The sequence below is a fragment of the Camellia sinensis genome, chromosome 5 (genome assembly GCF_055761805.1).
Source record: "Camellia sinensis isolate YWXY chromosome 5, ASM5576180v1, whole genome shotgun sequence".
Taxonomy (NCBI): Eukaryota; Viridiplantae; Streptophyta; class Magnoliopsida; order Ericales; family Theaceae; genus Camellia; species Camellia sinensis.
The window spans coordinates 187,412,560-187,484,648 of NC_138965.1; the positions used below are offsets into that span (position 1 = coordinate 187,412,560).

Below are 72,089 nucleotides of genomic sequence, written 5' to 3' on the forward strand. Positions count from 1 at the left end.
TGTAGTAAAATTGCATTTCAATATTATACAGTTTCAATAAGAAATTTTCAACAACCTTCTCAGCATTCCATAAAAATAAAAAACAAAACAAGACTGTTACAAAACAACTTCAATAACTAAAGAACACATCAAAAAACAAAAAATAATTCAACCAACTTTATTCATTACTTCCATAATACCAAGTATCACAGTTTTTATTATCATAATTCCTCAAATTCAAATACAAATCCAAAAGAATAGACTGTAGCCTCAAATAGCATCCTTGCACGTCTTTTTATTGTGATTCTCATATTTCAAGCACCTCCCACACTTGATTTGCTTCACATTCTCACCCCTAGAAAGTATCCTCTTCTTCTTGTTCCGCCCGGGCTGCTTCTTCGTTATATGAGGTTTGATAATCGAACTACCGGCACCATCAAAGTCAAATCTCTCACTTAAAGGCACTGGATAAACAGATTCCTTGTATGACTCTCTAAAACAATCTACACAAAAAAAAGGGATCAATGAAATCATATACATCTTTACCACCACTACGCAAAGCATGCACAACATGACAACAAGGAAAACCATTCAATTGCCATTCATGGCAAGAACAAGTCTGTCTACCAATATCAACATAAAAAGAAATAGAAGAATGAACCTCAAGCGCAGTATCACTAGCAACAATCACATCCCAAGACTTAGCTAGCTCCAAAGAGTCCGAAAACTTCTTTTCCATAATTGGACACAATTTCGTAGGCCATCTTTTAGATTCAGCTCTTCTATTCAACAATTGATTCATGATTTGAACCCTAATCATATCAACCATACAAGTAATAGGCAACTCACGGGCCCCACCAATCCAATTATTGTAAGACTCGGCAACATTAGATGACATCTCACCATATCGTTTCCCTCTAAAAAATGTATTCGCCCACTTATCATTTTGCAAACCATCCAACATACTATCAACTCTACCATTCCCAGTAATACGCCTCAATTTCTCCATATAATTTTGGAAAGAAGCAACCGTTGGCGCATAAGCACATTTAACTAATATTTTCATCAAACTCAACTTATAGTTAGTACGAAATCCCACCAATTTGTCAATCAGGTTTCTCTTCAAATGATTCAAGCAATATGCATGATGTGCATTGGAAAAAACCACTAAAAGAGCATCTAACAACCCATATTGACGGTCCGACACAAAGGTCAATCTCCGGCTTGAACCAACAACCTTTAACAACTGACTTAAGAACCACATCCAGTTATCTTGATTTTCAGCGTCAACAATCGCAAAAACCAAAGGAAACAGACCTGCAAACAAAATAACATGAAACTGCAAAAATTAACAGACTCGCAATACAATAACACACTGACAAACCAAACCTATTGTAGACGTCCCCGAACGTCCCAGGAGGGAAATCCCCCCCGTTTTGTTCATTTGGGCTCACTACAGTTCAAGACTCAAATGTCACGGTCCTGTATCTAATCTCGCGAAGTGCAATGCAAGACCAATGAATCATCAAAGAGTCTAAATCTGGCAAATCATTTTTGAAAATAGAGTTTTTGAAAGAAGTGCCAAACATGGACTGCTTTTCCAGATATAGAGTCGCCACCTAAATATTTTATTTTGGAGAATTTAGGAAACCCTGACTCGTTTGCCTAAGGCCACGTGTCCGTCATCACCAAAGTTGCCTTGGCTCGGGAACTTGGGTACGATTGGGGAAGGTCACTTCGTGAGCACCCCCGCTCGCCCGATCAAAGATCGGCCTCTACTAACCATGACATCGAGTTTTGAAAACATTATGCATTCTTATTCCGATTATTAGCCTAGATTTACTACGTGATGCGCACAGCATACAAGTATAAACCGGATCACCTGAATTGGAACAAAACATTTCATGTTTGTTTTTTAAAGCGGTTTGCTACTCGCAAGTAGGCTTAAAATGCAGATTTTGCCACCCTCGGGTGGGCTTAAAAAACATGGTTTTGCCACTATCTAGTGGGCTTAAAACTCACAGTCAATGCATTATTCCAATTTAGATAATCCGACCTTCACCCACAGGTATTCAGGTAGATATATCACACAAGCAAATAGCCTCATGGTAAGCATGCTATCACGGCAGTCACTCACACACATGCAAAGATGCTAAAGAATAAAACTTATCGAGTACTCCAAGCCAAAAAAAATCATGCATGAATCCTCAAATAGAAAAGTGTCCTTAATCAAACTTTAAGAGGATCTCAAAATAAGACACTTTTCAGTTTAAAACAAAACCCAGAAATTCTTGCAAATAGGGCTAAGTTATGAAGTAAAATAATGCAAAAAATGAGAAAATGAGGACTTACCCTTGTAGCACTACAATGCAGCAAGTTCTGGACCAAGAAGGTGAGTCTTTAACCTCTGAAAAACAGCTCCAAGATGATTGAATGGATGGTGGAGGTTGTAGTCTATGAGGTGTGGTGTAATGGCCAAGAACAATGGGGTATTTGAGCTTGGATGAGAGAGATATGGAGGGTAGAGTGTATATGCCTTGGCTGGTTTTTCTAACCCTTGCAAATGGAGGGGGAGTATTGGTTTCATAGAGGAGAAGAGTCAAGGCTTCTTGGAGAAGCCTCAAGAGAGGGTCAAGGCTTCTCAAAGAAGCTTAACCAAAAGGGTCAAACTTCTTGAGGAAGCTAGAGCAAAGGGGTCAAGCTTCCTCAAGAAGCTTGACAAAAGGGGCAAGCTTCTCCTTGAAGCTAAGCAAAAGCGTCAAAACCCCCTTAAGAAGACAAAAAAGAGGGTCAAAATCTCGGACAGTGGGTTAAATGCTACACAGCTGGCACAGTTGTATGCAACTCAAGAAGGCCAAAAAACAGAAGGTAGGCCGACCAGGGCTTAAAAGGGTCAAGCTGAAATGCTGGTCGGCCATACCAGAAAGGTGGCCTCCTAGATGAGTAGAATACAGCTGTATGGTGGGAGACCAGAAAATGTGACCCGGGAGAGAGAAAAACCAGCTTTCTAGCAAGGTTCAAAAGGGTTAGGAAGAAAAATTGGTCAGCCTACCCATATTGGTGGCCTCCCAAATGAGTACAACACAATGGTGGTATGGGAGACCAGAAATTAAGGTCCAAAAGTGAGAAAAACCATATTTCTGTCAAAAAAACCGACTGGAGGAGAGAGAAAATGGTTTTCAAAAGAATTGATGGTCTCCCACCATCCTACCACCTTTCAAACAATGAAAATAGGGTCTATACCAAAAATGAACCCTAACCGATGCAAAACGAGGGTTCGGGGGTCAAAACGCGCAGCCTGGGGCCCCAAAAATAGGCTGTTAGGTACCGAAAGTGGCGTGCGACCACGAAGGTGGTCTCTCTGTCCACAGTGTCCCTCAAAAGAGAGGAAACAAGGTGTGTGCCAAAAATCGAAGCAAACGGAGATAGTTAAGCGGTCCCGAACCAAGGCACACGGCCGACGGCTTCGAAAATCGGAAACTGGTCTCCAAACTGGAAAAATGGCCTACGGCCACGAAACGTAGCCTACAGCCACTGAGAGATGGTCTATGAGACCTCTTCCTTCCATCGGGAAGAGAAAACAAAGAAAATAAGACCTGGTTCGCAAACCGAGGCAAAGCACAAAAGAGCTCCGAAGTTCGGAGGCAAGGCTCGCAGCCGAGACTCTGAAACCTCAGAACGAGCACAATATGCATCATCACCGAGTGCTCAATTGGTGACGTCTGAGTCTTAAGGTCGGTCAAAAATGGGGTGTCTACAGTTGCCCCTCTTTGACAAAACTCGGAAGTCATAAGTGACGGGAGTGAATGTCAAAGCCCAGGGACGACCCATTTTTGACAAGGCCGAAGACTTAGACAAACAGGCGAGATAAACAAAGATGTGCCCGCAGACATGCCAGCAGGTAGGGGGCAAAATGCAAAATAATATGCACAAAGCCGAACGTAACTCATGACAATGCAAAGCAGTGAGCTGTAATGAAGCAAATATTCACAATAAATGCAACAGTTTTAAGCAAGAATGCAAAGCAAAACTACATTTCATGCAGTAAGAATGTAAGAGAATCACAATTCTCACTACGTCTCACACGGAGAAGATACAATACCTGCATAGTTCGTCTGGTCGCACCAGCCTCAAATGAACCGTACATACAATATCGTGCCTGCAAGAGAGAGAAACTTAACGAGCACAACATAGTTAGCAACATATGTTCAACGCTATATCGAACGCAAACAAACATGGTGCCGATGAGAAAGTGCATTGCAATGCAAGAAGAAACGTGCATGACAACGCAAGTTAAACATGGAGGCATGACAATACCAATGAAACATGCATAACAACGCAAGTGGTGTGCACGAGAATGCAAGTGACGTGCATAACAATGCAGGATAAGTGCAAACTCAAATGCATATTTGACACAAACAACGAGCAAAGAAATGCAAGTTTTGATGAGGGTGACTGAATCGCAGCCTCCGGTTTACCTCCCGGAAGGGTCACAACATATTCAAAAAGGATACACCTCGCTCTTGACAAGTAACGATGAAACACGCATCAAAAGTTGGAGTTGAAGTTCCCGCAGAGGAATTTCGCGACAAAAAGTGCAATTTCCTTGTACTTTCTCGAGTGTCGGGGATTCCGATCACTACCAAAATTTGCAGCGAGTCCAAAAGACCTTGGAGACCACCTTGGGAGCACCACCGACCAGGTTTGGTGAAGGGGGGTGGTCGGCCTACCAGAAAAGGTGGTCGGTCGACCACCTAGCCAAAATCTGGGCAGTTTGGTACTTTCACACTCGGATCTTTAAGTATACTCGGCCAAAGCTCTTTTCCTCACAACTTCAAGTCCGAAATCATCTTCTCCTCCTTCCTAGACCATTTTCCCTCTCAGATCTGCGCTCTATACGCGTTTTCCAACGCCCCTCGCAAAGTTGTTTCGCGAAAACTTTCAGTTCTCTTCACTTTGAACCGATTAAATTTTGATTTCGGTGCTTCTTTCTCCATTTTCACCACCTGAGGTAAGTTTGTCTCAATATTTGGAACATTTTCTCGGGAGTTGACTTTTGTTGACTTTTTCATTTCCTGAGAGTTGACTTTTGTTGACTTTTTCCAATTTTAGATCATTTTGCTCATTTTTGCTCTGTTTTGCAGATTTTTTGAAATGGCAGGTCACTTCCCTTATGGCGAAGGTCCTCCAGGTGCCGGAGGTGATCCAGATATTATGTCCTTACCCCCGAGGATTCGCCCCTTCGATCCCGAGAGGTATCACCCTCGGGAGCATATCCTTTCCCAGGCCGTTTTCTACCATTTTACCGATTTTGATGAACGAGCACCTGTGGATCTGCTATTGTGCGAGCCAGAGTCCCACCTCTCTCATCAGGCACGGGAGGTATGTACTTCACTTTTACGTTTTCCGCAATGTATTATGCATTTTCTATGCATTTCAGGCTTTCGCTCCGTTTATCTGCTCATTCTAGCACACAACTTGTTCTGAACACTTAGTCTATAACATAGTACTCCGTTTGCATCTTGAACACACAACTCAATCACTTGAATTTTTGAACACGCAGCCCACATATTGATTGTGAACACACAGCACGCACTTGTTGAGAGTTGAACACGCAGCCCAAACTGTCGAATTTCTGAACACGCAGCCCACTGTTGATTGTGAACATGCAACACACACTTGTTGAGAGTTTAACACACAGCCCAAACTGTCGAATTTCTGAACACGCAGCCCACTGTTGATTGTGAACACGCAACACACACTTGTTGAGAGTTGAACACGCAGCCCAAACTTTGAATTTCTGAACACGCAGCCCATTGTTGATTGTGAACACATAGCACACACTTGTTGCGAGTTGAACACGCAGCCCAAACTTTGAATTTCTGAACACGCAGCCCATTGTTGATTGTGAACACACGGCGCACACTTGTTGCGAGTTGAACACGTAGCCCACTATTTCTGAAATCTGAACACACAGCCCATTGTTGATCATGAACACACAGCACACAATTGTTGCGAGTTGAACACGCAGCCCAAGCTTTGAATTTCTGAACACGCAGCCCATTGTTGATTGTGAACACATAGCACACACTTGTTGTGAGTTGAACACGCAGCCCATTATTTTTGAAATCTGAACACACAGCCCATTGTTGATTGTGAACACATAGCACACACTTGTTGCGAGTTGAACACGCAGCACAAACTTTGAATTTCTAAACACGCAGCCCATTGTTGATTGTGAACACATAGCACACACTTGTTGCGAGTTGAACACGCAGCCCACTATTTCTGAAATCTGAACACATAGCCCATTGTTGATTGTGAACACACAGCACACACTTGTTGCGAGTTGAACACGCAGCCCACTATTTCTGAAATCTGAACACGCAGCTCAAATACTTGACATTGAACACACAGCTCGAACTTCGAGATGAACACACAGCCCACTCTTTTAGATGAACACACAGCCCACACTTGTTAAAAGTCAAACACGCAGCCCAAACTCTAAGTTTCTGAACACGCAGCCCAAATTTGAGGTGAACGCACAGCACACACTTGTATTTGTACACAGCTCACAGCATTGTATATGATTTGGTTTGCACACAACTCATACATTTCATTTGCATGCAGCTTATTCATTTCATTCTGAAACTGAATACATGTGTTCATTATGAATGCAGGTGTCTTCCCGTGTTACACGAAGATATGGCTCCATCGTTGCGAGTGAGTGGTACATAGAGCTCCCGGAGGCCGTCCGTGATTGGGTTGACTAGGCAGGGTTCGGACCCTTTTGCACAGGGATATCTCGCTATCCTGCTAGCAGGACATTGATGGGGGCTCTTGTAGAGAGATTGTGGGACACTGTAGACACCCCATTTTTGACCACCTTCAAGACTTGGACGCGACTGATGGTTTTGGAAGTTGGGCAGTGCAAAGGTTTAATTTCTTCGGCAAGGAGAGAGAGTCGAATCTCAACTTCATACCCTTTTTTTGGACCAAAACGATCTTGATCAAAAGATTTTAGTCTTAAAACCCTCTCTTTCAAAACATTTTTGAAATAAAGTTTTTACGATGTTCCGAGGCTCGCATTTTGTCAAATGTTACACTTTTCGATAAACCGAGCAAGAACAAAGTGGAAATGAACGAAAGAGAGATGAAATCTTTGAAAAATCTTTCAAAACACCTTACTTAGGGGTTTGGATTTGAAGAAAAGAGGAGAAGAGGGAAGAAATCCAGTTGGGGGAGAAAATGGGCATGAACCGTTAAAGGCAAGCAGCCCTCGCCGAATCGGGCCTATTCATTTGTATACTTGGAATCAAGCTATGAGGCCACCACCGTTGGAAATAAGACTTTCAGGGCTTCATTTTTCACTCAATAATCTCCTAAAGCCAATTCCGGACGGGGGAGATAAGGTTGATTGAAGTAAGGCATCACTCTGGTTGAACCGAATCTGCGCGGCTTCACCAAAACAGGCATAACTTTTTCCACAGAAGGACTTTTAATGCAAGGTTTGCGCCATTGGAAAGATAACTTCCGGGGCTTCAATTTGGACACTTGAGTTTCCACCATTGGACTTCCCTATCACTGACCGGCCACCTTTCTTTCCGGCAGACCCATTTTTTGTCCTGAAAAGTAGCAGGGCGACCAGAAAAGGTGGCAGGCCGGCCACCTACCTATTTGGATGACCTTTTTGGCCCTTTTGAGCTGGCTAGCCATGATCCCCTCCCCAAGTGTGTTCCAAGTGTGCAATTTGTTTTCCTCCAGACCCTATACCCGAGGGTCTTTCCTTTTGAGGGGAAATTTGAATTGGTTTTTCCCCCCTTTCCTCCACTCCTTTCCCTATAAAACCAGCACCCTCAGCTGCATTTTAGGGGGGTTAGAAAAATCCATTGGAGCTCTTGCATTCATCCTCCCTCTCCTTCTCTTCCAAGCCTTAAAACACCTTTGTTCTTGGAGCATTTCTACACCACCTCATAGCACCACACCTCCATCCTCCATTCCAGAAACTTGAGGCTGCTTTCCAGAGGTGAAGAACTCCCAAACTTGGCCCAAAAGTTGTTGAAGCATTGGTCTACAAGGGTGAGTCCTATTTTCCTTCTTTTGTGTCTTGTTTTGCTTTGTATCTAAGCCGTACTTTTTTGCATTTTTGGACTCTGACCCAAACTGTAAATAGTCATATTTTGAACCCCTTTTCATGTTTGATTAAGGGTCTTTCTCTGTTTGAGGCCAGAAGCTATCACTTGCCTCTTTAACTCTCTTTTAGGCCTTATTTTTGCATAGTATTTTAGACCTATTTGTGAGCTGTTTTGGACTTTTCCATAAACTTTAAAATAACTTTTTTTGAGCCCCTCTTCAAAATTGTTTAAGGGCTCTCCTCTGTTTGAGACCTCCTGCTATCACTTGCTTCTTTATCTCTCTTTTAGGCCAATTTTTGCATAGTATTTTAGGCCTATTTGTGAGCTGTCTTGGATCTTTCCATAAACTGTAAAATATCTTGTTTTGAGCCCTTCTTCAACATTGTTGAAGGGATATTTGCCATTTGGGGCCAGATTCTGTCCCTTTGTGTTTAATCCCTATTTTAGGCCTTTTCTTGCATGATAGTTTGGCCTTATTTGTGATTATTTTAGTGGCTTGATGTAAACTGTAAAGTGCTTTTTTTTGAGCCCCTATTCAACTTTGTTGAAGGGATCTTTGCCATTTGGGGCCAGCTGCTGTCCCTTTGTGTTTAATCTCTCTTTTGCGGCCATTTTTGCATGATAGATTAGCCCTATTTGCATTCATTTTTGGGACTTGTTATAAACTGGAAATATGCATGTTTTGGGACTTTCTTGCATCTATTTTCATGCTTCATGATCAAATAATGCATGTTTTGTATAGCTATAGGCCAATGCGTATGCCTAGTTTTGTGTTTCGGGGCCATTCCATGCATCGGGTGCCATGTTTCCATGTTTTGGGATCATTTTGCATCACATTTCAGTGCTGAAACTTGCATGTTTGTATGCCATATTTCGTGCCTTGCCATGCCTTGTTAGAGTGGCATTTGTGCCTTAGGATCGGTCCTCAGTTTGCGTGCATGTGTGCACGCATTTCGAGTGTCTCATTTTTCATCTTATGGCTACTGATGTGAGTGTGGCTGAGGTCCACTCATGTTGGTGTAAGTCCATTGTGCATTGTGTATGCCATTTCATTTCATAGCATTGCGTATGCTAGGTTGTATGTTAGAGCATTGTGTATGCCATGTTACCTCGTGCATCGTGTATGCCATTTCATAGCATTGTGCATGCTAGGTTGTATATTAGTTGCATTCATGCATGTCATGCATATTGCATTGTGTTTGGGATAGGATTTAGTCCGAGCACGAGAAACGAGGGACGTTTCGTACTTCGAGTGACGGAACGTGTCTCAATTCCCAGTCACTGACACTCCGGATTATCCATGATGGAGTTTAGGTCTTGTTGTGTTTATATGTGCATTCATTTCATATTGAGTCGTGCAATTGGACTCCTCGGCCATCATGCATTCATTTCATATTGAGACGTGAGTTTAGGGATTCTCCGTACAAGGCAACCCGAGCATGCATCATTCATCACCCGGAGCAGATTTGAGGCAGTCCCTGGCTTGCATGCCAATTTATTGCTTTCCTAATTTAATTTGTTAATTAATTAGGGTTTTGTATATATTTGGACTGTAATTATTTGGGACTGTATATTATTTATTCGGACCCTCTGCGCGAGGGCAATGTTGTAATAAGTGTGCGTGTGTGTGATGTATGTCTTCCAACCCCACGTCTTTCTCCCTTTTATTTACCCGCTTATGATGGTTAGATTAGGGCATGTTTTAATTAGCATACAGTATGATAGCATGTTTGCATTCATTCATCTGTTTTGCATGCACCGGGCTCGGCGCATCATACTAACTGCATTGTATTTTCAATTCCAAGTTGAATACATGTTAGCTGTAGCATTTCATATGCCATGTTTAGAATAGCCGAGCCTATTATAGTTGCATTTTTGCATGTGTTGCATTAGGCATTTCTATATAATTAGGATCATGCATGGGTTTCTAATTAGCTTCTGTTTTGGCTTGGAGTACTCGGTAAGTTTTATGCTTTAGCATCCTTGCATGCGTGTGAGTGACTGCCATGATAGCATGTTTACCATGAGGATAATTGCTTATGTGATATAACTGCCTGAATGCCTGTGGGTGAAGGTTGGGTTATTTGGATTGGAACAATTCATCAAATGTGTGTTTTAAGCCCACTAGATAGTGGCAAAATCATGTTTTCTAAGCCCACCCGAGGGTGGCAAATCTACGTCTTAGCCTACTTGCGGGTAGCACCATCAAACCATTTTCAAAACAAACATGAAATATTTTGTTCCAATTCAGGTGATCCAGTCTATACTTGTATGCTGTGCGCATCACATAGTAATCTAGGCTAATAACCGGAATAAGAACACATAATGTTTTTAAAAATAGATATCATGGTTAGTAGAGGCCGATCTTTGATCGGACGAGCGGGGGTGCTCACGAAGTGACCTTCCCCAACTGTACCCAAGTTTCCGAGCCGAGGCAACTTGGTGATGACGGACACGTGGCCTTAGGCAACGAGTCAGGATTTCCTAAATTTTCCCAAAATAAAATATTTAGGTGGCGACTCTGTATCTGGCAAAACAGTCCATGTTTGGCACTTCTTTTCTAAAAATCTGTTTTCTCAAAACGATTTGTCGGATTTGGACTCTTTGGTTCAGATTAAGAACCGTGACAATTTGAGAGTCCTGAGCTGTAGTGACCCCAATACGAACAGAACGGGACTCGTTTCTCTCGGGGTGTTCGGGGACGTCTACAGTTTCTGGCGACTCTGCTGGGGACTTAGAGAACTTGACTCGAACTCATGATATCTGTTTTTGACTACACGTATGTGTTTCTTTGCATTGCATGTGCATTGGTGCGCCTAGGACACCGTGTTTGCCATCTGCTATTCCTGAACGGTTTGCCGGAGGCTTGTCTTGTCAAGGCACGACCATAAGGCTGACCGGTTATGGGCTCTGCCAGTATGGGAAGACAAACCCCGGTTTTACCGGGGCACCCTTTTCGACCATTCGACCTAGTGCATATTCGGATCCATAGTGACCATTCCAAACTAGGACAGGTTGCTTACCCGATATAGGTTGTTTGAAACCGCTGCGTGCGTAGTAAAACCCTAGCTCCTGACAAAATAGGACAGGGAAACCCTACCCCAACATAGGGGTGTTTTGGCTCTCACTTGCTTGCTATGTGCTTTTAGGGTGTGTCCCTACAGGAATGCATGTAACAGTTTGCAAGTCTGGGTATCAGGCCTGCGGGCATCAGTATTTGGGAATCAGTTTTACCTGAGGGTATCAGTTCACCGGCAGAATTTTGGGCAGAATTCAGTAGAGAGCACACTCATTCAACTATGCTCATATCTGTTCAGGTGAAATTAGGCTGAGATGCTGCATGTTTTCTCTTTTGCTAGGTAGTCTTGGAACCATAGCTTCAGAAGGCTCCGATATCCCCCGAGGTTCATTGGACTTGTGCTGATAGACTTTGTCAGGTCAGAGATTTAGTTCAAGGGCAAATCAGTGCTCCTCCGCCAGAGGCAGGGTAAAAGGGGCCAGTTAGGCAAAAATCACCGGTTCAGCAGTTACCAGATTGGTGGCCCTTATCCACCCCACCAGTGAATAGTCAGGCTGAGGCCTCAATTTTTATCAGTCTTTAGTCACCCCACCAGTCAGTCAGCCGAAACAGCAGAACATGGCAGGGATGGAGGAAATGATGCGTCAACTTCAAGAAAGTATGAAACTCATGCAGCAAGACGCTGCCCGGCAGACGGAATTTGCCAAACAGCAGGCCGCGATCATGGCCCAGCAGGCTGAGCTAATCACCAGGCTGCAACAGCAAAATGGAGCATCTGCTTCGCACCAAACTCGTCCCCCACCAGGAGTTCCAGCACCCGAGGAGGCACCAAATGTCCAGGGAGATACAAACATTCCGACAGGACCGGCTCCGCCCCCAATCTTACCCCAGCTGTCTAAAGCACCGATCAACCTGCCGGATTCACCCTTTGAGTTCGAGTTAGACCCTACAGCGTTGAAGGTGAGCAAGCTAGAAAAAATGTTCAAGAAATCTTAGGGAGTAAAATCCATTCCGGACATTGAGGACGGGTATACCGACGCAGCTGTGACGCTACCGGACAGATTTAAGATGCCACACATCGACCGATTTGATGGATCTGGCGATCCCATAGTGCACCTCCGGTTGTTTTCGGACATACTAAGGCCGATGGGCCTCACCAGGCTGTAGAAACTTTCATTATTCGGCCGGACCCTGTCAGGTGTGGCCGCTATCTGGTATGCAAAATTAGAAGACGATGTCAAATGGAACTGGGATGAGATGGCCGAGGCCTTCGTTGCGCAGTACTCCTATAACACGCAAATCGAGGTCACAACCCGTGATCTTGAGACAACAAGGCAAGAGCCTAAGGAGAGTTTTTCTGATTTCGTAGCCCGCTGGAGGGCCAAGGCCTCAATGATGATCCTTAGGCCCACTGACAAAGATCAAATTCGGATGATTGTGCGCAATCTCCAGCCCAAGCTTATGCAAAAAATGATCGTTCTCCCCTTCCCCACCTTTTCAGACTTACATGAATTGGGAGTACAGATCGAGGACGCTATGAAGCAGGGCCTTCTTGACCAGGAGAAAGAGCAGCCCAGGAGGGCATTTTCCCGCAGTTCAAATGCGACCACCAGTGGTGATGCAGCTGCAAGATCTTCTGAAGTGGGCATGGTTACCACCTCCGCATCAAAAACAGCTACCCCATTCATCGGTGCGTCTAGAAGTAGCTCACAAGAAACCAAATATCCACCTCGAGTCAAGAGGGTTTTCACCCCACTTCATATGCCTTTGTCAAAGGCTCTAGAGGTCTTAATCTGGAAAAGACATCTGAAACCATTGGAACAACGACCCTTACCCGATCCTATCCCTGCAAAGCATGATCAGACTAAATACTGTGCCTACCATCAACAAACCGGTCCTGACACCGACAGTTGCTTTCGTCTGCGCCATGATGTACAAGATCTGTTTGACAACGGGGTCATTGCCGCACCAGGTCCTGCAAAGTCTATCGACACTTGATCAGTGAACTTGTGGGGGATAATGTGATGTGATCAGGGATGAACCACCTACGGGCGGCGCTCAGTTTACTCCTGATGTGGCGTATGGCACGCACTGTTTTGAGCATTTGTGAATGCTAGTTTTTGTACTTTCTGACTTGGGTATTGGGTCAATCTGTTGTTTTGTATATAGTCAGTCTTTTGTACTGAGTCAGTTGGGTCTGTCTTGTTGTATCAAGTCAGTCCTGTTTTGTTAGAGTCGGGTGATTTTGAGGGTGTTACCTCGAGCATCGCTTGCTTGTTTTGTGTTTGTCTTTTTGTTTTCTTTTGAGTCTGTTTCTGCCGGGGAGCCAGTAACACCAAAAAGACTTGAATGAAACAACAGTGATTTTCACACTCTTGTGTTTGCTTCTGCCTTACGCCAGTCGTGCCAGAAAGTTTGAATAGAGCGGCAGCACTTTTCACCTGCTCTTCTGTGCCTTGAAATTGTTGCATTGACCTAAGTTTTTCAAAACTTTTTCGTACACTGTGGTGAAAACGAAGGGGAAGGAATTCCTCGGGTTTTGTAAAAATTTGATCATTTGAGAGAAAGAGAGGCATGCTAAGCCTTTAATGATCGAGATCATGCTTGTTAGTGTGAGTACTGAGAAGGATCCTGGCTTGATTCAGATTGGTCCCACACTGTCTTCAGCGCGAGCGACTAGTCGTTTTCTTAAAAGATTTCAAAAAAATGTTTTGCGCGATCCTGCGAAGACCTGTGTTGAATCGCTCTTGAGATTGTGCAGCCTAGGATCGCTCTTAGCCTCAAGACTCGACCCCTCATTGTCAAACCTTGGACTTAAGTTCAGAAATGTTCAATGGTCAACTACAACGTGAGGCCTGTGTGGCCAGATTCAAAGCAGCCCTCGAACAAGAGGCAAGAAAGTCAGATCAAGAAGATCAGATGTCATCAAAAGAAGCTTGCAAAGCTAGATCAGAAACACCCTTCGAACTAGGGGCAAAGGATTTCAAATGTGCTCGAGGAGCCGAAGATGGATCATTTCACAAATCAAAGAAGGTCGGCAAGAATGCCAAATCCCAGAAGGGAGCAAAGAAGACAGTTTCTGCTGAAGAACAACTGAGTTCATATCCGTAACACTAAGGGCAAATTCAACCACCTATTGGATGGACTCCTGCATCGTCAGCGAACAACAGCCATTTTCCTGGACTCAGATGACTTCAGGATCTCAAAACCATTTGACATGGACTTGTTACACTTTTACCCTTTGAGAGGCTCGCTAGGCCGAAAGCCCGAAACGGCGACCCAAGCAAAAGTTAGAGCGAGAGAAAAATACAAAAAAAAAGAGAATGCAAAAAAAGAAGACAAAAAAAAATGAAGAAAAGATGAAAAAGAAAAAAAGAAAATACAAAAGAAATAAAAAAGAAAAGAAAAATAGAGCTCGTAAGGTTGAAAACCCAGAAGGGCGACCTTGGCAAAAGTTAAAGCGCAAAAGGAGAGGTTAATACCTGAGTGTACCTTAACCCCGAACTACGTAAGGCTTGATTCCCATGTTTGGGATACGTAGGCAACTTCATTCTGAAGTCCAGCCGTAAAACACTTCAAATTGACTGTGCCCATGTAATGGTTTTGATCATCTTCGCTTTCTCTGTATCCGAGAATTTGGTTGTGTTCGTCACTCTGAGGACTGACTACAAGGCACTGCGGGGCCATTCAGACAAGGGGCAACTTTCCGTTGCCATTCAATGCGCTGTGGTGCCGTTCAAACAAGGGGCAACTTTCCGTTGCCATTCAATGCGCTGTGGTGCCATTCAGACAAGGGGCAGCTTTCCGTTGCCATTCAATGCGCTGTGGTGCCGTTCAAACAAGGGGCAACTTTCCGTTGCCATTCAATGCGCTGTGGTGCCATTCAGACAAGGGGCAGCTTTCCGTTGCCATTCAATGCGCTGCAGTGCCGTTCAAACAAGGGGCGACTGTCCGTTGCCATGCAGCTCCCCTCAAACAAGGAGCAATTTTCCTTCGAATCTGAGGTTGTGCATCTCGAGAGTGGGTTCTATGCTTGTTGAGCAGTGGTCGTTTGAAAAAACAGTTTTTGAGAATTTTTACTAAGGTTGACTGATCTTCTCTCGAAAACTATTCCATTTTTCCAAAACTGGACCTTTTTCTTGGACCCAAAAAAGGAAAATTTTCAGTGCTCATAACCTAACTTGCATGATTTTGAATCAGAAAATCGAACAAGCATGTTAATCTAACTCTCATTTTGGTTAAAATTGTTTTAATAGAAAGCCAAAAACAAAAAATGGTCAAAATGATGAACTAGGGGCACAGTTGAGTCAGGTGTTCTGTTTTTTCCCCATTGTCAACATACATGCCAGAAAAGGCGCCATACTTGCCAAGAAGGGCACTCTACCTGCCAGAAAAGGCACAACTAAAGGCGACAGCAAAAGGGCTGAAAGCTCTCTCATCCTCTAAGCAGCGAGATATCAAGCCAAGTGTGAAGCACAAGATTGGAACGGATCAAGATACTCCATTCCCTCATCCGGCGCATCGACAGATATCACCAGAGGAAATAGCCGCGAACTGATTATGTTTGGCAAGAACCCGCAACTTTCTGTTTATCCATCAACCACCCAGGGGAGGGATAAAAAATGAGAGATTGAAGAATAGAGAGATGTGCGCTGAGAGAAAAAGTGAAGAAAGGGCTTTTTCAGAAAAACAGAGCCTGAGGGCCGAGTGATGTGAGAATCACAAATAAGAAAAGGGTGGGAAATAATACCCGGAGAAACTGGCTCCTCTTGCACCAAGAGGTCTCTCGTCTTTGTAACACGTCTGAGTGTTGTGTCTTTTGTTTTGTCTCGATTCTTGCTTTCAGTCAGTCCGAGTGTGTCTCGATGTGTTTAGGTTGTTTACCTTTTGTTTTCCATTATTGAGTCTTTTTCGCTGTGTTCAGTTGTAGGCTCAATACTCGGTCGAGAACTCATTTCTCAATTTCAAAAAAATCATCTTGTGCTCAGAGTGCTGTGCCATTCTCCACATTTGTGCAAAATAGGATTTGTTCTTTCATAAAACTGTAGGGTCCACCCCCGATAAGTGTGAACGGTAAAACAAGGACCTATCTGAAGCTATATAAGTTCCGGACTGCAAAGCAAAAGAAAAGAGGGAAAATTTTGAGCATTTGAGTATGTTTCACCTTCAGAAAATTCTGAGATTGCATTCCATATGTACTTCTTCAGGCCTTGTCAGTGCTCCGAAGAATGAGTGTGCCTCTACTCCAAGCTTAAGCATGCTTCAAGTCAGAATGGCAATTAAAGCAGCAGCAGATGTTATCTCTCGCCAATATGAACAGGGTGTGCCCTTTTTGAGCTGAGTGTGTTGCAAAGTCCTCTAAGAGGTAAATCAGAGGCACCAGAGTACATATTTGATGCTCCTCTACTGCATAGAATGTGAACTTTCATATACACTGTTGTTGCATGCGTGCCACGCATCGTTATGATTCATGCATAGAATATGCTTGCTTTCGATTCCGCATAGAATATGCTTTGCTTGTTTCATGCATAGAATATGCTTGCTTTCAATATTGCATAGAATGTGCTTCCATACTTGCATAGAAAATGCCTGTATCTTTTGCATGGAAAATGTCCCCATACTTGCATAGAAGATGCATTTTATCGCACTTTATTGTGCATTTTATCTCACTCGCACTGTCTTGTGCACTTACACTTTGTGTCTCACTTGCACTGTCTTGTGCATCTTGTGGTTGTATCTCAACCGCACTATTTTGTGTATTTCAAATCACTCGCGCTGTTTAGCGTATCGCACTGTCTTGTGCATTTCAAATCACTCGCGCTCTTTAGCGTATCGCATTGTCTTGTGCATTTCAAATCACTCGCGTTGTTTAGCGTATCGCACTGTCTTGTGCATTTCAAATCACTCGCGCTGTTTAGCGTATCGCACTGTTTTGTGCATTTCAAATCACTCGCGCTGTTTAGCGTATCGCACTGTTTTGTGCATTTCAAATCACTCGCGCTGTTTAGCGTATCGCACTGTCTTATGCATTTCAAATCACTCGCGTTGCTTAGCGTATTGCACTGTCTTGTGCATTTCTAATCACTCGCGTTGTTTAGCGTATTGCACTGTTTTGTGCATTTCTAATCACTCGCGTTGTTTAGCATATCACACTGTTTTGTGCAGTTTATCATTCGCGCTAGTTTGCGCACCTCCATCGCACTGCTTTGTGCAGTTTATCATCCGCGCTATTTTGCGCACCTCCATCGCACTGTTTTGTGCAGTTTATCATTCGCGTTATTTTGTGCACCTCCATCGCACTGTCTTGTGCATTTCAAATCAATCGCGCTGCTTAGCGTATCGCACTATTTTGTGCATTGTACCATTCGCGCTATCTTGCGCACCTACCTGCACTTGTTAGTGTATTGCATCGCGCTATCTTGCGCCGTGACCATTACTTGCATTGTGCATGCATTTTATCGCGCTATCTTGCGCACCTCACCTTTAGCATCGCACTGTTTTGTGCATTCACTCTACTCGCACTGTTTTGTGCACCTTTAGCTCGCACTGTCTTGTGCACTCACCTGGTCCAGGAGACCTTAAATCCTCCGGTCTAATGAGACCTTAAATCCTGCATCATCACTCGCACTGCTTTGCACATCGCACTTGCATTTATTCGCACTGTCTTGTACACTCACCTGGTCCAGGAGACCTTAAATCCTCCGGCCTAAGGAGACCTTAAATCCTGCATCTTTATTCGCACTGTCTTGTGCACTCCCGGGTCTAGGAGACCTTAAATCCTCTAAAGGTGCAATTCCTGTGGTGTTTGTCGTGCCCGAACGACTTCCAGTGGTTTGGTATAGCCACCTGCCTGTGTTAGCAGTGAGTTCCTAGGAGATCAAGTGAGACGGTGGAAACTAGAGTTCGAATAGCTCTTGCCTAGAACGCAAAGGTTCGGGATTTCCGAGACTAAAGTCTGGTTTAAATACCCAGGGGTATATCCTCGGCTTGAAATCTGTATAGCAGCCCCATAGATTGAGATAGAATATGTATGCGCCTCAATTCTGGATACCGAATCAACCTAGTCTGTCACCCTGTTGGAGAATAGGGAAAGCTGTGACCATAGTCAGGGAGAAAAGTAGTACCTGTGGCTCAATCAAAAAGAAGTGAGAGATCCCCAGCAGCATGAGGCACGATATTGTATGTACGGTTCATTTGAGACTGGTGCGACCAGACGAACCGCACAGGTATTGTATCTTCTCCGTGTGAGACGTGGCGAGAATTGAATAATTCTCCGCATTCTTAACTGCATGAAATGTAGTTGTTGCTTTGCATTCTTGCTTAAAACTGTTGCATCTATTGTGAATATGTGCTTCATTACAGCTTGCTGCATTTGCATGATCATTAAGTTACCTACGGCTTCTTTTGTCGGTTGCATTTTGCCCCTGCTTGCGGGCATGCCTGTGGGGGCATCTCTGTTTGTCTTGCCTGTTTGTCTAAGTCTTCGGCCTTGTCAAAAATGGGTCGTCTCTGGGCTTTGACATTCACTCCCGTCACTTCTTGACTTCCGAGTTCTGTCAAAGAGGGGCAACTGTAGACACCCCATTTTTGACCACCTTCAAGACTTGGATGCGACTGATGGTTTTGGAAGTTGGGCAGTGCAAAGGTTTAATTTCTTCGGCAAGGAGAGAGAGTCGAATCTCAACTTCATACCCTTTTTTTGGACCAAAACGATCTTGATCAAAAGATTTTAGTCTTAAAACCCTCTCTTTCAAAACGTTTTTGAAATAAAGTTTTTACGATGTTCCGAGGCTCGCATTTTGTCAAATGTTGCGCTTTTCGGTAAACCGAGCAAGGACAAAGTGGAAATGAATGAAAGAGAGATGAAATCTTTGAAAAATCTTTCAAAACACCTTACTTAGGGGTTTGGAGTTGAAGAAAAGAGGAGAAGAGGGAAGAAATCCAGTTGGGGGAGAAAATGGGCATGAACCGTTAAAGGCAAGCAGCCCTCGCCGAATCAGGCCTATTCATTTGCATACTTGGAATCAAGCTATGAGGCCACCACCGTTGGAAATAAGACTTCCTGGGCTTCATTTTTCACTCAAGAATCTCCTAAAGCCAATTCCGGACGGGGGAGATAAGGTTGATTGAAGTAAGGCATCACTCTGGTTGAACCGAATCTGCGCGACTTCACCAAAATAGGCATAACTTTTTCCACAGGAGGAATTTTAATGCAAGGTTTGCGCCATTGGAAATCTAACTTCCGGGGCTTCAATTTGGAAACTTGAACGGCCACCATTGGACTTCCCTATCATTGACCGGCCACCTTTCTTTCCGGTAGACCCATTTTTTGTCCTGAAAAGTAGCAGGCCGACCAGAAAAGGTGGCAGACTGGCCACCTACCTGGTTGGATGACCTTTTTGGCCCTTTTGAGCTGGCTGGCCATGATCCCCTCCCCAAGCGTGTTCTAGGTGTGCAATTTGTTTTCCTCCAGACCCTATACCCGAGGGTCTTTCCTTTTGAGGGGAAATTTGAATTGGTTTTCCCCCCCATTTTTCCCTCATTTCCTCCACTCCTTTCCCTATAAAACCAGCACCCTCAGCTGCATTTTAGGGGGGTTAGAAAAATCCATTGGAGCTCTTGCATTCATCCTCCCTCTTCTTCTCTTCCAAGCCTCAAAACACCTCTGTTCTTAGACCATTTCTACACCACCTCATAGCACCCAACCTCCATCCTCCATTCCAGCAACTTGAGGCTGCTTTCCAGAGGTGAATAACTCCCAAACTTGGCCCAAAATTTGTTGAAGCATTGGTCTACAAGGGTGAGTCCCATTTTCCCTCTTTTGTGCCTTATTTTGCTTTGTATCTAAGCCGTATTTGCTTGCATTTTTGGACTCCGACCCAAACTGTAAATAGTCATATTTTGAGCCCCTTTTCATGTTTGATTAAGGGTCTTTCTCTGTTTGAGGCCAGAAGCTATCATTTGCCTCTTTAACTCTCTTTTAGGCCTTATTTTTTGCATAGTATTTTATACCTATTTGTGAGCTGTTTTGGACTTTTCCATAAACTGTAAAATAACTTTTTTTGAGCCCCTCTTCAATATTATTGAAGGGCTCTCCTCTGTTTGAGACCTCCTTCTATCACTTGCTTCTTTATCTCTCTTTTAGGCCAATTTTTGCATAGTATTTTAGGCCTATTTGTGAGCTGTTTTGGATCTTTTCATAAACTGTAAAATATCTTTTTTTGAGCCCCTCTTCAACATTGTTGAAGGGATCTTTTCCATTTGGGGCCAGATGCTGTCCCTTTGTGTTTAATCCCTATTTTAGGCCTTTTCTTGCATGATAGTTTGGCCTTATTTGTGATTATTTTAGTGGCTTGATGTAAACTGTAAAGTGCCTTGTTTTGAACCCCTCTTCAACTTTGTTGAAGGGATCTTTGCCATTTGGGGCCAGCTGCTGTCCCTTTGTGTTTAATCTCTCTTTTGGGGCCATTTTTGCATGATAGATTAGCCCTATTTGCATTCATTTTTGGGACTTGTTATAAACTGGAAATATGCATGTTTTGGGACTTTCTTGCATCTGTCTTCATACTTCATGATCAAATAATGCATGTTTTGTATAGCTATAGGCCAATGCGTATGCCTAGTTTTATGTTTCGGGGCCATTCCATGCATCGGGTGCCATGTTTCCATGTTTTGGGATCATTTTGCATCACATTTCAGTGCTGAAACTTGCATGTTTGTATGCCATATTTCGTGCCTTGCCATGCCTTGTTAGAGTGGCATTTGTGCCTTAGGATCGGTCCTCGGTTTGTGTGCATGTGTGCACGCATTTCGAGTGTCTCATTTTTCATCTTATGGCTACTGATGTGAGTGTGGCTGAGGTCCACTCATGTTGGTGTAAGTCCATTGTGCATTGTGTATGCCATTTTATTTCATAGCATTGCGTATGCTAGGTTGTATGTTAGAGCATTGTGTATGCCATGTTACCTCGTGCATCGTGTATGCCATTTCATAGCATTGTGCATGCTAGGTTGTGTATTAGTTGCATTCATGCATGTCATGCATATTGCATTGTGTTTGGGATAGGATTTAGCCCGAGCACGAGAAACGAGAGACGTTTCGTACTTCGAGTGATGGAACGTGTCTCAATTCCCAGTCACTGACACTCCGGATTATCCATGATGGAGTTTAGGTCTTGTTGTGTTTATATGTGCATTCATTTCATATTGAGTCGTGCAATTCGACTCCTCGGCCATCATGCATCGATACGCCAATGATCACCGATACGCCAATGATCCTGACTCACCACTGGTATGCTCCACTGCTTTTCATTTATCACTCAGATACTTAGGCATTCATTTATTTATTGATGATTTTGAGCTTGTATCTGCAGCCACCCAGAGAGTACATGGAGGGGATGCTCGGATTGGTGGCCTCACTTGAGGGCATGGTCTTGTGGAAGGAGGCACGGTTGTCCATCCTCGGTGTCCCGGTACTCTTTAGTTTTCTTGCATTTATCATACTTCTGATGACATGCTGAACTTGAACATTTCACTGCATTGATTGACTGTATGCGTAGAGCATATTTGACACACACCACATTCATGTACTATATCTGCATACATCCACTCTATGTAGCTTTCTTGTCTGTGCATCTGATATACATATTTTGGCTGATGAATTCGAATTGCACTCTTTCTTTTCAGATGCCTCCGCTATATACTGAGCCACAGGCCAGGCCATCTAGGCCTTCTCGGGGAGTTGGGAGAGGGGGTTTGACTCGCGGTCGGGGCAGACGCAGAGCACCTGTCATAGAGGAGGAGTCCAACGAGGAGGAGGAGCCTGCACATCCCCAGTCAGAGACATTCGCTGGCAGAGAGGAGGACTCTGGTTCCGGTTCCGGTAGTGGAGATGATGCCGAGGAGGATTCCGAGGGCAACAACTTCGATTCCGATGATGATGATGGTGCAAAGGCTGTTCCGCAGAAGAGGACGAAGAGGGCCTCTTATTCCTGTGCTTGATAGCATTGATGCAGCTGTTCCCTGCTTTATTTGCCTTTTTTACTAGTAGTTGTAGCACATTATACATTATTAGGCAGTTTTATTTTCTATGAAACTTGTACCCTTGTTGTAAAATGTTGTAACAAAGGAAACATGATGGAATGAAACAGCTTTTTGAAAAAGTGTTGCATTTTATGTTCTTAGCATTGCATCGCATCATTTTGCACGAAAATGAGATTGAATGGAATTGTGCACTGAAAATTTCCAAGTCAAGTAATGAACCGACACAACAACCTAAACAACTTAACTGGACTAAGAAACAACGAAACCTTAGCAAGTTTACAACTTGATAAGCAAGACACAACAATGTTGATTTAACAAATAGTAACAACCCGATACAACTGGATAAGCAAGACACAACAATGTTAATCAAACAAAGAGTAACAACTCGATACAACTCGATAAGCAAGACACAACAATGTTGATTTAACAAAGAGTAACAACTCGATACAACTCGATAAGCAAGACACAACAATGTTAATCAAACAAAGAGTAACAACTCGATACAACTCGATAAGTAAGACACAACAATGTTGATCAAACAAAGAGTAACAACTCGATACACAAAACTTGCCAACTCGACAAAACATAACAACTCGATAAACAAAACAATGACTCGATAAACAAAACGACAACTCGATAGACAAAACGACAACTCGATAAGTAAGACTTAACAACAACTTGATGAACAAAATGTATTTCGGATGATCTGGATGACGGAACGCATCCGAAGTAGAGGAAAACTCACACCTTCAACACTCCCAATGCATGGAAATGCTAGGAACTCTCTTCTAGAGGCAAGGACAACACCAAAGCCACACTTCTCTCCATGGCCGACCAGTTTTTTTTCAATGAAGACCAAAGGGGTGGTCGGCCTACCAGAAAAGGTGGTCGGCCGACCACTTGGCTTGGCAACCACCAGTTTGTTGACACGTGTCCCCCGAACAGTGCCTTATCCTCTATAAAAGTCCCAGCTTCGTGGTTTATTCATTTTATTTCAATTTTGCATCAAAATGGAGGCGTTCCTCACCCAAAATCTCACAGCTTGGATTGCTTCTTTGGATGGCTCGGAAAAGTTGAACTTCCGGGGCATCTGTTTAAATGCACTATTCACGCTGGGTCATACTCCGCTGTATCTTCCTTTCCTCCATGCCGCGGCAAGGTTTTGGAACCCGGTAACACATGTCTTTAGCTTTAGCGAGCAAGAGATGTGCCATACTTTCGAAGATTTCCAAGCTTTGATGGAATCCGAGCTCAATGAGGAGATCTTGCCTCAACTCCGATTTGGTCACGTCCAAGCCCTAGGACGAATGTGCGGCCTCACTTTGCAAGATGCTCGATCATTGGTTCACGATGGGGAGCTGGACATCCCAAGCTTGGTTCACTGGTTTTCTGATGCTGGTGACCGCAGCGACCATCATTGGCAGGGCTATCGGCGACACGCGCTTTGCCTATGCTTGCTATCTCATTTCTTGCTTGCCCCGGACTCTGGTGGATTCAGTGTCTGGTTGTTCGAGGTTACCCAAGGTTTGGAGGAGGGCAAGAGCTGCATCGCCATGACATTGGCTAAGACATTGATGGGCTTAGATGCTTTTCATCGCCGGGAGATGGCTAGGCTTGCGGGGAGCCCACTACTATTGCAGGTAATGTTTCCTACCCAACCTCACATATGTATTGCTCACATCACTCGGCCCTCAGGCTCGATTTTTCTCACAAAACCCTTTTCTTTCTTTTCTCTCATCGTACATCTCTCTATTCTTTATTCTCTCATTTTTTTCATCTCTCCCCAGGTGTGGTTGATGGACAAATTACAGATTGTGGAGTCTTGCCCAGCATACTCAGCTCGCAGCTACTTTTTTCGACAACGCCTAGTCGATGCCCTGGATGAGGGGTGGGGGTACAACTGGATGTGCGGTTTGTCCGCAGACCATATCGCTTGGCGCTGCCCTTGGCTCAACCTGTCGGCAATGAGTTATAACATGACCCGTCAACCTGGGATTCAATTGATTGGCATGACACACTGTGTCTTCTATTTTTCGTTCCGGTTCCGACGCCAGTTCGACCATGATTAGACTTGCCTGTCAGAGGGGATAGAGTACCCGGCCGCATTCCCAGTCCAAGGCGCACAGCTCGCCCGGTATGCCATAGCATGGAGGACGCGAGAACTCCTGGCCCCCGCTCCCACTTTCAGTTGCGCTTTGTCTGATGAGTGCTTGGATTGGCTCAATGAAGAGGCACAGGAAGGGCCCACTTTGGCATCGGAGGCTTCGACCAGCTCTGGGAGGGGCGCAGGAACACCTGACTCATCTATGCCCCGGATTTATTGCTTTATTAGTACTTTCAAGTTTTCTTTATGAATGTAATAAAAAGCAACTTCAATTTGTATGCAAGAGCAGGAGAACTCTATATTGAAATCAATGAAATTGAAGGTTGTGGGTACTGAAAACTTTCCGCTTTGGTCCAAGAATGGTCTAAGTTGTAAAAAGATTAATTTTGAACAAAGTCAACTTTTATTAAAACTTTTCAAAACCATTTTTGATATGGATCAGAACTGGAAACGCCTGAAATCTGTCACTGAGATGCACAACCTCGGATCCTAGCAACTGGAAAGTTGCCCCTAGTCTGAATAGTACTGCGACACTACACAGCAACGGAAAGTTGCCCCTAGTCTGAAAAGCACTGCGCCGGAGATCATAACCGAACTCTTGAATGCTAAATAGACAAAGATGGCCGAGATTATCAAATGGAGAAAGTTGATTGGGGAAAAGTTTATGGCTGAACTTCAGGATGAAGTTGCCTATGTATCCCAAAGATGGGAATCAAGCCTTACATAGTTCAGGCTCGGGTTCACTCGAGTATTTTCACTCTCCTTTTATGCTCTAACTTTTGCCAAGGCCGCCCTTTGCGGGTTTTCAACCTTGCGAGCTCAGTTTTTATAATTTCAAAATTTTTTGTGCTCTGACTTTTGCCTAGGTCGCCCTCTCGGGTTTTCGGCCTAGCAAGCCTCACAGGGATAATATTTCTTCAACTTGTCCATGTTGATCGGTTGGGAGAACTCTAGGCCATCTAGGTCCATCAGAACCACAGCTCCACCTGACCAGATTGACTTGATGATGTAGGGACCAGTCCAATTGGGTCTGAACTTGCCCCTAGGGTCGTGAATGGGAGCTCTGTTATCCTTGAGTATCAAATCTCCTTCCTTTAGATTCCTGGACTTAACTTTCTTATTGAAAGCCCTAGCAATTTTGTGCTGATAACCTTAAACATGGTACAGTGCTTTTAGTCTTCTCTCGTCAAAGAGCATGAGTTCTTCAAATCTACTCTACTGCCAATCTACTTCGGCTATCTGACACTCAGCCAACACTCTCAATGACGGAACCTCAATCTCGATAGGTAGAACGGCTTCCATCCCATAAACCAATGAATACGGAGTCGCCCCAGTAGAAGTTCGAATTGACGTCCGATAACCTCACAGAGCAAACGGCAGCTTATCTGGCCAATCCCGGTATGTTTCCACCATCTTCTGCAGTATGTGCTTGATGTTCTTGTTGGCGGCCTCAACCGCTCCATTGGGTTACGGCCGGTATGTGGATAACTTATGAAAAGCCACGTTGTATTTTTCCAACAAGTCAATCACTTCCTTCTTGAAGTGGGAACCATTATCTGAAATGACCTCGTTTGGGACCCCATAATGACAGATGATATTGTTTCTGATAAACTTTGCAATGTGCGACGCCTTCAACACCGCATAAGATTGGGCCTCAACCCACTTCGTGAAATAATCTATCGCGACTAGGATGAACTCATGCCCATTCGACCCCTTTGGAGTGACAGCCCCGATCACATCGATTCCCCAAACTGAAAATGGCCATGGCGAAGTCATATTGTACAGCTTCGACGGCGGAATGTTCATGCGGTTTGCATGGATCTAACACTTGTGGCATCGCCGAATAAAGCCAATACAATCCTCCTCCATGGTGGACCAGTAGAAACCTTGTCTGAGGATCTTTCGCGCTAGCATGACCCCGTTCATATGCGCACCGCATTCCCCTCCATGGATGGCCTTCATCAGGCGTTTCGATTCTTCAGCTTCAACGCACAGCTTATGCATTCCCAGATGACCTCTCTTATACAATTTACCTCCGCAGATAATGAACTGAATGGACATTCTTCTGATTGCCCTTTTATCCTTGGCATTTACCCCTGGTGGATATGCTTCATTCTCCAAGAAATTCCAAATATCGTAATGCCAGGGGTTCTCATCTTGAACCTCATCTATAGCAGCAATCGACTCGTAAGCCGGCACAAATTTCTGGTCGATAATGACTGGACACATCCGGACTCCAAACGGGATGTCTATTATGGAAGATAGAGTTGCTAGTGAATCTGCGAACCTGTTATTTTCTCTTAGTAGATGAGTGAAGTTTAGCTTCTCAAACCGAGAAATCAGTAGGTCCAAGGTCTGGCGGTACATTGTCATCTTTTCTTCTTTGACCTTCCAATCCCCTTTAGCTTGGGATACAACAAGGTTCGAGTCCCCAATGACGTCCAACCGTCTTGTCCCTAGTTCTAGGGCTGCTTTTAGACTGGCAATGCAAGCCTCATATTCTGCTTCGTTGTTCGAGACTTTGGACAATATGAAAAAAGAAGAAGTCATGAATATAAGTTTTAAAATAAATTATATAATGATAAAGTAATTTTTTATACAAAATTTCAGTAAAAATTAAATATAATAGAAATATCACGTTATTATTGACATATGATATCACTAACCAATAGTAAAGAAACACATAGACAATGAACCCCAAATGTCAAGTGTAATTAACAATTTAATAAATTTCATATTTTCATTGAGATTAATTATAATTGTATGTCAATAATAATAGATGCCACCATTGTATTGAAATTTTCATAGATAATAATATAACTTATCGTAATATCTTTATTTTTAATAAAAAACAAATATTATTATTCTCATAATTTTAAAAATGTCATTGATATTTTATTCTAAATAATATTTTATATTTTTTTAATTTAAAATATTTCTTTTATATTTGAAAAAAAAAAATAATTCAAAACCCAGGACACCTGACCCTGGACCCACTGTGGCTCCGCCACTGCTCCTTCGATGTCTCAGCCTTGAACTTTCCTTTTGTCTCTCCAGTTCTGCTAAAATATGCATATATATACACGTGAAGTAGTTATTATCTGTTGTGATCCGAAATTACTGTTGCTAGAAACGCTGCACGCACTAGTTGTGTGTGCAAATTGCAATTCCTCCAAAAATCTCTGGAAATGGAATGTGAGAATCGTAAAGAAGTGGGTGTGAAACTACTTAGCTTGTATCTTAAAAGGTTAAAAATATAGGATAAATAGAAAAGAGAAGAAAAATACGACTTTTTCTTAAGAAATGTATAATATGGGAGTCACTTGACAATTTTACTAGGAAATTTAACACCAAATAATGAATGATAATTTACACGGGGTCTGTATATTTTATTCTTTGTATTATTTTTATTCTTATATTTTCAATTGACTTGATTTTAATTTTTAATTTTTAATTTTTAATTTTATTTCAATTTAGTCCAATTAATAATATCATTTGTATTTTTTAAGAAATAAATATTACTAAATTCGTTGAGTTTAACTCATGAGTTGGGTAAATTTATAATTTTATTCTTGAGTTTATTCTTTGTATTATAATTTTAAATTTATAATATGACATATGACATTTATGTGCATATTTTTTAAATAACTGTTAAGAGTTATAATTAATTGGATCAAATTGAGACAAAATTATAAAATCATGGTCAAAATCAAACCATTTGAAATTACAAGAATTAAAATGATATAAGAACAAAAATATAAAGACTATCGTCGTAATTTGTCCAATAATAAAAGAGTTATATTGTACCTTGACCAAAAGTATAAGAGATCTAGTGATACAATTAAAAAATGATTGATTAAAATAAAATTTAATCTAATTTGCAAAAATATAAAATATAATTCACCTTAAAATGAGTGAATTGGATTATCAAAACAGACCTCGTGAGATCCCCGACAAGGCAATGATTTTTCAAACGGTTACTGAGCGTAGGATTAGAATAGAAAAAGGGACCACAGCTAAATCAAAACAACTTATAAAAGGTTGTGCACTTTCATACTACATTCTCATATATGAAATAAAAATTGATAAGATCGTATGAATACAATTATTGGATTAAATTAAAATTAAATTCCTACAGGTAGATTCCGCTAAGGCAACCTTTGCTCTGCCAGGTCTTCCCAATCCCAATCACAACATCGAATTCACAAGGCTTAAGGCGCAAAGCTGGCTTACCACTGAACCTAAAGGAGCCAAAGTTTTTGAAGCCATTGTAGATGCCGAGTTGAAGAGCCATGGAGTTATAATCAACAGTTATTACGACTTGGAAGCCCCTTATCCCGAGTATTTCAAGAACGATATGGGAAGAAAGCTATGGCTCGTTGGACCGGTTTATCTCTTCAACAAAAACTATGAAGAAAAGGCCCAGAGAGGCGAAAACAACTCCATTGATGGAGCTACGATTTTGAACTGGCTCGATTCCAAAGAACCTAAGTCAGTTCTTTATGTTAGTTTCGAGAGCCAAGTTCGCATGGCTCCCGAACAGTTCTTCGTGCTCGCTGAAGCTCTAGAAGCTTCTGGCCACTCGTTTATTTGGGTGGCCAGATATATGCCAGAGAGCGGCGAGCACGAAGAAGGCAGTGGAAGGAGAGTGCTTCCAGAGGGATTTGAGGAGAGGATGACGAAATCGGGGAAAGGGTTGATAGTGAGGAGTTGGGCCCCACAATTGCTGATTTTGGAACATCGTGCTGTGGGAGGGTTCATGACTCACTGTGGGTGGAACTCGACGGTGGAGGGAATATGTGCTTGTCTTCCGATGATTACGTGGCTGTTAGCAGCAGAGCAATTCTATATTGAGAGTTTGGTGGTGGATGTGTTGAAGACGGGGATTCGGGTGGGGAACGAGGAGTGGATGTCGTTGCATTGGGAACCCAAGGTGACGGTCACGAGAGAGAAGTTGGAGACGGCGGTGAAACGACTGATGGGTGGTGGTGGGGAGGTGGAGGAGATGAGGAGGAGGGCAAGAGAGTTGAGTGAAAAGGCTAAGAAAGCTGTTGAACCAGGTGGGTCGTCTGATGCTGATGTTGTTGGTTTGATCAATGAGCTCAAATCCCGCCGTAAATGATGATCCTTGGATCCATGTTACCAGCTTCGTCTGATGTAACTTTAGTATTATTATCATAGATGTTTGCATGACATGTTTTTAATAAAAATAAGGCAACTTTTGGTCATTAATCTCAATCTGCCAGTCAAAAGGGTAAAGGATATATAAAATATAGGGTTAATTATATTGTTTGTTCTTAAAATGTTAGTGTCATTTTAGTTTTCAATTTTTAAATTTATGTGCATCTCAATAGTTTAATTAACAAAATCAACTTGAATTATCTTCTTCTTTTTTTTATTTTTTTATTTTTTTATTTTTTATCAATCAACTTTAATTATTGAAGTACGTTTCTTTTTTGCCCAACAGAAAATGCATTCATAGTTTGATGGGCTAATCAATTTTAAGCCTTTTATCATTTTAGTTTCAATATTTATACATTGGGTATTAAATTGATACAATTTAAATATTGAGAATCAAATTGAAATACCAAATTAACACAATTTAAACATAGGAGACTAAAATCCTATCTCGGGGACAAAAAATATAATTAACCCTAGTTTGATTTGCTGTGTTTTTTGTGCTCTATGGTGTTATGTAGTCACCAAGTCACCAACAACCATGTGAGTCTTTTGGATTCTGTTTAAAGCCTTCGTTGCCTGAGAAGATAAAAGAAAGATGTTATTCAAGAAAGCAAACAAATAGGAAAGTGATTTACAAACATAATTTGTATATATAAATTGCATCTAGAATGATGTGACAATGGCATATTAGTAGGTGTTTTAGCTAGAAATGAAAGGATCACAGACAACCATATCATTTGGTATAAAATTTCTGTACAAAAACTCTGTTTGTAGCCTTTGAAATATAAGACCACATACCTGATACCCCTCTTGTTAGAGGGAAAGAAGAACCAACAAGTTAATTCTACTGCTACGTACTAAGATAGCTGAATTCACATTAACAAGTGCATGTAACATCTGTTTGCTTATGTCCACTGGTGTAAAAATTTGGCTATGTGGAGTTGGGTTTTGATGCTGTCAAATAGGGTACAGGCATGCATTGTCACTCGAAGTTATTCTCTATTTTTTCATTTTTTTTTTCACAAACAAGAACCTACCATTTTATAGAGTTCACCTACACGCATTGCTCTTAAGAGAATCAATTTGATCAGAAAAACTTTAACCATTGGATTGCTCAAACAATTTCTAAAGTATTTCAATATATATAATTACTAAAAGACAATAACAGTACATAAATCGTGACTAAAGTAAAACATTGTCAGTATAAGATTTTCCTAAATGGTAAAACCATGAAGCAACAGGTCAAGGTAATTGGATTCCGTAGCCAACTGATGCATATTGCCTAGGTGAAAAGAAAAGAGCATCGATGTGATGACCAAACAATTAAATTACAAGTTATATATTAAATGAAATGCCATCAGCATCTTAATGCAGGGAACTCTACTTTCCATTTATTATACTACTAATACATTAATAAAATTTGGTATATAATTTTAAGAATAATAATTTGATTATCCTAACATTACACGAAAGAAAAATAAGTATGTTTTAGAGGAAGGAAAGTAATTACCTCATGATCCCAGTTAGTGCACAGATTTATTGTAACAAGTGCTATAATTTGTACACACAGTCCACAGATAATTCCCATCCAAAGTCCCTGCTTGTAACAATTTAGATATTTTCAAGTGTTGGTCATATGTGTGTGTGTGTGTGAGAGAGAGAGAGAGAGAGTCCCACCATGCCTCCAAAATTGAAAACAAAAGCAAGGAGCACAGCAGAAGGAATTGCCACAACATAGTAAGCACCAAGGTTGATGAAGGCACACAGATTTTGCCAGCCACATCCTCTAGCAGCCCCTAAAAATCCAATATGTAGATTAGGTCAAGTATTTAGTACTATACACCCCTTAATAGGTGTGATCATATGTAAATGATATTGTTGATTATGTCACAAAGAGATGGTAGGACTCATCTATGATCAAATCAAAGTGGCTCAGCCTTTGTTACAACCCAAAATAATGTTTGTTTATTGCTCAAAATGGTGCTGGCTATGCCCAAAATGGTTGTTTTGGTTGTGCCCCAAACTAATTTTGGGGTAGGCACAAAATGACAAGTGTATATGCTATGCACCAAAAAGAGGGGTGTGCTATAGCACAACCAAATAGATTATAGCTGTGAGAAAAGTTAGTTACATGATTTCATCGTTCAAAACCGACCAAAATTTTGATTTCAGCTGGTTTTTCAAAATCTGATAAAAACCAAACTGTCACATGTGGTTAGTTTCGGTTCCTTGACCAACAAAGCTGAAAGGTTTAGTTTGGTGATAAATTTTCTATCAAGCTGACGGAACCGAACCAATCACCCCCCTAACCATAACTAATAAAATTTATGGGTAAAAAGCTCATAATAAATAATAAATAACCTGAAAGCACACATTGGAAACCATCCAAGAAATCAGAAAGTGCAAGCAATGGCATCATCTTAGCAATGTATCTGATTACTTCTTCTTCATTGCTAAAGAGCTTTCCCCATACATGTCGAACCAAAATAGTAGTTGTTCCAACTATTGTACCCTCTAAAATGGCCACTACAACCACAACACACACAGCCAAACGTGCACCTTGTGGGCACCCAGCACCCAACTCGTTTGAAACTCTTGTACTGTAATAATAACAAGAACAAAGATAATTAGTTAAGAGGCCAAACAATGGAAGACAGAACTTTTTGGTTGTAAATTGTGTCTTGTTTTTCCAGAAATGTTATGAGAAAACCAGTACAATAAGTGTAATGACCTTATTGCACCACCAAGACCAACAGAGATCATATAGACCATCCAGCATGTGTTGAGGCTGCAAAAGTAAACAATAACTCATGTAAATCTTATTGTCAATCCATAAAAATATCTTCAACTGATTGTAAATGTCAAATCTATGTCAAATATTTTTTATTTTTTAGTTTTGGTGATGGAGAATTTCAATTGGCTTACACTATCATCCAGTACAAGGCCTTGTGAATAAGTTTTGAAAATGCACAATCACCTATAATTCACGCATACCAATTAAGACAGAGAGTGTTGCGTTATGTGAGAGTCGAACATCCGAGAATTACCCCACGGTGGAGCTCCTATGTTCAAACCCTTAGCCACGAGGCCACCCATGCAAGTTCTGTTAACTATTTTTCATATTCATAACTTTGGAGTCCTTGAACTTCATACACACCTTATTGATAATACGGATGTCTCTAGTTGTGGATTTGGCAAAAGACCAGATAACAGAACAACCATCTCAAACGACCAATATTCAACGCTGCAGCTCAAATAATAGAAAAAGTTACCAACCAAACATAAACAAGTATACATGTATAGTCAGTCATTATTAGTGGTGATCAACAAAGAAAATGATATTTGTCACCAGATATGTTTAATGGTTTTATTTCACTTACATGTATCTATAAAACAAATGCTAAAAAACAATAGGACCAACCAAGCCACATGAAAAGCGAAGTAAAAAGAAAGTTCAATGAAATATTCCGGTGATATATAGAAGCATCGATCAGAAAAGTACTAACAAATGTCATTCTCCTATAGATAAGAGCACTACAGTGACTACTAAATATGGACTAAAATTTTAAAATGGATGCCTCTAGAATCTAGATCATAGGAACAAAGAACTCAACTAAATAAGTGCACTTATTTAGTTTATGCCAAATGGTGCCTTACCAAATCATAGTTGCTGAAGGAAAGGCAAGCTTCAAAAAGCTAAGAATATCATGCAATGCTTCTCTTGAAAAGCCAGTCCAAGTTTTCATGCAAGCTGGTGAAAACTTCACATAAATTGCCAGCAAGAGCACATTAACCCAATTTGAGATGGCATTTGCTAAGGCAGCACCTTTGCTTCCGAGTTCAATTTCAAACACAAAGACCCAACATATGAGAATGTGGAACAGAGCTGTGACTCCAGAGCTTACCATCATTGGAATAACAATGTTCTGAGTTTGTAAGAATCTATTTAGACATTGAAGCAATGCGTAGGCAAAAAGGCTCGGAATCATCCAACGGTTAAACTTTCCTGCTTCCATTGATATCTCATGATCTTGACCAAAAGCAATCAGGATGGTGCTTGTGTAGAACCAAATCAATGCTAGAGGAAGGCTTAAAGCTACAAGTGTTAGCATTGCTCGTTGCGTGTGAACACCGAGCATATGGTACTGTTTGGCTCCATAGGCTTGTCCACATAGTGTTTCCATTGCACTTCCCATTCCTAACTACATAACAAGTTGTGAGGGCGCTTAGAAATGCTTTAGGATGAAGAATTGGGTGGTAAGAAATGAGGCTAAGAGAGTAATGTATTGATAAGGTCATGACCTCCAAGCTAAATTTCCAAATTTGCTGTGACATGTTGAAGCTCAAGTGATCTGGAAATCCATAAAGGCATATGGTACTTTTTTTTTCTTTTTTCTTTTGTATATGTAATTGTGGGTGAATTTGTATATTTTGAATCTGACCTGATAGCATATCTTAAATTTTACTCTTTAGCAACCACCTTTTTAAGCCAATTTTCTTCCGATTTTTTTCTTTAGTAAACTTTTTAAAATCAATTTGTCAAATTTGTGTACTTTTTAGGTGATTCAAGACTAAAGGCTGCGAAAATTTAAAAAACAAAATCCCATTAAAGACGAAAACAAGTCGGTTTTCTTGGCTATTTATTTATTTATTTATAATTTGATCTATTTTAAATTTTAGGATTTTTTTTTTAAATTTCAAATTTTGTCCCCTTTTTTTTATTTTATTTTTATTTTAAAAAAAATTTAGGAGCTTCTAGTCTAGAATCACCTAAAAAAGTACAAAATTTTGACAAATATTTTATAACAAGTTCGTCAAAGACCAAAAAAAACACAAATACCTTAGACATTGGTTGACATAAGTTTAGGCCCTTATTGTGGAAACTAAGACTAACTTTGGGCCATTTATAATTTGATTATGCTTCTTGGCATCTTTGCCGAATTGCATTGTAGCATAAGTGAACTCTGCATTTTCTGAGAAGATATAGAGGTCCCAATTGAGCCTAATAATAAAATTCTGAAGATACTAGCCCAAGCCTATCAGGGAAACCAGACAATGTCTGGTTTTGCCTGGTTGTAGGCCCAAAACATGAATGTCATGACTCAAGTCTAGCTATGAGTGCATCCACACCCAAATATATGAGAATATCCCAACTAAACTATAGCTGAAATTCACTTACCAGTACACTGAAACCAGTCACTGAAGCAAAGGAAGTTCCCAAGGAAGCACCGGAGAGAGGCAGCTCGCCAAGATGGCCGACAAACATGATCGAAATCAATTGTAAACAGTACTGCAACAAGCTAACTGCTATAAGAGGTCCTGCTAATCCTAGCTGCTTCTTTGCTTCTTCAAGTATTTCTGCCCCACAACCTACTTGATTTGCCTCTCCATCAGAGTCATGGTCATTTCTTTCTTGGTTTGGAATTAAAGGAGATTGACTACTTGAATTTTGTCCTCCTTCCATGCTCTTTGGTCTGCCAAGTCAATGTTGAAGGAGGAAGAAAGAGCATCTCCACCGCCTAACATATTAGCCCCTTCATATAGATATGGCACATTAGTTTAATAGTAGGACAATGATCGGTCACATATCAATGAAATTATTTTAGAGGTGGTTCCCACCTGTTAATAATTTATTTTACATGTGTCTTTCAGATCGTGAAACTAGGTTAAATACAAATAACAAGTGAAAGAATAAACAATTGGCCCAATTATATTAGTAGGGTTGGGTACTTTAGGAATTATTCTGTTATTTTAGATATGTGTCTTTCAGATTGTGAAGCTAGGTTAAATACAAACAATAATTAAGGCCTAGTTTGGGAATAGATTATTTTAGTAATATTTTTGACTTTTTACGAAAAGAAGTGTAGAAAAGTAGAGAGAGTGATGTGACAACTTATAGTGATTTTTTGGCTAGGATTGAATACTCTAGGAATAATTATTTTATTCACCCACTTATCAGTGGGTGAACAATACTCTCCTCTCCAACTAGCTAAAACAGTGGGGTGGGCCCCATTTAAAGTAGTGGATCCCACTACTTTAAAGCATCTTCAACCCAATTCTCCCGCTTTTGCTCTTGCTCCCACTTCATGAGTCGGTTACTTGGATCATAATTGATATGAGTGTTTTTTAAGGTGAAAAGCGAACCAAGGCGACAAGGTCTCCTAACACCTAAGCGCGAGGTGAGGCGAGGGCTTCATTGAATCCAGGCGACCACAAACGATATTTTTTAAAAATAAATAGTATAGACAAAAATATAAATATTTTCAAGAACCATCATGCATTTATCATTTCAAATACTAAATATCTATAAACAACAGAAAATATCGAACAAAGACAAATACAATCCAACAATCCAAAGGTTCTAAATAATTGAAATTTTTTCATTAAATAATTGAAAATTTTCAGCAAAATAATTAAAAATTTTCAGCAAAATTAATTGAAATTTTTTCATTAAATAATTGAAATTCTTCAACAAAATAATTGAAAATTTTTCAGCAAAATAATTATATAATTAACACAGAAAAATAATTGTAAAATAACACAAAAAAATAATTAAAAAAAAAAAGAAAGAAGACAAGGAGAGAAAAAAATTAACAGAGTAGAGTTAACAAAATAATTAACAGAACCAGGAGAGAGAGAGAGAGAGAGAGAGAGAGAGAGAGAGAGAAAGGAAGGAAGAAGAGAGTATACAGAGTATAATTTTTCAAAGCAACAGAGTAAAAAAAAATTAATTAAAAAAAATAATAAAAAATAAAAGGTCTACCTACAGAGTATAATTTTTCAGATTAGAGTGGAAAAAAAAAAATTAAGAGAAGAAGAGACGAAAGGAAGAAGAAGAAAAGAAGACAAAGACGAAGATGAAGCAGTAGAAGGAGAAGAAAGGAAGAAGAAGAAGAACGGAAGAAGAAAGGAAGGTACTCACCTTTGTTCGAAGAAGGAAGAAGCAGCCGCAGGTAGTTAGTCAGTCGTTCGAAGCAAATGTCGACTGAGAGGAAGTCGACTTAGGGTTTCGACTGAGAGGAAGTCGACATATGAAGAAGAAAGCAATCATAAAGTGCATCGCATGTCCACAATTAGCACAAAAGTCATCCAAATGTAGGGCCCAGATCTGTAGAACTGAAATCAGACCGAAATTAATGAAGCGTCGCTTCGAATCGCCTCTCGCTTCGTCGCCTAAGCCTCGCCTCATGCGCTTCGACTTCGCCTCACCATTTCGCCTCGCCTCAGTGAGTCTGAAGCGCTACATCATCGCCTCGCCTCGCTTAGCGCTTAGGCGAGCACTTACTCACGCCCCTGATAACACTAATTGATATCATTTAAGGCTACCAAATATAACGTTCACATAACATTTTTTTTCTTCGAATTCTATGTACCTTTTGGAACTACCCTAACTGAAGGACATCACAGTTGTATTTTTTCAATCAAATGGATAAAGAAACTTTCTTGAAAGAGAAATGTTTGTACGGCTTAATGGTACAAAATCTTGACCAATTTCATATCTCACCAACCAATTATACCAAACTAGAAAACCATATGATAAAATGTATTGTCAAATAGAAACCCAAAACAAAAGTAATAGAAAAAATTTAATAAATTTTCGTAATTTCAAACCTGAGTATAAATTGAAATGCACACAAGCGAGGAAAAATGGTGTTAATCCCAACCACCATGAGCACTCACATTTGTAGCAACCATCATGAATATGTGGAACCAATGCAAAACTTTGAAGAGGAAATCAGTCTCCCTACATGCAAACAAGATGGTAATTTTTGTTGGAAAAATGGTTTAAATTCTGATGTTTCGGAAACTTTATGCTAATTATTATATAGGACCCACAAGTCATTTATTGAGGGTTCGAGTAGCAATATATTCGTTCTATATGGTGAACAAGATTATATTATTAGTGAGTCAAAACCATTTATAGGTGAATGGAAAATTGACTTCTAAGTAAGGTTTATGAACATTAGACATGTTTGTGAAAATTCTCAAAATGGTGTTGCATCATTTTCTACACAAGAAAATTATGAACAATTTGGAGAATATATATAAGGTCCTAGATAAGTTGGGTTTGGGTCAAGCCCATTACTTATTTTCTTGGGCCCAAATTGTTTGAATTAATGTTAGTTTGTTGCTGGAAAGTTTGAATTTTATAATCAAATTGCAATGGATTGCAACGAACATCAATGGACTCATTTTCAAATTGAACAGACATGTCTTTCCATAACAGGTTTCCATTGCCTATATTAAGGCAGTCCTCCATCCTTTTTATTTCCAAGAAAGAAAACATTTTTTCGAGATCTTCCTTTTCCTTCTCTATTCATCTTGCATATTCCATTTTTAGAGTTTAAGTTTGAGAGAGTATAAAGCACATATTCTGGTTCGTTGTACACATAGAGTTAGTGCAAATTCTGTGTGTGGTGATTGTTGTATCCTGGAGACAGGACGCCCATTGATATCGTGCACCAGTGGAGAGGGCGTAATTCTGTCTTAAAGACACAGTGTCCATACACTGGCCTCAATCACATTTTCATACCATTGTTTAATCTGCTATAAAGTTGTAAGTTTTTTTTTATTTGTTTTATTCATTCGCATGTAAATTCGCATGTAATTAATTTACCGAAATTATTCTCCAACAATTTTAAGACAGAATTATATCTCACTTCTATTTACTGTTTCGGTTAAATTAATTTTCTGATTTTATATAGTTTGGTGATCATAGTGTTTAATATAGCAAATTCTGTTTCTGTTTTATATATATATATATATATATATATATATATATATATATATATATATATATATATATATTCTGGGTTTGTTCTGTTTATTGTAATGGTTTCCATGCTGTTTAAAATAAAGTATCATTTTGTGTTTGCTGTTATATATATATACAGTTACTCCTTATATTGCGTCTCATTTTCTGTTAACGTTGAGGAGTCTGTTATATATACATATATATTAGTCTTGTTTGTTTGAGTCTGTTTCTTTCCAAACGTTTAAAAAAAAAAAAAAAAAAAAAGCTTTGGTGGAACGTTGCAGTGGACCACCTTTCTTTGTTTGTTTGATTTGGTGCACTTTGTTTATGGTTGGACCAATTAAAACACTTTAGTATGTGTTTAAACTTTTGGTCTATGGTGCTTCAGGTTCTCATATATTACTATATTGCTTGAATCTGTTTGTTTGTTAAGTGTAACAAAACATAAGAAGTTTATTTTTATATTTATAATTTGTGGTGTGTTCTGCATGTATCACTACTATTTTGTCTTTTATTTTGGCTATTGATTTTTTGGATTTTGTAATTTAATCTCTAATTTGAGTTAGTTATTGAGAAATTATATTTTATTTATTGTGAAAATATTTGTTTTTATTTTATTTTTGATCAGAAAGTTAAAGTTAAAGTTAAAGTTAAAGTTAAAGTTAAAGTTTAAATGGCAACTGAGACTGTAAACAGTGCTGGGAATACAAACCCAACATCTGCATCTGTCATCATTCCTACTCCTATGGTTACTTCACTTCCCACCACTGTCCCGGTTAACCACAATGAAAAGCCGAAAAAATTTAATGGGACAGAGTTTAAAAGATGGTAGCAAAAAATGTTGTTTTATCTTACAACTCTGAATTTGGCAAGATTTGTCAAAGAGAATGCACCCGCCTTGAGCGAGGACGAAACTGATCGGCAAGCAATTGCTGCAGTTGAGGCGTGGAAGCATTCTGATTTTTTGTGCCGAAACTATATTTTGAATGGATTGGACAACACATTGTATAACGTGTATAGTCCATTACAAACGGCTAGAGAATTGTGGGAATCCTTGGACAAGAAGTACAAAACAGAAGATGAGGGAATCAAGAAATATGTAGTTGGCCGTTTTCTTGAATACATGATGGTGGACTCGAAGACCGTAATTAGTCAAGTCCAAGAGATTCAACTGATTTTACATGAAATTCATGCAGAGGGCATGAGTTTGAGCGAATCTTTCCAAGTGGCAGCAATCATTAAGAAACTACCACCGTCTTGGAAAGAGTTCAAGAACTATCTGAAGCACAAACGTAAGGAAATGAAGTTAGAGGACTTGATTGTTCGGTTACGGATTGAGGAAGATAACCGCAAGGCAGAAAAGAAAAGAAATCCGGGATTTGTTTTCAAAGCCAAGGCTAACATATTGGAGCATGGACAAAAAGAGAAAAAGAGACAGCGTCCTAAGCAAAACTCTAAACAAACTGTTGGTCAGAGTTTTAAGATTGGATCTATAAAGTTCAAAGGAAAGTGCTTTGTGTGCAACAAGGAAGGACATCGGGCCAAAGACTGTCGGAATCGCAAAGATCAACAAGGTTATTCTAAAAAGACAAAGTATGAACAGGCACACATAACTGAATTGGAGACTTTGTCTGATGGAGTGACTGAGATGAACCTGGCAGCAGTTGTGTCTGAGGTAAATCTGATGGGGTCAAATTCCAAGGAATGGTGGGTAGACACCGGGGCAACACGACATGTGTGTGCAGATAAGAAAATGTTTACTACCTATCAACAAGTTAAGGATGAAGAGCAGCTTTTCATGGGAAACTCCTCTACTGCAAAAGTTGAAGGACAAGGGAAGATTGTGCTCAAAATGACTTCGGGCAAGGAGTTGACGCTTAACAATGTTTTGCATGTTCTAGAAATTCGAAAGAACTTGGTGTCTGGATCATTGTTAAGCAAGAATGGTTTTAAATTGGTTTTTGTTTCTGATAAATTTGTTCTGTGTAAGGATGGTGTTTATGTAGGGAAAGGATACCTGTGTGACGGGTTATTCAAAATGAATGTACTGACTGTAATTCCTACTATTAATAAGAACTCCACATCTTCTGCTTATTTGTTTGAGTCTTCTCATTTTTGGCATGGTAGATTAGGACATGTTAACTATGATTCATTGCGTAGATTAATTCACTTGGACTATCTACCTAATTTTACTATTGACTCAAATCATAAATGTGAAATATGTGTTGAGGCTAAATTTACTAAGACACCATTTAATTCAGTTGAAAGAAGTACTGAGCTTCTGGATTTAATTCATAGTGATATTTGTGATTTGAAATTTGTTCAAACACGAGGAGGCAAGAAGTACTTCATCACTTTTATTGATGATAGTACCAAATATTGCTATGTATATTTATTACGAAGCAAGGATGAAGCCTTAGAAAAATTCATTGAATATAAAACTGAGGTTGAGAATCAACTTGGTAGGAAAATTAAGGCATTAAGAAGTGATCGAGGTGGTGAATATGATGCTCCTTTTGGAACGTTATGTTCACAACTTGGTATCATTCATCAAACTACTGCGCCTTATGCACCACAGCAAAATGGAGTTGCTGAGCGGAAAAATCGTACATTGAAAGAAATGATGAACACTATGTTGATTAGCTCAGGTTTACCCCAGAACTTATGGGGGGAAGCGATTCTTTCCGCTAATTATATTTTGAATAAAATACCTCACAAGAAGATTCTTAAAACTCCATATGAATTATGGAAAAGTCGGAATCCTTCTTACAAGTATCTGAAAGTGTGGGGGTGTTTAGCTAAGGTGGCCATTCCCGATCCTAAAAAGGTCAAAATCGGACCTAAAACTGTTGATTGCATATTCATAGGATATGCACATAACAGTAGTGCTTATCGATTTTTAGTATACAAAAGTGACAATTCAGATGTGCATGTCAATACTATAATCGAGTCGAGAAATGCATCTTTCTTTGAACATATATTTCCTTGTAAATCTATACAAGAATCAAGTTCTTCTAAACGTTCTTATGAAAATGCATTTGATAATAATCAAGGACATATTGAGGAAAATCAAGAAGGAACAAATGAGGCAGAACCTAGACGTAGTAAGCGAGCTAGGACTAGTAAATCTTTCGGTCCTGATTTCTTGACTTATCTACTGGAAAATGAGCCTCAAACATTTAAGGAAGCTATGTCTAGGCCTGAAGCTCCTTTATGGAAGGAAGCTATTAATAGTGAAATTGAGTCCATTTTACAGAATCATACCTGGGAATTGGTGGATCTTCCACCAGGATGTAAGCCTCTTGGATATAAATGGATATTCAAGAGAAAAATAAAGCCTGATGGATCAATTGAGAAATACAAGGCCAGACTTGTAGTGAAAGGTTATAGGCAAACTGAGGGAATAGATTATTTTGACACTTATTCGCCTGTAACAAGAATAACATCCATTAGAATGTTGATTGCTATAGCGGCTTTATACAATCTTGAAATACATCAAATGGATGTTAGGACTGCATTTTTAAATGGAGATCTTATTGAAGAAATCTACATGGAACAACCAGAAGGTTTTGTAGTTCCAGGGCAAGAAAAGAAAGTGTGCAAGCTAGTAAAATCTCTTTATGGTTTAAAGCAAGCTCCAAAACAATGGCATGAAAAATTTGACAATGTGATGATGTCAAATGGATTCAAAATAAATGAATGTGACAAATGTGTTTATGTGAAAGACACAGAAAAGGGTTATGTCATTGTTTGCCTATATGTAGATGATATGCTTATTATTGGTAGTAATAATGAAAGTATAAAAACTACCAAGAAAATGTTGAACACTAAGTTTGACATGAAAGACATGGGGATAACAGATGTAATTTTAGGAATTAAAATTACTAAAACATCTGATGGATATGTTTTGTCTCAAGGTCATTATGTGGAAAAAATCCTTGAGAAATTTAATAAACATGATGATCGTCTTTCAAAAACCCCTGTGGATGCTAGTCTTCATTTAATGAAGAACATGGGTGAAGGTGTATCACAACTAGAGTACTCCCGAATAATTGGAAGTTTAATGTACCTTATGAATTGCACACGTCCTGACATAGCATATGCTGTCAGTAAATTGAGCAGGTACACAAGTAATCCAGGGAAAGATCATTGGACAGCCATAATAAGAGTACTTAGATATCTGAGATATACTTGTAATTATGGATTGAATTATACAAGATATACAGCAGTACTGGAAGGGTACAGCGACGCTAATTGGATATCCGACACTAAAGACTCTAAGTCTACTAGTGGCTATGTCTTTACCTTGGGAAGTGCAGCAGTCTCTTGGAAATCGTCCAAACAGACGTGCATTGCCAGGTCCACAATGGAATCCGAGTTTATTGCATTGGATAAAGCAGGAGAAGAAGCAGAATGGCTTTGACATTTCTTGGAAGATATTCCAATGTGGCCCAAACCTGTGCCCGCAATTTGCATCCATTGCGATAGCCAAACAGCTATGGCTAGGGCACAAAATAGTATGTATGACGGTAAGTCTTGTCATATACGTCGTAGACATAATACCATTAAACAACTGCTCTCAAATGGAATTATTTCCATTGAATATATAAGGTCAAGAGATAACATTGCGGATCCGTTAACAAAAGGTTTGACTAGAGAGCAAGTTATGAGATCATCGAGGGGAATGGGATTAAAGCCTACCAATTAAGAACCAACTTAATGGCAACCCAACCTAGCTGACTGGAGATCCCAAGATCTAGGTTCAAAGGGACAACCGAATTAAGTATGATTCCTGACCATCACTAAAGAGAAAATCTCTTACCCATTTCTATGATAACAAGTGATGTCTGCAGCGAGAATTAGGATAAGTTTTACTTTTAATGAAGTTCATATCTTGGAAAACCAAGTAGGGTATAACAGAATACTCTTAATGAGCATCACCTATATGAGTGTGAATTGGGCCGATTCTATGAGAATGCTAAGGCTACATTCTCTAGAGCACTCCTGAAAACCAGGTATTGCCCAGGGCCAAAATGGGCACAACCGAAAGAACCAAGTTGTGTATGAAAACAAAACTGTGTGAAAGCTGTTGTCTCGGTTTACACTAACGGCAGAACAGTTCAAGACATCATGTTCACTGATCAGCCAGTAAACCCAATAGTTTTTCACAAGGGAGGGTTCAAGGCCACAAGCTACCTATCCTATGCAGGATGTTTTCAGTTTTGTATTTTCTCAGGTTGCATGTTGTTGCATTTCCGTTTTGTCAATTTCATTCATGTGGGGGATTGTTGGAAAAATGGTTTAAATTCTGATGTTTCGGAAACTTTATGCTAATTATTATATAGGACCCACAAGTCATTTATTGAGGGTTCGAGTAGCAATGTATTCGTTCTATATGGTGAACAAGATTATATAATTAGTGAGTCAAAACCATTTATAGGTGAATGGAAAATTGACTTCTAAGTAAGGTTTATGAACATTAGACATGTTTGTGAAAATTCTCAAAATGGTGTTGCATCATTTTCTACACAAGAAAATTATGAACAATTTGGAGAATATATATAAGGTCCTAGATAAGTTGGGTTTGGGTCAAGCCCATTACTTATTTTCTTAGGCCCAAATTGTTTGAATTAATGTTAGTTTGCTGCTGGAAAGTTTGAATTTTATATTCAAATTGCAATGGATTGCAACGGACATCAATGGACTCATTTTCAAATTGAACAGACATGTCTTTCCATAACAGGTTTCCATTGCCTATATTAAGGCAGTCCTCTATCCTTTTTATTTCCAAGAAAGAAAACATTTTTTCCAGATCTTCCTTTTCCTTCTCTATTCATCTTGCATATTCCATTTTTAGAGTTTAAGTTTGAGAGAGTATAAAGCACATATTCTGGTTCATTGTACACATAGAGTTAGTGCAAATTCTGTGTGTGGTGATTGTTGTATCCTGGAGACAGGACGCCCATTGATCTCGTGCACCAGTGGAGAGGGCGTAATTCTGTCTTAAAGACACAGTGTCCATACACTGGCCTCAATCACATTTTCATACCATTGTTTAATCTGCTATAAAGTTGTAAGTTTTTTTTAATTTGTTTTATTCATTCGCATGTAAATTCGCATGTAATTAATTTACCGAAATTATTCTCCAATCCAAATACATAGGCGCACACACCATATGTACATGGAGAATTAAAACCAAACACCCTCAGAGAAAGGGACTGTTGGAAAGTTGACAAGTATCTCCAACAAAAAAACATACCCTGAAGCATCCAATTCTGAAGACATGCATGAGAGATGTTTTTGTGCAATATGTCAAAAGAAAGCTGGTTGGGTAGCAGTGACGGAAGAAACAGCCACAACCATTTCTGAAAGCCATGGGACAAACAAGAGAGATTCAGCATAGCAAAGCTGGGCATTTCCTATTATTGGCTGTCAAAGGGTCAAGAGTTGAGGCAGCCCTTCAACCAGCTAAATGGTGCAGCCTAAGTAATAACTATTTATGAAAGATTCATTTGTTAATGCTAAAAAACATAAGAATATAAAGCCAAATAAACTCCACACACAGACAAACACAAATCATTGTTAAGCTGCAATAAGAAGCCTAATGTTGTTAGTTCCAAGTAAAATATAGTTGCAATATCAAAGGTTTGAAATCCTTTTTTCTTTTTTGCAGCCAACAAATCCAAGAAATCCACAATTATATTCAAACAATAATTTTGAGCAATTTGTTTCCTGAAGCTGGAATGCTTCTCGTACATATAAGAGCCCATTTGGTAGCACTTATAAGTCGACTTATTTAGCTTGTTTGTTTAAAAAATGGATTAATGGTGTTTGTTACAATTCAAAGCTATAATTAATTTGACCTTTTTAAGCTTATTTAGCTTGTTTGCGATTCAGAGAGAAGAAAAAAAAGAAAAAAAAAAGGTAAAGATTTTCTTAAGCTACATAATATGTAGCTTTTTTTAGTTTAGTTGAAACTCTTAAATATGGACAAGAGAGCCACATCTATTTTGTTTCAAACAAGACTTTTCAGGGCATTTCAGATATTTGCACAACCAAAAAAACAAACAACATGATATCTTATTTAACCAAATAGGTTCAACTTTTTTCACATATTATCAAAAGTTACACCAAACATATTTACATGTTGTTTTAATTCTTTTAAGCTAATAATTTAAAGGTTAATGCTATACAAACAAAAATTTTATACAAAAAGTCTATACAAAATGATATGTCTTATTTCATATCCATGTCAAAATATTTATCATTATGATTCATAATTGCAAAAATGTCATTGTTATGTCATTCTAGCCTTAAATTTTGTATGAATATCATTTTTCTAATTTAAAAACTATAATCATGAAAAACTAATTACAAACAATGGGAAATAGGGAAAATATTTACCAAAAGGTGAGGGTGCAACTTATGATGTGATTTTATTGCACAGAAAAGTTGCACCCTCATGTATTTGTAATTATTTGGGGAATCACTCAACTAGGGGATAGAAAACATAAAAATAAAAATCCACAAATATGGAGGCACTACAAGAAATGTCACTTTTGGCTACCAAAATATTGGTCGCCAAAAGTCACTTATTTAGTCGCCGAAACGATTTAGCGACCAAAATTTTTCGTCGCTAAGCTCGTCGCCTTTACCCTGTCGGCGATAGTATTGGCGACTAAAATTTGTTTGGTCGCCGAAAGTGTACGCATTTGGCTACTAATCTTAGTTTAGTCGGCAAAAGGTATGTTTCCACCACTAAAGTATTAGTCGCCGAATGAGGCTTTTTGGCTACTAACTTCTTGTGGTCGGGGAAGGTATCACTTTTAGCTACTAAATAATAGGTCGCCGAAAGTACACATTTGGCTACTAATCTTAGTTTAGTCGGCAAAAGGTATGTTTTGGCCACTAAAATATTAGTCGCCAATAGTTTCTTTCTCTCATTCTCAAATCTTTTAGCTACTAATTATTTGGTGGCAAAAACATTTTGAGCTATGTTTTTGCTACTAAATTATTAGTAGCCAAAACTTTTGATTACCTATTTGGCTACCAAAACATTTGGTGGCCAAATAATTTTTTTTTTTGTTTTTTTTTTTAAAAAAAAATTGTAAACAACCTGTATTCATTTATATTACAACCTGTACCCTGTATAAAACAATATAATCCATCAACACTAAAATATATTATCAACCATTAAAGCATTCAACAACGTGCACACATTTCAGTTCCAAGCATCCAAAAAAGTAATCTTCAACGTCCAATTCTATATATATTACAAATACCACACAGTCCAAGTCTAATCCAACGTCAATAATTTAAATCCATAGATAATTTAAAATCTTGAAGCAAACACTTGAAGTGACTCAAAACATCCATATGGCAGCCTAAAGAATTCTACCACAAAGCACAACCACAACCAGACTTGAAACAATGGCTAAAGAATAACTAAAATGGTCTCTTCTCCGCGATACATTCACCTCTCATACACAAATCCTTCGATAGCGTTGAAATTTTTTTTGCATTGCTCATATTAACTAAAGGAGCACGGAAAATGATAGCAAAAAGCCAAAGCCATGAGCATTAGTCAAATGCATCGTCATCATCATCAGGAAGGGGCTGGCTAGCCGTTGCAGCAAGCTCAGCTTCGTGCCTGTAAAGAATACCAAAGGGATAAGAAACACCACAAATTGATCATTAACAGCAACTCATAAATTTTCATTCCTGGACTCTAATGTTCCCCACAAGTTAAAAATTTAAAAATTTATCCATGAAGTATCAACAAGTAGCAATCTGTAGCACTAATTCAATAAACAACAAGAAACATGCTCATGGAAAAAAGAACAAAACTTGAATGCCTTATTATTTGCTACCTTAATTAATATTTGGGTTATGCCCTCATAACAGGTCACATATTCCTCAGTCAAATTCTCAACATAAAATCCATGTTTGGTATCATCCCTTATCTGCAGCAGTTTAACCACCATTAAGCACACATAAAAGTAATCCAAAAAGGTATTGAAGAGAGAGAGAGATAGAGTAATACCCACCAATTGATGGCAACATTCCCTATCCCACTTTTCTAGTGTTGCCAGGTTCATACATTTTCAATTAAAAACAAATTATTATTATTAAAGTTGAAGTCTCATAATAATTTAATAAATAAATTGGATTTAAGTCAAATTATGACAACATAATAGTACTAAAACGGTGGAACAAAAGGTTGGTAAGGAGAATGGGGATATGAGATCGGAATCTAGAATGGCTACGACTTGACAATAATTGCAAAAAGATCGGTTAGACTACTTCTAGCAGAGGATACCCTGTTTCTAAATATTTTTGTTTCTTGTTGATATTTTACTCCCAAAAATATTAGATCATGTTTCGAAATTCATATCTTAAAATTTTTACATAATTAAATAGTTTAAAATACATCAAGACAGAGAGATTAGAGAACAGGAAATTATTTGCCACCATGACGATAGTACCTCTTATGAGTTAGTATTATGATTCTCCTTTGAACAAAGTGGCTTTCACCATATAGTAAACTGGTTTTATGTGAATAGTCCATAGCCCATGATTCAATGACAGACAGATGTGCACTTCATGATCAAATATGATTGTATTAAAATAAATGGAGCCCTAATTTTTCCTACTCTATCTACTTGCAAGCTTAAGTGCAAAACACTCATACAGGCCGTGTTGTTTTTGCAAGACTGAATAATTTTTTAAATTTATAATTCGTTACACTAATTGATGATACTTTGTTTAAGACAATTATTAAACTGATTTCCATTATTTGTTACTTGTGCAGTTTCTACGGTGTGCTTGCTCTCTGTTGCTGCTTTGTGTTGTTTCTGATTTATGAGTTGCTGAGCTGATCAGGTATAAACAAGAATTGTTTATTGATAAAGATTTGGATGCAATGTACTACTTTGTTTTGTGCCATCATAATTTTTCCAAGAAGATTAATGCAACATTAAGACTCTATTTACATTATCAATTATAACTCATTTCTCAAAAAAAAAAAAGGTATCTATAGAACTCGATTTTTCGAACTTACTTCACCAACCTATATATAGAACTGTAGGTATCTAGATGCAATTTGTTTTCTACGACCATTAGAATTTGACATCATAAAGAAGCTTCACAATGTAGCATTTTCTACATGAAGAATATGTAAGCTACAATTCACACTACTATATTCTGTTGTTCAACCAGATTATCACTTGGTGGTAACAATGAAAATATGAAAAATGATGTCAATAAAGTAACCAATTAACAAGAAATGCAAAGAATTCTCCATCCTATTCTGAAGTATGTGGCTATGGAAACAAAATACACACTTCACATATTTTGAAGTACACAGTATAAAATTTTCATCTGTGACTCAATCCAAGAAATCCAAGCAGTATATTATGAAGTAAACAGTATATAATCTTAGAATGTAAAAAAAAAAAAGAAAAGAATTGATTGAATAATGGTTCCACCATACATGTACATTTATTTTTCCATTGCATGCTGGGTCTTTAAAAGCTCAGGTTTTCATGAATCCTGGTAACAGACAGATTATAGAGTACAACTGCCCATCTAATAAAGAAATTAAAATATCAGACCCAAACAAGTACATGTACTTAGAGTTAGTACCTGAACTACCAATGATGTTAGAGGCAAAGGAGAATCAGCAGAAGGTCCCACAGCAAATGCTTGAGCCATCCTCTCAAATTCACTGTTTACTAACTCATCATCAAAGTGCAATGTGCAATGTGGAAACATTTTGGCAGTTCGTAGGTTCTTCAACAGCCGTCACACCCTCCCTGAAATAAATAATTCTTCTTTATGATAAACAAGAGAAAAATGTAAAGAAGTGAATCCCAAAAGGTAAATTCAATAACTACCTGAAGTTCCCAAGCATAAACCCCGCAGTTGGTTTTCCCTGTACAGAATATCCAATTGAAAATTCACACTTCTTACGGTATCCATTTACAAGTGGTGATTCGACTATACCCTCTAGTTTGCATGGAAGACCCCCTGCTCCAAAATACAATCAGAGGACAGCATCTGAAACTATAATAAAAATAAAGAGCACAGTTTGCATCTCCATAGAGCAATGAAGAGTGTTCCAATCACATGAGCTCAATGAGCTCAATGCATAATTCTTCCCCAAAATGTGCTATCAATTAGTGTTTACCAAGAGCATTTGAATTTGGTGCTATCAATTTGTTTTGCTATTATTGCTTTATATATACATACATACATACATATATATATATATATATATATTTACAGTAAAGTAGACTTTGCTAAACTATATAAGCAAATTTTAGTAATTTTAGTCAAGCAAACTTTAGTTTTCAGTGAACAAAAATATAGAGAGAGCCTCATCTTGAGAGTTTGCTTAGGGCCCCAAAAAGTTCACAGTCTGCCCTGATTTTGAGCTAAGAGGAGCACGAAAACATATATAAACAAACACATACACTAAAAGATTATACCCGGAGGACATTGAATCCTTAATTTCCATAAATAAAATGCGCCACTGGACCGTAATGATAAAAAACTGCACACTATAAATGCACTCACATGTAAATAACTAAACTGCAATCGGAATCAAATTGATAAGGAAATTCTATAAACTAAAACGAGCTCATCATGGAAACTTTCACAACAAATTTCAAGTATTTTGGAGCTGACCCAGGTGATCATTTCAACCCATTAACAAAACACAAACGATTACGTAGAGTAATTTCAAGAAAACAACAAATTATGCCTCCAAGTTACAAAGACATATATATATATATATATATATATATATACGTTTATAGAATTCCCAATATATATAATCAAGAAAACATCCATTTATACCTCCGACGTGAATCTGTGGTGACTCGGCAAAGATCATCGATGGAGGAGGAAGAAGGCAAAATTCCCAAATCTATACGCCACTAGACCCCTCTGAGCAAGGGGCGTCCGAGCTCGCCAGTGTCAAGAACAGAGCTGCTATCAGAACAGAGCTGCAAATGGAAGACGAAAACCCTAGAGGCCGAAATTAGGGGAAGAGAGACTGAAAGATAGAGAGAGGGCAAAATAGAGAGAGGACATACCTGCCGTACCCGACGACGATGGAGACAAAGGCGAGAGAGAGAGCTGGAGGAGGACAAAGACATTCCTTTTTCTCTTTATACCGTCTGCTAAAGAAAAAAAAATCTTAAGTATTATCCCAACTTGATCCATAAATAACAATAAATCTGCTTCAGTTAAAGAAGGGTAAGTCAAAAGAGTGGAACAAACTAACGAACCATAACTAAGGAAAATACGTTTGGTCCTTGAAAAAATTAAAGTACTTAAGCAGCAAAATTCCTCGAGTTACTATGCAAAAGAGGAAAGAAAGAAAAAAATATATATATGTATGTCAATCCACATCAAGGAAGTCAAATATATACTCAATGCAAGTCATTCTTAAATATATTAAAATTATATTTAAATAAAAATATAAGTAATAAAATTATAAATTAAAAAAAAGGCAAAAATTAAATTATCTTAAATATTTGTCCTAATATTTTTTGTACTGAAAAATATAATAATATATTTTAAAATTTTATATTCTTATATTTTCTTATATTCTTATATTTTTAATAAAAAAATTTTAATAAAAAATTATGAGCCAGCTCAACCCGTGTTTTTTTTTTTTTTGGGACTCCTGCATGACTAACTAGGCACTAATCAATTTTTTAGAATTTTAGAACATGCAATATGTATATTTTCTCATAGATAACGACAGATGAAGAAATCATGTGTCAAGTGAATTTAATTAATTTATTATTCAGTTGTAACTAGCAGTCTAAATCATTTTCTCAAGCATATCTTAGCAGTCAAAATCATTAACGCATAACTAAAAAATATATACGCACAGCCCCAGTTTAGGCCTTCAGTTCAATTAGCATTAAATCGCCAATTACTTTTATAGATCCCTCAAATTTAAAAAAATATATATCTAAATTAAGTGAATTAAGTGAGTACTTATTTTGTATTTTAAAAAAATCACAAATATTTTCTTTTTTAAATATATCTAAATTAAGTGAGTCTAAAAAATAAACAAATTTGCTTAAAATATTTAAAAAAGTTGAAAAAATTAATTATTAAAAAATTAAGAAAAATTTTAAAATCTGAAATAATATCAATAAGTCTTACAAATCAGATTTATTTACTTATAAGTCATGAGTGAATTTTTTTTACACACTTAACCCTCGTTTTGATAATGATATTGAAAAATTGAAAATTTTATTTAAATGATAAATTATTACATTTTAAAAATATTCATTACATTTTAATAATATTACATTGTAATAATATTAATTTTTCATTACAACCCTACATAAATTACCATTACCTAAAGGAACACTTTACCATTATTAAACAATCGGCTACCAAACTATTTAGTAGCCAAAAGTAGTCCTTTGGCGACTAAAAAGTAATTTAGTCGGTGAATCCCCTGTTTTTGGCGACTAAAATTTTGGTCGCCAAAGGTATTTTATAATTTTTTTATTTTCATTCGGCTACCAAACTATTTAGTAGCCAAAAGTAGTCCTTTGGCGACTAAAACGTAATTTAGTCGGTGAATCTCCTGTTTTTGGAGACCAAAACTTTGGTCGCCAAAGGTATTTTATAATTTTTTTATTTTCATTCGGCTACCAAACTATTTAGTAGCCAAAAGTAGGTCTTTGGCGACTAAAAATTCTTTTAGTCGCCAATTGTGATATGTTTAGCTACTAAAAAATTTTTTAGTCACCAATTGTATTTTTTTTAGCTACTAAATTTTTTTTAGTTGCCAATAATCAACATTCCCCTACTAAAAAATATTAGTAGCTAAAAGGTTGACTTTTGCCGACTAAAATTAATTTTGGTAGCCAATTTCCACACTTTTGGCGACTAAATTTGTTTTGGTAGCCAAAAATGGTCGGCAAAAATGTGTTTTCTTGTAGTGAGGGTTGCACCTCAGAGTTGCATCTGCACAGAGTAAGTTTGAGTTGCACCTCCCATGTTTGTGTAATTTTTTTTTTCTTTTTTTTTTTTGGTCTGTTTCCGGCTAATTATTTTCGGTCTTTTACTGAATTGTAATTTTCCCCTTTTTAAATACCATTGTACTATGATGACAGAAATTGCCGAATGCCTAAACTGTAATTCATCATTTTCAGCAAATGGTCAGTATGGTATTTCTCTCATAATCATTTTGTCGAACACTTTGTGGGCAAAGGGAGTCATACATACTAAATGGCAATACAATACAAAATCACTGAATTGTTCACTCATGCCATGACCATTGCAATCAAGTCGTAAAACACAATTACAAAAAAGCAAATGGAGTCTGAACTATAAAATCTTCCGAGAAGCCAAATGGCTAGTAAAGCGAGTTTCTGAAATCTTCCGAGAAGCCAAACCATCTGCTTTGTTCGTCTACAGATCCTCCGGGGCAAACATATTAAACTTCTGATTTTAAACTCTATTTTTTTGTTTTGATTAATTTAAATTATTCGCTCATTTTGCTTGGGTATATAGAACATTTCCAAAATATCTCAATAAAATATATTTTTTAATTAATTTTATTTAACGAAAACAGATAAAAAAAATTTAAATAAAAAATACATTAAATTGTTAATATTTAAATTCATAAAATTAAAATTTTAAGATTTTTTGTTATAAAAAATCTTCAAATTTTTTTTTTGTAATTTTTTTTGACGAATTGTTTTTAAAATTTAATTACTCATCTTTTAAGAAACATCCAAAAAAAAAAAAAAATAAATTTAATTTTAAAAAATTGTTTTTAGCACAAAAATAAATACAATTCACTCTATTTGGTTTTAGTTTTCATAATTTACTTTTCAAAAAATTTCACTTTATTGTTTTTCGTATTTTTTTGTTTTCATTAATTTTTTTTCAATATTTTAAGTAATTTTTTTTTTAAGTTTTAAACACACAGAACATAAGTATATTTAAAAAGTATAATATTTATGAATGTTTTAAAAAAATTCACTATATGCCAAAAATAATATATATATATATATATATATATATAAATTCAATACATTTTAAAAATATTTTTATGTATTTATTAATTCTTTAAAATATTTATTTATAAATATTAAAAAAATTATTAAAATTAAAGAAAAAACTTAAAAACACGACAAAAAAATTAAAAAAAAAAAACAAAAATAATACCAAATAATCATACTTATGTCATTTTGGCCTTGAACTTTTAATTATGGCAATTAACAACTTAAATTATTGAAATTATTTTACTTTTTCCAAATCGTTAACCATGTTACAAATTACAAATGTTTGACCAAAAATTTTGTTTTACCATTTAAACTATCACACTTATGAAATTTACCCAATCAACATACTTAGATTATTAGAACTAATTTTACTTTGTCTCAAATTATTAACCACATGATAATTTTTAGAAGAAACTACATAAATCGGTGGTCACCAAGTTATAATGTAAATAGCACTCTGGGAGGGGGGGGGGGGGGGCATTAACCTCTTTTTTTTTTTAATTTAAAATTAAAAAATTAGGTTACTTTTTAAATTAATTCGCAAAAACGTATTTGCAAAGTCCGATGTCATGAAAACAAATTTTGCAGATACGTTTTCTGTAAAATAAAATTTCATTAAGAAAATGTATTTTGTGAATACATTTCTTTAATTAGAAAATGTATTTATAAAATATATTTTCAACATTATTTTTTTTCAATAACTAACAAAAAAATTGAAATCATACTTTTTTTAAAAAAAAAGTACATTTTCATCATAATTTTTTTAAAAAATAATAAGTTAAAAACGTATTTCGTAAATAAATTTTCACAAATTATTATGAAAACATAACTTTTTTTAAAAAAATAATGAATAGAAAGGCTATTGAAAATACGTATTTCGCATTTTTTAAATAATTAATAGAAAAAAAATAAAATTTAGTTTAACATCCCTCTCTAACTTTTAATAATGGCAGAGGTCCACAATATTTTTTTTTTGTAATCTAAGGTCCCTTAGCCATATCAGCTCTCCTCTCTCTCCCTCATTGTCTCTTCTTTCTTTTCCTATGACCGTCCACAATATTTGTCATAGACTACCATTTCTCATCATCACAACTCTCATTGAATCCCAATAAACTTTCCAATTCACTCGCCAAGAATCGCTCGTAATCGATTGATTTAGAACTTGAAAAAATCGGGATTGATCCGAAAAAACCATTTAATCCAATCACAACTCTCTAATTTTCGCAATGGATTTGTTGATGCAGAAAATATCCTATTGTTTATAGAGGTATGTGTGTCTGCATGTATGTACATGGTCTGCACCTAATGTAAAACTTGTTGGCTGGATGTAGAATATGTATCTCTTTATAATGTGTTAATCTTGTTTTAGTTTGTAAAGAAGTTGGAGCTTATTACTGCTTATCCACCCTGAGTTATCCGTGAGAATTTGACAGGATTCAACGTTATTCTTTTTCTTCTTGGATTTTCTCTAGATGGGAGAGTTGTGTGAATTTTTTTTAGAAGTGAAAACTATGTGAATTTTCTCTGGATATGGGAACTGTGTGAATTTTCTCTGATTGTGATCATTGTTTGTAATTTTGTGAATTTTCTCTGGCTGTATGAATTTTCTCTAGCAGTGATCACTATGTGAATTTTCTCTAGTTGTGGTCACTGCTTGTAATTTTGTGAATTTTTTTCTAAATGTGGTCACTGTATGAATTTTCTCTGGCTATAGTCACTGTTTAAATTTTCTCAAACACTGTGGGATTGTGATGTGTCTATAATTTCAGTGAAAATGCCCAGAGAAATTCTAAACATGAACACACAAACACACTTAGAGAAATTCTAAGGGGATTCTGATGTGTCTAGAGAAATTCTAAACATGAATACACAAACACACTCAGTGAAATTTCTCTGGTTTTGAAATTTTTTTGAATCGAAATTTCTCTAGAAAAATGTTAAGAGACTCTAACCATTATGAAAATATTGCATGTCCTTTATCCTATAAAATCTTAATACCAAGGATCTTAAAAAAAATTCTCATATGAAAAATAGAAAATATCATAATTTTTTTAAAAAATCATTAATGATACTAATGGCCATCCAAGGGGGCCCAGCCCCCAGCTCACAGCCCAAATGTTAAAGCCCAATAACTTTGAGAAACCAATGCTAGCTCAAGACTAATAGTATCCAAACACTTATCAAGCAAGGAATTAGCCATGTGAAACAGACAAAGATCCTGCAAAGTTATTACACTCACACATCAGCCATTTAATAAGGCCATTGTAGCATTAAATACGATAAGACCCTTTACGCTGGAGTATACAAAATCACCATGAACGATGTTACCTAGGCCATAAACTTTCGGTCAACAAGACAACTGAGAATGGACAAGGAAATGATGAGCAAAAAATATAAGGAAGCTTTCAAGATACGTTAGAGGTTAAGTCTTCACCCCCCTGTTTCCCTCTCTCTATCTCTCATTCCAAAATCAATCTATCTTGACCTAACTTGATCGTCGGAGTGCCTATCGGGGTGTCAATTTCCTCTTTTGGACCTTTTTGCAGGCACGCTTCGAGGACTCCAAGGCCAGCAGGCCCGTTGGAAACGTGGATCAGTCTGACCCATCTTCCATTAAAGTTATTACATTATCAGTTGGCGTCGTCTATGGGAAATTGATCTTTGGTCGATAGTTGTGTTTATTGTCACCAAAGGAAACCCCGTTATCTCTTATAACAGGGTGGATGGTCATGACCAGATCCATGGCTTCCTAATACAATGCTGGTAACCTTGAAGCTGAGTCCTCCAACACAAATAACCCACCTCCATATGTCGTAGAACTTACCAACAACATCAACCGTCTGACCGAACAAAACCAAGCCCTGATCAATGCTTTACTGCAGCGCGACTTACATATCTCTTTTATACTACCGCAAATAGTTTCCTTACATCCGGAACACACCTACAATCACCACCAATTCCCACCATAGGTGTCCCAAGGAATATTTCCACCTTTCGCCCCACGGCTCCAACCGCCGAATCTTGACGGCCTGTACCTCCCTCCCTTAGGCTTGCAGCTTTGGCAAGAGGGACCGCCGCCTTTCTATAACCATCTCCCACTGCACCATGCTGCTGCCCATGAAGGCGAGGCTAGCAGTGTTCAACCCCCGATTCCTCCTCATGGGGATAATGCCCCCGTTTGGGGTGAAGAATTGCGGGCTATGAAGCTTCAGCTGCAAGGCGTCATGCAGAACATGCAGCACAAAGCTTCATCCACCATCAACTCTCCTTTTACTGCTTTCATCAAAGATAAAGCTTTCCCTCCCAAGTTCAAAATGACATCGATCAACACCTTCGATGGTATCACCGATTCGGTCGACCACGTGGAGGCATACCGGACACTCATGATTCTCCATGTCTTTCCAGACGAAATCATGTGTCTCGTCTTCCCTGTCACGTTAAAGGGGTCAATGCATCTCTGGTTTAGCCAGCTTTCTCCAGACTCTGTCACTTCCTTTTGCTAGCTCAGCAAATCCTTCTTGAGCCATTTCATTGGTGCTCAGTGACAGCGACATCTAGTGACCCAACTGTTAAACATCCGGCAGACGGAAGGGGAGTCGCTACGCAGCTTTGTCACCTATTTCAATACCGAGGCCTTACAAGTGGAGGAAAATGATGACAAGGTCATTCTTACAGCCTTCATGGCTGGTTTACGCCCGTCAAATTTTCTTTTCTTCCTTTCCAAAAACCCTCCGTCCGCCATGGCCGCTCTTCTTTCCAAAGCCTAAAAATACATGAACGCCGAAGATTCCCTAACAGCCCTCCAAGACTCCACATCTAAAACCCTACCCTCTAAAGATAAAAGAAAAGAACTTGAACTTAGGTCCTCGCACTATACACACCGACCTCCCTAGTATACTAACCAACCTGCACGATCAGACCGACTTGCTCCTACCTGCCCACCTGGCCGGTTTAAACAGTACACCCCCCTTAATTCTTCTATGGAGTAAGTCCTAAACCAAATTCAACAAGACAATAACCTGAAATGGCCCCAACCATCGAGATCTCCTTCTAATAGGTGAGACCAATCCATGTATTACACTGAGAAGTGTGTTAACCTTAAAGACCAAGTCGAAGATTTGATTTACCAAGGACGTCTTAGCCGATTCACGACAACCCGTCCCCAGCAAAGGCCTCAGACAGACCCCCTAAGGCACAACCGCTGACCTACTCTCCCCAGGCAACCTGTATAACCTAGGTAGAATACTAACCAGACTCAACACCAAACCCGAGCACAATGTGATCCTGCACCTCCATTAGGAGAAATCAGGGTCATTGTCAGAGGGCTCGCGTGCGGTGGGCCATCTTGGTCAGCACAGCGAGCTGAACTCAGAAAAATTTGACAAGGCTCAGATCAAGAAGTGACGACAGTGGACCAACCCTACAAGCAACCCAAGCAATGGTCTGAGCCAATCAACTTTACAGAAGTGGATTGCATAGGCGTTCGCTACCTTTACGACGACCCCTTGGTCATCTCTGCTTTCGCCCAGACATCTACCATTTGCAAGACATAGAAGGCAGCGACCTCTATCACCCTTGGCATGCTGAGCACTTGAAGTAATATTTTCAACAAAGTGGAGTCCTCACATGTTGTTTTGTTCATTTTATTATCCGATCTACTTGTTCATTTTTGACATTCCAATACAATGTATACGTTGACAGTGGCACCACTGCACATCAATAACAAACATTTTTCCCTTCCTCTTTTATTTGTGTTGTATAATTGGAACCCGAAGTACTCAGCCAGACTGAGCTATGCAAAGCCTCAGCCAGACTGAACATTCTAAGCCTCAGCCAGACTGAGCTTGAAGAACGCAGTCAGACTGAGTTATGCAAAACCTCAACCAGACTGCGCCCTCCAAGCCTCAGCCAGACTGAGCTCTCTAAGCCTCATCTAGATTGAGCCTGAAGAGTTATGCAAAGCCTCAGCCAGACTGAGCCCTCCAAGCCTTAGCCATATTGAGCCTGAAGAACGTAGCCAGACTGAGTTATGCAAAGCCTTAGCTAGATTGAGCTCTCTAAGCCTTAGCTAGGTAAAACTTGAAGAACGTAGCCAGATTAAGTTATGCAAAGCCTTAGCCAGACTGAGCTCTCCAAGCCTCAGCCAGGTTGAACTTGAAGAACTCAACCAGACTGAGTTATACAAAGCCTCAGCCGGATTGCGCCCTCCAAGCCTCAGCCAGACTAAGCCTGAAGAACTCAGCCAGACTAAGTTATACAAAGCCTCAGGCAGATTAAGCTCTCCAAGCCTCAACTAGACTGAGTTATGCAAAGCCTCAGCTAGACTGAGCTCTCCAAGCCTCAACCAGATTGAGTTATGCAAAACCTCAGCTAGACTAAGCCTGAAGAACTCAGCCAGACTGAATCATGCAAAGCCTCAGTTAGATTACGCCTGAAGAACTCAGCTAGACTGAGCTCTCCAAGTCTCAGCCAAATTGAGCCTGAAGAACGTAGCCAGACTGAGTTATGCATAGCCTCAGCTAGACTGAGTCACACCAAATTTCAAAACTCCATCCTTATTCTTTCTTTGATATAATATTCCCCTTATTCTTTCTTTCAAATAATATAGCTTATTCTTTGAAACATAACATCACGTGTAGAGCCAGTTCAGTATATAACAGTCCAAAGGGCAAAACAAACAGCAGTTTTATAACTTAACTTTATTACAAACTGTAGGTCATTTTTATACAATGTCCACAACCTTTCCTTATATTACAGACAACTTCATCACCCAATTTACGTACATAGATTTATTACATACCAAGTAAGTCATTACAAAAGCCAACACCAAACAAACTTTCAAACCCATCTTTGCAGTTTAAACACAAATTCTTTACAAGGAGTATTTCAGTTCACAAAAAAAAAAAAAAAAAAAAAAAAAAAAAAAAAAACAACAACAACAACAACCAGAACACAAAACGAATAACTTCTAAACCTAAGTCCACTCTTCACACTGCTTCGCCTTCACCTCCATCGTCCTCGTTGGATGCCAAATCTCCATCATCAACCCCCTTATCTAGGGGGGTCTGGGCAATGTCCTCTTCTCCTGGCCTCACGACATTAAAATCCATGTATGAGAAGAGCTCATTTGCCTTGTACTTGAAACTCGTCCAGCCGCTGTCCCAGTACTGGCTCATCTCATGCTTGTAATAATTTGACTGCTGAAAACTCTAGATTATTTCTTCTTTGGTCTGCCCCTCCACCAGCTCAACAGCAGTCATCCCTAACGGCCCAACACCACCTCCCCACTCTCTGGCCAAGCTCCTCGCCACAGCTGCATCGATAGCCATTTGGAATTTTGGGGATAGCTTATATTTTTCCACTGTCACAGTGCACAGGTCAGGATAGGCAGCCCTCTCAGACGCCATCATCTGGTTTAACTCTGTTGTCTTGGCTTTTTCCTCCATCAAGGCCCTCTTCAGCTCAGTAACCTGCATATCTACCTTCTCCTTATCCTTTGAGGCCTGATCATGCAGTTCTTCGTTGTTAACCAGGGCCTCCTTCAACCTCTCCTTGGCAGCGGTGCAGGCTTGCTGAGCCTCACTAGCCGTTTTTTGCTTACTCGCCAATTCAAACTCTAGTGACACCACCTTACGACGTGTTGCTTTAAGCTCTACCTTAACGGCTGACAGTTTGGCAGCGACCTCGGTTTGCCCGATTCTGGCACGCTCCGCTAAATAACCCTGCACCACTGTTAACACTTCCATCTTTTTTCGCCCTCTAAGCATAGGCCAGGCCCTTCGCACAAGCACTTTGTATTGCCTTTCTCCAATTGGCCGCTTCCACCCTTACGTTTTGCAATTGTGCATGCACCTCTTCCAACTAGGCCTTCAGCGACACAACTTCCATCTTCGCCCCCCACTGCCTTGCCCAGCAGAGCGACTGCCAGAGTCGCTGTCTCTATCTGCGCTACGCAGAGTTCTCTCATGAGGTTGAGCTCCGTAAATTGTGCAACATCTTGCACGGCTGCGTCCTCAACGACCCCCGACAAACGGTTCGCCCCAGCCTTGACCCCCTGTTGCACTATAGAGGGATCCTCCCAACCCACCATTAAATGGCCAGCCACCGCCTTAACATGATAAGTAGCAGTCTCCAAGGACCCTACGACGGTGCTCCTCTCTGGTCCACTCCTCTGTTCTTTTCCCAACTTTTGGCCAGGGGGCAAGTCTATTGGGGGTAAGTCCATTACAGGCTGCTCTGCCGATCGGTCCCCTATTGCTCCCCCTCCTGACCCACACTTGGCGTCCCCTCTGCTTCCACACCCATTTTTGCCTCCTCCCCCACAACAGCTGGGGCCATCTCTACCACCCCCTCCTTCCTCTTCTTCCCTGCGGGCCCTTCTTCCCCATCATCTCCCGTCACCTTCCTCTTCTTTTTCTTTAACACCAGCTTCACCTCCTTCTTGTTTCTCTCCCTCAACGGATCCATTGGTGCTCGCAAGGGGACAAAGTCTGTCAAGTCTTTCTCTCTCAACCAGTTAGGCCATGGTCGAACTGACCTCTGTGCGACCTACTTAGGCGCTAGGCCTAACTCTTTCTCCTTGTATTTCTCTACCATCGTGAACGCTCGTTTGTCTTCCGCCTCTTGCACTTTCCTTCCCGCCTTCACCTCCTTCGGAGCAGGATCTCTCTCGGCCAGCTTAGGCCCCAGATTCAAGGCACACAAGGCTGAAGGCTGGACGAGGTCGTCCTATTTTAACCCTTCATTCTCCCTCCATTCCTTCACCTGCTTCACACTCTTCTCTGCCACCATGTCCAACTTGGGCTCTAATGACTTGGTGGGGACTCTCCACATTGTGCGCACCCCCTTCCTCTACTCCCTGATACAAAAAACCATTTTGGCCACCAACCCTTCACCGATGAGGGTAATCCTGCCATTAATCCCCTTCCAGCTACTGCTTGCAAGGTCACTCATATCTCTTGTTGCCCTGACGCCTTGTAGCATGAAAAAAATTCATCCACCGTCATCGTCTCTCATCCGGTCGCCTGTGGCTACGCGATTGCACAGGCAAAGAAAATCTTCTACGCGTTTGGCATTAGTTGTCATGGGGCCACCTTCAATCAATTCAACACGTCAACCACGAGCTGGGGGAAGGGTCAGCCCTTCTTCGTACAATGAGAACTCCATCGGCCGTACATTCGATGCCCTCTTCTTCACCGTTTGTAATCTCAACTCCACATCGGCTGGAATCTGGAATCTACTCCACAACTTCTCTAGATCCTCTACCGTTAGCATGCATTTGTCCGCCTTGGTATGCTAGTGATCAGGGGCCACTTGGCTAATTGGCTGGGCCGCTGAGATCATCGTCACCAGTAGGGTCCGCTCCTCGCCCCATTCCACACGCCTCTCCACTCTATATTGCTCCGCCAATGCCTCTTCGTCATCCTCTCCTAATGCATCCGATGTTATGGCTAACGCTTTGTCTTGTGCCATCTCCGTCGTATTTCTATATATCGCTTCGGTTGCGGGGGTGAGGAAGTTTGTAATGTGAACAAGAGGAGAATCCATTGAGGTAAAGGAGCTAAAGTCTGGAATACACTAATTTTTCGCATTTAGGTAAGTAAATTGCACCAGTTTGAATGCCCAAGGTTTGCCGATGTTCCAAGGATTGCGGTTAAAATTTGCCACTTTGAAAAATTTTACAAAGTTAAACTCCTCGCCTTTTCTACCTTACCCCCTATATAACCCTTTCACTTCCTACTACCATTTCCCATCCCCTACCAGTGGCCCAAATTGCCCCATGTGTACAACTTTGATCCCCCATCCATTCCACTTCACATCATTATGTGCTTTTTTGTCCCTCCAGCCCCGTGTACCATAAATGCCTTCCTCAACGGTCGATCCCTTCTGAGGTCGACCACCATATCAGTTGGTTACCATGTAGGTCGGTCGCCTTCCTCAACAGTTGATCCCTTCTGAGGTCGACCACCACGTCGGTCGATCATCACATAGGTCGATCGCCTCCCTCAACGGTCGGTCGATCACCATGTAGGTCGGTCGCCTCCCTCAATGGTCGATCTCTTCTGAGGTCGATCACCAAGTTGGTCGGTCGCCTCCCTCAATGGTCGATCCCTTCTGAGGTCGACCACCACGTTGGTCGATCACCACATAGGTTGGTCGCCTCTCTCAACGATCGATCCTTTCCGAGGCCGATCACTACGTCGGTCGGTCACCACGTAGGTCAATCGCCTCCCTCCATGGTCGATCCCTTTCGAGGTTGGCAACCACGATGGTCAATCACCACGTAGGTCGGCCACTTCTCTCAACGACCGGTTCCTTCAGCGATCGGCCCCTATGACAGTCGGCCAGCTTCTTTTGTGGTCGACCACCACACTGGTCGAACCCCCTACCAATCGCGATCGCTCCTAATCGTTCGCCATCCTCCCCTTTTTTCTCCTTTGGTCCTCTCTTCGACGTCTTGGGGGACTCCTCTCTTCTTTCTTATTCCTTTCGCTGGTCTAAAGCTGCACTTAGAAATGAGGGATTACTGATACTGATGGGTACCCAAGGGGACCCAGCCCCTAGCTTACGGCCCAAGTGTTAAAGCCCAATAACTTTGAGAAACCAATATTAGCTCAAGACCAATAGCATCCAAACACTTGTTAGGCAGGGAATCAGTCACGTGAAACAGATAAAGATCTTGTAAAGTTATTACACCCTCACATCAGCCATTTAATGAGTCCACTGTAGCATTAAATGCGGCAAGACCCCTCATGCCAGAGTATGCAGAATCACCATGAACGATGTTAACTAGGCCATAGAATTTCGGCCAACAAGACAGTTGAGAATGGACAAGGAAATGATGAGCAAATGATATAAGAAAGCTTTCGAGATATGTTAGAGGTTAAGTCTTTACTCCCTTGGTTCTCTCTCTCTATCTCTCCCTTCAAAATCAATCTATCCTGACCTAAATTGATCGTCAGAGTTTTCGTCGGGGGCAATTTCCCCTTTGGACCTTTTTGCAGGCACGTTTCAAGGACTCTAAGGCCAGCAAACCCATTGGAAGCGTGGATCAGTCCGACCAATCTTCCATTAAAGTTATTGCATTATCAATTAATAATTAATTTTTTTTATTTATTTATAGAAAGTATGTTGATATAGAAAATGTATTTCTTAAATATACTTTTATTTAATTTTTAAATATTTAATACAATAATTGTTTTTAAATAACTAATAGAAAATAGGTTAAAATGAAAACATGTTTCGTAAATAAGTTTTTATTTTTTTAAATTATTAATGAAAGTTTATTTTGTAAATAAGTGATTTTTTTATTTTATTTTATGACATACTCTTTTAATATAATTTTAAAAACAAAAAATAAAAAGAGTGTTTTCTTTCAACATTATTTTTTTATTTATATTAAAAACACACTTCCATTTTATTTTTTATTTATTTTTTTTGTTGCATTGCATTGCATCTTTATTAACATTATTGTGGGGGCCGAATACTGGGAGTCGTAAAAAGGCCGAATATTATTGGACCTGGAGAGTCGAAATATATACATCACATTCAGCCCCGTCTTGCACAAATCCTACCCTATTCGGCCAAATAGCCGGTTGAGTAAGGGGTCGAGTGAAAAGTGATTTGCAACAGAAGAAGCCGAGTAAATAGTTATACGGCGAATTGAAAGTGGGCCCAGTCCCGAGGCCCAAGAAAGAAAAGATATAAATAGAAGAACATCAGTCAGAAAGAGGTAGGTGAGAATTAGTATATTTAACTTAAGATATAAACAATCAAGAGAGTATATACTGATTTGTCCGTCAGAGTGCTAATTCTGGCACCCCCGACCGGAGTGTTCATTCCTTTTCAGGTAACTAGCTGAGGATCACGAGCGTCTTCCAGGATCAGAAGAGTATTTCCAAACCATATCCCCACAATTGGCGCCATCTATGGGAATACTCAAATACATTCATGGCGGGCGTAACGGAAGACCCTTCGATAGTCACTGACGAAACCACACAGAGAGACGACCACACTGCAATAAACATGCTTGGACCGGAGACTATCGCCATAAGACGCGCCTTGAACTTCGCCTCACCCTCGACTTCAGCGCATGAGACAATGCAAACGATTATGGAACAAGTAAAACAAAACGAACAGAGATTGGAGAACATGATCGCTGAGAACGAACATCTCCGTCAGGATTTGGCCTTGGAAGTGGCAAAGTCCAAACAGGCTGTACGCCAAGATCCGGAACGACCTCTGGGGGTAGGTAGTCGACGACCTCGAGCCCGACAACAAGACACTGATAGCGACTCCGACTCATTATCCCCGGAGCCCAAGAAGAAGGGACGACCCGGAACTACTAGTTCCTCTGAAAAGAGTCCACGTATAAGGCATCAGCGAAGAAGAAACAGTTCAGACGAAGAAGACCAGCACGATCCCTTTGTACAACGAATTGCGAGGGCAGTGCTACCGAAAAAATTCAAAACACCGTCATTCACCTTGTACGACGGTAAATCAGACCCCATCGATCACATTCGCCATTACAAGCAAGCCATGACGCTGCATGCAGACGACGAGGCTCTCATGTGCAGAATATTTTTGAGTAGTTTGGAACCACTAGCTGTCAGGTGGTATTATAAACTGGAGCCGAATTTGATCAGGAGCTTCCACCAACTCTAAAAATCCTTCAGGGCAAGGATTATCACTAATGAGGTCCAGCCAAAGCAAGCCGATTGCCTCTGGGCAATGTAGATTCAACCGAGGGAAACCCTTCGTGCGTATTCGGTGCGATATTGGGAGTTTTAATCTGGTAGATGATGCTTATAATGACTCCATGGCCATTACTGCCTTTAAGATGGGGTTACATCCCGATAGTGCCCTCCGCAGCTCTTTAACCAGACGGCCCCCCAAAACAGTCTGGTCGTTGAGGAATACTATAAAGTGGAAGATGACGCTTTGCGGGTTAAAGGCAGAAACGTGGCCAACAAGACGACTCCTTCTGAAATTGCTCAGCTGTTAAATTCTGTACCACCTTAGAGCCCTGAACCACGGCATCGGTCTAAACGAGACAAGAGACGGGATTCTCGCCGATCAAGCGACCAATGCTTCTACCGAGCAAATGAACAACTGCAAGTCGATAGTAGGCGCACAAGGCGCTCCGACAAGAAATATATGGAGTTGTCAAAGCCAATCAGCGCGGTTATGTCCAAAATTTAACACCTTCCGTTCTTTAAATGGCCGTCGAAAATGGTGGGACCTCCTGACACGCGAAGACAGGATAGGCGGTGCGAGTATCACAAGGATCATGGCCATGATACTGAGAGTTGTTATGCATTGAAGGACCACCTAGAGGAATTGGTACAAGATGGTCGGCTACAACAGTACGTCCGAAAAGGCAACTCAACCAAAAAAATAGCCTTAATACAGGATTCACCTCCACTCGGCGTGATCCGCATGATATACAGCCTGCCAATGTCATCCGCGGTGTATACGATTCAGTCGAATCCCGACCCTCAAAATCAACTCACTCCGGCTAAATGGCCCCATAAAGGTGTGAGCATTGCTTTTGATGATTCATTTTTGGCCGGAGTGACACTTCCCCACATTGATCCCTTGGTAATCGAGTTACGTGTAAACCAATTCACCGTTGAGAACGTACTCATTGACCCAGGGAGCATATCGAAAGTTATGTATTATAAGACATTCACCAAACTCGGCTTCTCTAAATCGAATCTTTCTCCGGCTTCTTATCCACTATTCAGCTTTAACGCCAATCCAGAATACCCGTTGGGAAAAATCACACTACCCGTTCGAGTGGGCTCCCGAATAGTGGATGTGGAATTCTTGGTCGTCAAGTTGCCATCGCTGTATAATCTCATCATGGGGCGATCTTGGTTGCATACTATGCAGGCCGTGCCAAGCACTTATCATCAGCTGTTACGCTTCCCGACAGAACGCGGCATTGAGCAAATTTGTGGCTCTCAAAAATCGACACAAGCATGTTATTTCCTTGCTGAAAAGACTCCAAAGGAGTTGCAAGTGAACTCTATTAAGGTGATGGATCGGGAGAGCCTCGACGATGTTGGGCGGCTCCTAAGTGAAAAGGCCACGGAAGCCCTAGATCGAGTTGAAATCAATTGAAACCCAGACAGGTTCTTCATGGTCGGTGCTTCCCTGAATCAAGCCGACAGACAGCAGCTAATTTCCTTCCTGCTCGGCAACTTTGATGTATTTACGTGGACTCCATATGAGATGCCGGGTATAGATCCGTCTGTTTCGCAGTACCATTTAAATGTTGTCCCTAAATGCAAGTCGATTATTCAGAAAAGCCGGCGGTCAGCCGCAGAGCACACTGCCGCCGTTGTTGAAGAGGTTGACCGGTTGCTTGACGACCCGGGCAATCAGGGAAGTGACCTACCCTACATGGCTCTCTAATACCGTGGTTATGAAGAAGAGAAATGGGACTTGGTGAGCGTGCGTTGATTTCACAAACCTAAACAAAGTTTGCCCCAAGGATTGTTTCCCCCTCCCCAGAATAGACCAATTTGTAGATGCGACGACACGCCATCAGCGCATGAGCTTCCTCGATGCTTACAGAGGCTACCATCAAATTGCCATGCATCCGGAGGACCAAGACAAAACTGCATTCCTCACTCCAAAAGGAACCTATTGCTATAAGGTTATACCTTTTGGGCTGAAGAATGCAGGGGCAACTTACCAAAGACTGGTCACTGCCATGTTCAAGGAGCAACTCAGCCATACTATGGAAGTGTACATTGACGATATGGTGGTCAAGTCCAAAGAAGAGCAAACTCATCTAGCCGATCTGGAAGAGACATTCGGCATTTTACGTAAATACAAAATGAAGTTGAACGCTTCCAAATGTGCATTTAGGATCGGCTCTGGCAAATTCTTGGGTTACATTGTCAAACGCTTCTAAATGTACATTTAGGATCGGCTCTAGAAAATTCTTGGGTTACATTGTCAACCACCGAGGAATCGAAGCCAACCCGAGGCAAATCACAGCAATCTTGGAGCTCGGCTCCCTTCGTTCAGTGAAAGAGGTTCAAAAGTTGATGGGGATGGCCGCCGCACTCAACAGGTTCATCAGTCGGTCCACAGATTGATGCCGACAATTCTTTCATACACTACGGCAGGGCAAGGCTTTTGAATGGTCCGCCGAGTGCAAAGTCGCTTTCAACGGCCTCAAGACCTACCTCCGATCAGTTCCACTCTGGACAACACCTTCGGCAGGCGACCCGCTCATTTTGTATCTAGCAGTTTTCGACCGGGCCGTCAGCACCGTACTGATAAAGGAAGAGCTTGGGGAGCAGCGGCCAGTGTATTATGTGAGCAAGGCAATGGTTGACGTCGAAACACGCTACCTTCCGTTGGAAAAACTCATTTTGGCCCTTGTCATGGCAGCGAGAAAGCTGATGCATTACTTTCAGGGGCATACCATCGGGGTACTAACAGACCACCCCCTTCGGTCGGTACTCCGTAGTGCAGAAGCATCAGGGCACGTTTCAAATTGGGCACTTGAACTCAGCCAGTACGATATTCAGTTTCTGCCTAAAACCTCAATCAAGGGACAGGTGCTCGTCGATTTTGTGGCCGAGTTCACTGAGGGTCTTGCCGACTTCAAGTCTGATGAAATTCAACTTAAGTCGAACTGGAGAATTTATGTTGGGGACATTTGGCAGTTGTACTGTGATGGATCATCCAATCAACGGGGAAGTGGAGCCGGAGTAGTAATCAAGGCCCCCGACGGCGCAATAATTGAGCAGGCCGTCAAACTCAGCTTCGAAGCATCAAATAACGAGGCCGAATACGAAGCCCTTCTAGCCGGTTTGCGGAATGCACATCTTCTGGATGCTCAGTGTTTGCTTGTATTTTGCGATTCAAAACTGGTGATCAATCAGCTAAAGAGGGAGTACGCGGCCAAAAATGACCGTATGGCAGCTTACATCAAAACGGCTAACTCCTTGCTAGCAAAATTTGACCATCATGAATTGAATCAAATAACACGAGATCAGAACACACATGTAGAAGCCCTGGCTTGCCTAGCCTCCGCCATTAACTCAGAGATTAAACAGACCATCGAAGTAGGTTTCATCTGGGAGCCAAGCATTGGCCCTTCGGAGGAAGTCCAGGTCAATGTCATAGAGTCAGGACCGAGTTGGATGGACCCCATTGCTGCATTCCTGTCTTCCGAACAGCTCCAGTGGACAAGAAAGAAGCGCACAAGCTACGAAACAAAGCCCTGCGATACTACTTGGATCCACAAGGAAAGCTTTCTAAAAAATCCATTTCTGGTCTATATCTGGAATGCGTGCATTCGGACAAAGTCGGAGAGCTTCTGATTAAAATACATGAAGGCAGTTGTGGCGCACATTCTGGCGGGCACTCTTTGGCTCATCGAGCTGTTACACAGGGGTATTATTGGCCGACGATGAGAGTAGATGCCGAATGTTATGTGAAGAAATGTGAACAATGCCAGAAGTTCTCCCCCTTAACCCATTTGCCTGCTGAAGAGTTAAGCTTTATCACCAGTCCCTGGCCGTTCGCCCAGTGGGGACTTGATATCGTCAGATCATTACTGAGGGCCCTGGGGAACAAGCGATACTTGATTGTCGCGACAGATTACTTCACAAAATGGGTCAAAGCGGAGGCATTAACCCACATTCGAGATGCTGATGTTAAGCGCTTTGTCTGGAGAAATATCATAACACGATTCGGCATCCCAAGAGCACTTATCTCAGACAATGATACCCAGTTTGATTGTGGCGTCTACCGAGAGTTATGCAGCAAGTATGGTATCTGGCCTTACTTTTCCACGCCGGCTTACCCACAAAGCAATGGTCAAGCTGAAGCCTGTAACAAATCCGTCTTGGACGGCATCAAGAAGAGGTTGGAGAAAGCTAAAGGCAAATGGGTCGAAGAATTGTCGAGTGTGTTGTGGGCTCATTGAACTACGCCGAGGCGATCCACTAGGGAAACACCGTTTGCTTTATCTTTGGACCCAAGGCAATCATACCCCTGGAGATCGGTCTCCCAACCTTGAAATCAAAAGTTTTTCATATGGGCCAACGACATGATGCTGGCCTTGGATTTGGTTCTGATTGAAGAACGAAAAGACCATGCCCTTTCATCCATGGCACGGTATCAACAACAACTTGCCAAGTCGTATAATCAACAAGTTCAGCTGCGCCGCTGCACACCAAGAGAGTTGGTCCTGAAGAAAGTACTTCCAGCTGCCAAGAAAACGGTTGATGGAAAATTGGGTCCTAATTGGGACGGCCCCTATCAAGTCGATTCGATCGCAGGAGTAGGGGCATATCGGCTCAAAGACATGTCTGGAAGGAGTCTGCCATGGCCTTGGAATTCAACGCACTTGCGTAAATTCTATCATTAAACCCGACCTGTGGGGAATGATACTAGTTTTGAATGGTTCACCATGTACACATTCCACTTTTGTAATGCAAAGATTTCTGTTTACTCATTGCGAAATCCAATTCAAAAGTGTCCCAATAAAAGCCTCCGGATTCGGAGCGCCCTTCGTGGATATCACGATTGGCCAAATTAAGTCTCCAAATTTGGAGCCCCATCGGTGCATGACACCTTTGGGCCGTTTAAGCCTCTGGATTCGGAGGGCCGTTTGTGGATATCACGATTAGCCAAATTAAGTCTCCGGATTCGGAGCCTCATCAGTGCATGACACCTTAGGGCCAATTAAGCCTCCGGATTCGAAGCGCCCTTCGTGGATATCACGATTAGCTAAGTTTTCGGATTTGGAGCCCCATCAGTGCATGACACCTTTGGGTCGATTAAGCCTCCGGATTTAGAGCGCCCTTTGTGGATATCACGATTGGCCAAATTAAGTCTCCGGATTCGGAGCCCCATCGGTGTATGACACCTTTGGGCCGATTACGCCTCCGAATTCGGAGTGCCCTTCGTGGATATCACGATTGGCCAAATCAAGTCTCCGGATTCGAAGCCCCATTGGTGCATGACACTTGTGGGCCGATTAAGCCTTCGGATTCGGAGCGCCCTTCGTGAATATCACGATTGGCCACGTCTCCGGATTCGGAGCCCCATTGGTGCATGACACCTCTGGGCCGATTAAGCCTCTGGATTTGGAGCACCCTTCGTGGATATCCCGATTGGCCAAATTAAGTTTCCGGATTCAGAGCCCCATCGGTGCATAACACCTTTGGGCCGATTAAGTCTTCGGATTCGGAGCTCCATTGGTGCGTGACACCTGTGGGCCGATTAAGCCTCCGGATTCGGAGCGCCCTTCGTGGATATCACGATTGGCCAAATTAAATTTTTGGATTCGGAGCCCCATCAGTGCATGACACCTTTTGGGCCGATTAAGTCTTCGGATTCGGAGCCCCATTGGTGCATGACACCTTTGGGCCGATTAAGCCTCTGGATTCAGAGCACCCTTCGTGGATATCACGATTGGCCAAGTCTCTGGATTCGGAGCCCCATCGGTGCATAACACCTTTGGGCCGATTAAACCTCTAGATTCGGAGCGCCCTTCATGGATATCACGATTGGCCAAATTAAGTCTCTGGATTCGGAGCCCCATCGGTGCATGACACCTTTGGGCTGATTAAGCCTACGAATTCAGAGTGCCCTTCGTGGATATCACGATTGGCCAAATTAAGTCTTCGAATTCGGAGCCCCATTGGTGCATGACACCGTTGGGCCGATTAAGCCTTCAGATTCGGAGCGCCCTTCGTGGATATCACGATTTGCCAAATTAAGTCTCCGGATTCGGAGCCCCATCGGTACATGACACCTTTGGGTTGATTAAGCCTCCGGATTCGGAGCGCCCTTCGTGGATATCACGATTGGCCAAGTCTCCGGATTCTGAGCCCTAATGGTGCATGACACCTCCGCGCCGATTAAGCCTCCAGATTCGGAGCGCCCTTCGTGGATATCATGATTGGCCAAATTAAGTCTCTAGATTCGGAGCCCCATCGATGCATGACACCTTTGGGCCAATTAAGTCTCTGGATTCGGAGCCCCATTGGTGCATGACACCTTTGGGCCGATTAAGCCTCCGAATTCGGAGCTCTATTTCGTTGATATCATGATTGACCAAGTCTCCGGATTTGGAGCCCCATCGGTGCATGACACCTTTGGGCCGATTAAGCCTTCGGATTCAGAACGCCATTCGTGGATATCACGATTGGCCAAATTAAGTCTCCGGATTCAGAGCCCCATCGGCGCATGACACCTTTGGGCCGATTAAGCCTAGATTCGGAGCGCCCTTCATGGATATCACGATTGGCCAAGTCTCCGGATTCGGAGCCCCATTAGTGCATGACACTTCTGGGCCGATTAAGCCTCCGGATTCGGAGCGCCCTTCGTGGATATCACCATTGGCCAAATTAAGTCTCCGAATTCGGAGCCCCATCGGTGTATGACACCTTTGGGCCGATTAAGTCTCCAGATTCGAAGCCCCATTAGTGCATGGCACCTCTAGACCGAATAAGAATCCGGATTTGGAACGCCCTTCGTGGATATCACGATTGGCCAAGTCTCCGGATTCGGAGCCCCATTGGTGCATGACACCTCTGGGCCGATTGAGTCTCCGGATTCGGAGAGCCTTTCGTGGATATCACGATTGGCCAAATTAAGTCTCCGGAGTCGGAGCCCCATCGGTGCATGACACCTTTGGGTCGATTAAGTCTCCGAATTTGGAGCGCCTCTCGTAGATATCACGATTTGCCAATATTTAAGTCTCTGAATTCAGAGCCAGAGCCGTGCGTAACACAAGACACCAGATTCGGAGCACCCTTCATGACGAAGGTTAAAGCATACAAATATTC

The 72,089-nt window shown here is 40.4% G+C and overlaps 3 protein-coding genes across 8 annotated transcripts; 1 reads left to right on the forward strand and 2 right to left on the reverse strand.

Moving 5' to 3' along the window:
- Positions 1-249: 249 nt before the first annotated feature.
- LOC114319014 (uncharacterized) lies at positions 250-3,547 on the reverse strand. The gene is made up of 3 exons (XM_082872403.1): positions 3,535-3,547; positions 658-1,296; positions 250-482 (listed from the first exon to the last, which is right to left on the reverse strand). Exons 1-3 carry the CDS (start codon positions 3,545-3,547, stop codon positions 250-252), a joined length of 885 nt encoding a protein of 294 aa, XP_082728529.1.
- A 323-nt stretch (positions 3,548-3,870) lies between these two features.
- LOC114319021 (UDP-glycosyltransferase 73C4-like) lies at positions 3,871-29,460 on the forward strand. The gene is made up of 5 exons (XM_028265998.2): positions 3,871-3,880; positions 5,141-5,361; positions 6,660-6,743; positions 21,819-22,077; positions 28,404-29,460. The coding sequence occupies exons 1-5, from the start codon at positions 3,871-3,873 to the stop codon at positions 29,399-29,401; spliced, it is 1,572 nt and encodes a 523-aa protein (XP_028121799.2). The 3' UTR covers positions 29,402-29,460.
- Positions 29,461-29,761: 301 nt separating this feature from the next.
- Positions 29,762-37,231, reverse strand: LOC114319276 (protein DETOXIFICATION 16). Of its 6 annotated transcripts, none has more exons than XM_082870834.1 (10): positions 37,141-37,231; positions 34,640-34,994; positions 33,366-33,662; positions 33,118-33,221; positions 32,618-32,704; positions 32,192-32,248; positions 31,822-32,060; positions 31,138-31,256; positions 30,971-31,057; positions 29,762-30,036 (listed from the first exon to the last, which is right to left on the reverse strand). In XM_082870834.1, exons 2-10 carry the CDS (start codon positions 34,922-34,924, stop codon positions 29,971-29,973), a joined length of 1,341 nt encoding a protein of 446 aa, XP_082726960.1. In that variant the 5' UTR covers positions 34,925-34,994; positions 37,141-37,231; the 3' UTR covers positions 29,762-29,970. The 6 variants fall into 6 exon arrangements, with proteins under 6 accessions (XP_082726960.1, XP_028122093.2, XP_028122086.2 ...); XM_028266292.2 differs by having other exon boundaries at positions 37,072-37,206; XM_028266285.2 differs by having other exon boundaries at positions 33,118-33,662.
- Positions 37,232-72,089: the final 34,858 nt, after the last annotated feature.

What these genes read in the sequence shown, in the direction of transcription:
- LOC114319014 (XM_082872403.1), bottom strand. An exon ending in TTGGGATGTGATTGTTGCTA is followed by an intron (nt 483 to 657) that starts GTGATACTGCGC and finishes TTTTTTGTGTAG; the next exon opens with ATTGTTTTAGAGAGTCATAC.
- LOC114319021 (XM_028265998.2), top strand. An exon ending in TCTCTCATCAGGCACGGGAG is followed by an intron (nt 5,362 to 6,659) that starts GTATGTACTTCA and finishes TTATGAATGCAG; the next exon opens with GTGTCTTCCCGTGTTACACG. An exon ending in CGGAGGCCGTCCGTGATTGG is followed by an intron (nt 6,744 to 21,818) that starts GTTGACTAGGCA and finishes CTTTCTTTTCAG; the next exon opens with ATGCCTCCGCTATATACTGA.
- LOC114319276 (XM_028266285.2), bottom strand. Translation starts at nt 34,924, where the DNA reads ATGGAAGGAGGACAAAATTCAAGTAGTCAATCTCCTTTAATTCCAAAC. An exon ending in ACATCCGTATTATCAATAAG is followed by an intron (nt 32,249 to 32,617) that starts GTGTGTATGAAG and finishes TTACTTTTGCAG; the next exon opens with CCTCAACACATGCTGGATGG. An exon ending in TTTCCAATGTGTGCTTTCAG is followed by an intron (nt 31,257 to 31,821) that starts GTTATTTATTAT and finishes TTGGATTTTTAG; the next exon opens with GGGCTGCTAGAGGATGTGGC.